Here is a 60,948-nt window from a genome sequence, read left to right as displayed (position 1 = left end):
ATTTGGAAAATACCAAAATGCCCAAGGCATGAAGTAAAAATCCTCTGAAGGTGTCTTCTCTTCCTTAAAGATCAATATTAACTTTTGGGAGACTTTGTTAACAACTTTAATGCAAATGTACACATATTTATATTTTAATCAGAAAAGCAGTCATACTTGGCATGCTATTTTGTAATCTTTTTCCACATACCAATTTTACAAGTATTTCCCCATGACATTAAATATTCTTTTGTAGTGCGATTTTTAAGGGAAAAACTTACTTTATGCATATTAGTCTCCATTAATTCCCCATTCTTGAAAGACCCTCAGCCCAAAAAACATCATATTAACTCGAACATATGCTGAGCTCATCTCTCAGAGAAAGCACCAGTCATTTTCAAGTACAACTTTCTTTTTAAAAGTGCAAATATCTAAGCCACTTCAGAGAATCAGCTTCTATATGAGGATGGTGGAGTCCCAAACATTTGAAATTTGGTTTTACCAGAGACAGACACAGCCTCAGCAGTTTATTTTTGTATTTGATTCTGTTTACACAGGGTTGAGAAAATTCCTGATTCATAATAAAAAAAGGTCTACCAGTTCCTGAGCTCTTAGAATGCTTGGGCTGTGTGCTATGAACTAGGGACTGTCGGAACCCCCATTTCACAAAGGGGCACATTGAGACTCAAGAGTGTGGTGGGACTAGTGAGAACCCAGAGCTGCCTCTTTGCTTCTCTCAGAAATTCCCAGTCACAGACTAAGTCACTTTGAACTTGCTCGTGATGACATATCTGAATTTAAAAGTAGGTAGATTAGGTCGGAATTCCACCCCCCCCACCCCTGCAACTTTCCACTGACACTTTTACAAGGCAGCCAAATATGTACCCAGGGATGAGAGAGAAGTTTCATTCCAGGGCCTGCAGAAAAGCCAGTTAGGGCAGTTAACCTGGAGGGGCCCTTGTGCATTAAAATATGGTGCATATCACATCTAAGTGGTTGAAAATTCTGGTTTCAAAAGTAAAGCTGTATATTGTTTAGTATTTTAGAAACCCCATTACTAGTCTTTGTTTTTGAAAAGTAATCGATGATCTTTAGAAAAATAGTTCCCAACAAAGGTATATATGATGTAAAAATTCCTCCTCCTTTCACCCTCCATCCAATTCCCCATCTCAAAGGAGTCCTTCGTGGGAAATATGTATACATAATTTTTATAAAAATAAAATAACTTATGCATACTGTTTTGCTCCTTGCCTTGCTTACTTAACAACAGATCATGATGATCTATGATACATCTATACTCTGAAATACATTACAATAGTAAAAAAAGTAAAAAGAGGTGAACTCATGTATACTGACAAGGAAAGATAACCATAATATATGGTTAAGTGAAGAAAGCAAATTACAAAGCAAGTCTAAAGCATAATTCCATTAGACATCTGTGTGTGCTTATATAAGTATATATAGATCTGTCAATATAAACTTTTGAAAAGTCAAATAGAAAATTTATTGTGTGTTAATAGAAATTATCTAGGTAGGGGGTTGGACCGGATTTGGGGTGGGTGGAGTTTACTATGGAGTAGAACATGGGACACTTCCATTTCTAAATTTTTATAAACTTTTAAGTGAAAGGGTTACACATAATTTTTGCTTTAAAAAATGTATCTTCCTTATTCTTTTAAACATTATCTTAAATACCTTGACCAATAATAAAAAACAACAACCCTGTATATGTAACTACAGAAATAAAAGTACAGTATGTGGTTTGTCAGCCCTGGCTGGTTTAGCTCAGTGGATTGAGCGTCGGCCTGCGAGCTAAGTGTCGCTGGTTCGATCTTCCAGTCAGGGTACATCAGAGAAGGAAAACTCTGACTCCAAAAAACCTCCGCTGCCTTGCGGCATACCTCTTCAGGGGAAAGGCTAAGGGAGTAAACCCCGACAGAAAATCCGGAGCCGGAGTCCCTAAGGCGGTTTGACGTTGTAGTCAACACCGGCAACTCCTGCGGCGCACCTGAAGCCAAGCTGTATTGACTCCGTCTTTCCCTTGGACCCTTCAGCTGCGAAGAGAGGGGGGGTCTGCTGCATGGGCAACAGCAGACCCTCCATATTACCCTGCCCAGGCTCTGTAGCTTCAGCGTCATCACAAGATGTCGATTCAACACGGGAGGAGACAGATACCATGTCACTCCCGAGTCGGACTGCACAGCCATTCTCGGCGGTGCAGATAGACTCTTTAAGAAGCTACACCATCGTCTCTCGAGACGGACGGCTGCCGACGACGATGTGGTTTGCAAGTTTTTCTACTTTCCATTTCTTGGAGATATTTCTTTGTTAAAATATTATTTTTTACTACTGTGTAGTGTTCCAAAGTAAAGATATAGCATAGCTAATTTAACAAATCCCCTACTGATGTTCATTTAGGTTACTGTAATGAAATCCTTATATATGCTTTCTGACTATCTATACCGTTATGACATCTTTTTTTATCAGCTCACATTGATCTATCATTTTTTTAACAGCTGCAGAGAATTCCAGTTCAAGGATATAGCATGAGTTGTACAACCAACCCATCCCCTGCTGATGGATATTAGGTTGTTTCCAACTTTTCGCCCCAACACACTTTTTTGATCATTACAGATTTTTAAAGCTGATATCTGAATTTAGCATTTGCAGACCATCAGCAGACCAGTGGAGTAATGAGGACCTTGAGAAACTTCATTTGATGGGGAAGGAAGCCAGGCTCTCCTGGTAGGGCCCAATTGCTGTAAAATGGAGAGAAGGTGGGCTTGCTTCAGAGAGGACAAAAGAACAATGACAAGATTCTAGAAGTTGTTGTTGTCATGCACGCCTTAGAGAACTTGCTGGAAGCTTTAGTCCCTAATAGGAGGACATGTATCACCTGTACTGGCCCATCTGATTTTCCTTTGATAAACAATCTCCTTCCCAACACCACCCCTGGAGGCATCTTCAGCAGATACTAAGAGCTCTTTTAGCAGGATCATTAGTCCAGGGGCTTTCCCTTTCCTAGCCAAAGGGCGAGCCTAGAACCTGAACTGAGACAGTGAGATTTAATCCTTGACTTAGGTTAAAGCTATTGGGACAGAGGTCTTTTTTGCCGCTGTGTTGCTTAGCTATCATGATGTACACCTCGTGTTGCAGAGAAATCCTGTCTTAGCACAAAGCAGGTTTCCTGGAAACCTAGTGTGAATCCTTGGATTCAGCCTAAGTTGCATGAGCCAATATATTTCATCTTATATTTCAGCCAGTGCCAATTGGGTTTCTCCCATTTCCACTGGAAGAGTTCTTGTCCATTCACCTTTGTCCCGAAAGAAAACAAATGAACTCATTCAAACAGTATTTATTGAACATCTATGTTCAGTCCAGTGTTGGACAATGCTGGGGACAATAAATGAGCATGGCAGAAATTGCCCCTCCCCTTATAGCAATCCCAGTCTACCAGAGCTTATATAGATCATCACAAACCACTCAGTAATAATGGCGACATCCACCATGTGAATGGGGTGGTGAGATCTAAGGACAAGACTTTAAGCTGACAGATAGATGGGCCAAGAACCAACCAAATGAAATGAGGCTAAGGGCTAAGAGTCCATGCATATATGTCCGGGGGTTTCAGGGCATCCCCAATTCCTAGGAGAGTTCAGAAACCTAGTCAAATATATTGGGAGTAGAAGGAGGAAGGGATAACGGAGGTGGAAAGGAGGGAGATGAGGCGGCCAGCCAAGCCTCAGCCAGAATAAGCAGAAGCAGGAGGAGGAGGAGCCCAAGGTGTTCACAAAGCCATCCCTTCTCATTCCTCACAGTGCAGTGTAGAAATACATGGCTATCAGCATCACAGGGAGCTGGAGGCGGAGACGGCAGTCGGGTTAGGGGCACTCCAGCCCTACACCCACATCCCACCCAACAATAGGCTCCCCTCTCTCACCGTCCACATCAGGATGGCAAACCCAAACCACGAGATGCCCCACGTGTAGCTGTCGATGGCATGGCCAATGTGTTCAAAACAGCCCTGGGCACAGAGAAAATGAGAGTTTGAGAAAATTCCCAGGAAGGCTGATTGCTAAAAGCAAGACTTGCTATATTCCCTTGAGAAAGTCACTTTCTTCCTTGAGTCTTGCTTTTTTCACCTGTGCAATGGGGATCACGGCAGTGTCTACCTCCTGGGGTGTTTTCAGGGAGCAGGGATGTGACCTTGAACGCAGGGCCTGTATAAGTAGGTGCTGCCTTAATGGTGATGACAGCCTGAGGGTGATTTTGTTTAGAGCCGCTTTCCATGCTGCCCACAAGTTCCAAGGGTTTGAAATAATGCCTTTAGGGTCAGTTCACTTCTGACTTCTCCTCCTTGAGAGATGAGGCCGAGTGGGTCCAGAGCCCCACATCTTCATGTAGACTCCTACTCCAACTTAGAAGCAGCCACGAACAAAGTTTCAGGGTGTACGACCTGGATTTAGGCAGGACCGAGTGGGGAGCTAGGTCTACCATTTGCTGGTTATAGGGCCTACATATGACTCTGATCCTCTGACCCTCAGTTTTCCAATCTGTGAAGTGGTGATCTTAACATCGCTGCCCTCCAAAAGCAGTTGTGAAGATTCCATGAGGGTGCATGTAAGCACTCCACACAGAGTCAGGACTGGAAACATGGCTGTCTGATTCTGAGGGTGGCGATGGTTTGCACACCTGATCCAAGACACACCACTGACAGGCCCCAGGAAGCCAAGAGCAGCCAGAGGGCCACTGGGATCAGAAACCTCCTCTGGTTTCTTTCTCTGTCTCTGCACTCCCCCTTGCAATAGTTAAAGCATCCAGTTGGGGCCTAACTATCTGAAATCAAACCCCGGCTCCATCCCTCACTAGCAAGTGACCTCTCAGTTTCATCATCTGTAAATGGCGTAATTATCATCTGTACCTCATTAGGCTATGGTGAGAAATAATATAAAAGATTAGCCCTGGTCAGGTGACTCAGCTGGTTAGAGCATCATCCTGAACACCAAAGGGTTGTGGATTCGATCCTCAGGTGGGGAGAGTAATGGAGGCAACCAATGTTTCTGTTTCTCTCTCTCTCTCTCTCTCCCCTCTTCCCCCCACTTCCTATCTCTCGAAAATCAATAAATATATCCTCAGGTGAGGGCTAAAAAAATAAAAATAAGATAAAAACCTAAAGAACTTAGAAGGATGGCTGTTACAAAGTAAAAGCTTGATAAATGTGGGTTGCTATTAGTGTTGTGCTGTTGCTATTATTATTGTTGCTCATATTCCCAAACAACCTGAGAAGAATTGCAGGTGCCGGATCTAAATCAGACAGACCCTGTGTACATCCCACTGACTTTCAGAGGGAGGGAGAGACAGATGGAGGGAGAGTTGAGAGAAGGGAGAGATAACGAAAGCCAGAGAAAGTAGGAGGAAATAACAGACAGTTGGTGGGGGAGGGAAAGAAGAACCAGAAAGTGCCAGGGAGACCACAGGCAGGTGCAGCAGAAGGCCGGAGACATACCTTGGTGAATAGGTAGTCCATGTGGCCCAGGCGGCAGCCCTCTGCATTGAGGGGGATGAAGTTGCCAGTCCGCCGACAGCACAGTGGGGGCCAGGGAAACACCGCCTCTGGGATGGCAGCCCGGAAGGCTGATGTGAAGTTCACCCAGTCCATGGGACCAGAGGTGCCACAGCACTCTTGCTGGAGAGAAAGGCAGGGGTCAGGCTACAGCTCAGAGCAGACATCCACTTGCTCTGAGAAGGGGCAAAGTTGTCCTGCGCCCCTCCTGGGCCCACTTCCGCACGTGCTGGGCCTCAAAGCAGAGGGCAGGGTCTGAGTGTGTGAGCAGGAACCAGAAGGTATTTGTTACAGCACCAAGGGGCTGATGGGGGACTTGGATCAAACCCACACTCGTGATTTATTTTAAAATTCTTTTGAATTCACTGTTTACAAAACCTGAGCTGAATAACACCAAAAGGAAGATTTCTAGCCCCTATGGATGTTTAATTTGTGGCCCTTGAAAGATGAAAACATAAACTCTTTCAAACATGGGTGCCAATCCTGGCTAGCTGTATGACTTGAGCCAAATAGGAACTTCAATTTCCCCTGAATCCTCAATATTCTCCTCTGTGCTGCCATGTCCTGTTGGATTTAGCTAAGAATGTGGTTTCTGGAAACTGCATCTTGGGTTTGAATTCTTCTGCTTCTGTGAACTACCAGCTGTGGGATCTCATGCAAGCCTCTCCATGTTCACCTCATTTTCTTATTGCTGAAAAGCTGATCTCCCTTATGAGGTAGTTGTGAAGATTAAATAAGCTTTCAAAGTTCTTTGTAAAATGCTAAACAGAAATTACTGCTCATTAAATGTTTGCTGTTGCTGTTAATACTATATGCATCATGATTAAGAGCAGGAATTCTGGATCTAGGCTGCCAGGTTTGGATCCCAGCCAGCCACTTACCCTGGGCAAGTACTTTCCCTTTTGGGGGCTTGTTTACTCATCTGGAAATTCACAACGACAAGAGCTTCTCTCATAAGAGCCACATGAGTAGATATCATATACCAGTGTGGGCAGAGTGGGAGCCCTATCTACCTCTGTGGTCAGAGCCCCAGGTCCTCCAGACCTCCCTGCTCATCCTTGCCCATCCCTGCTCACCTCAATCATGATGCGGTCCCAGAGGCGAGTCAGTTCTTGGCCTTGATCTGTGTCTGTACTGTAGAATGTCAGCATCTGCTTGGTGATCAGGGATGGGTTGGATACCATCTATGGAGGGCCGGGAAGAATAGGGTCCAGTGGGGATGGGTGGGAAGAGAAGTCAACCTCCACCCTCAGCCGAGGACCCTAACCCACTACCCCAGAAAGTCACGCCCTTCCCCTGGCCTCTGCCTGGCTCACATAGTCTCGGTGGGTGTAGGACGTGATGCAGGAGGCACACTCGAAGATGTAGACGATGAGCATGAGCACCAGGTACTGGGGAAAGATAGAGGGAGGGACACACAAACAACCCAGTCAGGGCAAAGTCTGTCAAATCATACCCCCTCAAAGGATGGATTGATGGATAGAAATACAATTTTTAAAAAATGTATAGAACAATGTGAATGATAGTATCTATGTAATGGGGTTACAAGTGTTTGCTGTTCAAGTCTTTCACATTTTCTGTATGTTTGAAATTTTCCATAACAGAATGTCAGGTGAAAATGAAATGAAAATATATGTAAAATATTTCCTGAAGTTAATACACTTGGATGCGGTAAAATGAATGTCTACTTTAGAAAGAAAAAAAAAAAAAGATATTCTTGAGACAACTACAGACATTTGAACACAGACTGGGTATTGGAATATAGATATGAAGGAACTAGGGTGAATTTTGCAGGTGTGCCAGAGGCATGGTGATTGTGAAAAAAAAAATTATTTCACCTGTGTTTAATAAAAATAACTTTCCTATCCTCAACCCTTCCCCTCACTCTTAGAGCAACATGGTATGGGGCGTGCCCTGGCTGGTGAGGCTCAGTGGATTGAGTCCTGGCCTGTGAATGGAAAGGTCACTGGTTCAGTTCCCGGTCAGGACACAAGCCTGTATTGTGGGCCAGGTCCCCAGTTGGGGGCAAGGCAACCAATTGATGTTTCTCTCTCTCTCTTTCTCCTTCCCTTCTACTCTAAAAGTAAATAAATAAAAATCTTAAAAAACAAACAAACAAACATGACATGGGGTATAGATTTGCCGCCTCCACTGCCGAGAGATGAGATGAGATGAGATGAGATGAGATGATGTGGCATAACATGCCCAACTACTTTAAAACAATATCCTTATCACTCAGAGAAATGTGCATTCAAGTATTTATAGGTAAATGACTTGGTATCTGGAATGTGCTTCAAAATACCCCAGGAAAGAAAAGTGTGGGCAGGCAGAGAGTGGAGCACAGAACACAGAACTGGCCAGTCTGTGATTGATATGTTGAAACCAGGTGATAGGTACACAGGTTCATCAGGCTATTCTCTCTACTCTAGTCTGTTTGAAATTTCCCATAATATTTTTTTTAAAACTTCTATATCTTAGTTAATGACAAACTAATAGACACAAACTTTTTTTACTAGTTGGGTGAACTTTTAAGGCTTTGGTTAAATTGTTATGCCAGAGAATTAAATGCAGGAAAGAAATAAAAAAGAAGGAAAACAGGAAAGGAAGGAAAACAGGAAAGGAAGGAAAAAAGGTCCTTGTCATGGCTCCATCTTACAGTAAAGCCAAAGTCCTTGCCAAGGCCCATAAGGCCCCCCTGATAGGCCCACCTTCCTTTTCTTCCCTCATCCTCCATGCCTGCTGCCCAGTGTTCTCTCCTCCACCCCTATCTTCCCTCACCTCTTCTCTCTCTCCCTCACCCCCAGCTGGTTCCAGCCACACTGTTCTCCTCTGGCTTCACAGCACTTGTTCTTGCTGTTCCCTCCACCTGGAATGTTCTTCCTGAAGATTCACTTGCAAGCTCACTCCTCATCTGCCCCAGGCCTTTGCTTACTCTGGCTGCAAGGACTCCCCACTGCCTTCCCCAGTTCCAGCTCACCCTTCCCTGGTCACTGTCTTCTCCCCTCAGAGCATCCCCTGCAATGGCAATGGTTTTGTTTTGCTCACTAGATAGCCCTGGTGCCTAGCATAGCGTTTGGTGTGTGTTCTTGCTTAATAAGCATTTGTTGGTTGAATAAGTAAGTGCTCCTGGGAATTTAAAAGTCCATCAACTACAGAGAAAGCACAGTGTTGGCTCTGTATCATTGGGCCAGGATTGGAATTCCTGCCCTCCCTACCACCTGGTCTTTGCCCTCTTTGAATCTTAGTTTCCTCATCTAGTAAATTGGGTAGTGAAGCAGTAACTTCAGAGGGCTTCTGGGAGAATTGAGGGAGCTCATTTTCTAAACTGCTTAGCCTAGTGTTAGACACGTGGGAGGTCCTTGGGAAGTGTGGATATTTTATTTCAATAATGTTGGCAGAGACTGAGAGCATATGCTCAAGTGCTGAACTTCTCAGGTTTGAATCCTCCTGGCTCTGTCACTCACTCACTGTGTGACCCTGGATAAGTGACTTCATTTCTCTGAGCCTCGATTTCAACTGTCAAGTAGGTTCACGATGATGTTGATGATGATGATGATGGTATCTCATGGCGGGTTGTGAGGAATAAATGAACTAATCCATGTAAAGCATTTAGAAAGTAGTGAGCACTCATTAAGTGGTATCTGATCTGCTATTATTATTGTCTTTATTGATAGCACTCATGAGATCAGATTCTGGAGACCAACTAGCTGAGGTTCAAATCCCAGTCTTGCTACCAACAGCTGACCTCCTCTACAGAGAGCTTTCTTCCCTTCCTCCCCTGTGTCCCAGTTTTCTTTCTGAAGTGATGGAGACAGACAGCTGAATCTAGGTTATTAGGTTATTGGAAAGTGAAATAAAATTTCCATGAGGCCTGGGTGTGGTGCCATGCTGAACACACACTAGTGGCTACAGTGGTGGTTGCTGTTATGACTACAAGAATGATCATTGTGCCTACCTATCCCCATCCCCTTATCCTGGGGCCTCACCATGAGGATCATGGACCGCTGACGACAGAGCACTGCACCCACTCCAAAGCTGGCCACGACAAAAAAGGAGAAGCCGCAGAAGATGGCAATCCAGGCACCAGCGAAGACATCATCCTTGCCTGAGACACCCATCAGTGGGTATACACGGTACTGGTCAGCTGTCACCCATACTGTCTCAGCAAACAGAGCCAGACCTGACAGCTAGATAGAGCAGCAAGTTAGAAAGACCTACTCAGGGGCAGCAGCCCCAGCTGCATGAGTCTCCATGGGCAAGTTCCTTCCTAATTCTGAGCCTTCTCTGACTGCTCAGTAAAGTGGGGATGTAATAAGAGTGGCAAAGAGTCCTGGCCGGATGGCTCAGTTGGTTAGAGCTTCGTCTTGTACACCAAAAGGTTCTGGGTTTGATTCCTGGTCATGGCCCATACCTAGCCTGTGGATGAGAGGCAACCAATTGATGTTTCTCTCTCACATTGATGTTTCTCTCTCTTTCTCTTCCTTCCTCTTCCTCTAAAATCAATAAACATATACTTGAATGAACATTTAAAAATTTTGTTCAAAAATAATGAGTGGCAAAGTCATTGCCTTTCATGAGCAGGGATGAGGCTAGACAGAGGTCAGGAGCAGAGGGCCCAGTCAGAACCCTCTTCCCCCCACCACTGCCAGTTGCTTCAAAAATAGAAGGAGATGCCACATACAAAGCCTAGAGGACATGACTGGCACAGAGGAGATTCTTGGTCAACCTATCCTCTCTTACTAGTGTTATTCCCTAAAGATGGGAATCTGGCCATTATCAGAAGAATTACAAATATATCAACCTTTTGTCCAGTGACTCCACTTGGTGAAATCAACCCTACACAAACACTGGCCCATGCAGGAAAATCACAAACCCGCAAGGTGATGTCCTGTAGCCCTGTAGCCCTGTAGGTAGGGAAACCAGGATGCCACACAATGGAGTGCTATGCAGTTGTGAAAAAGGGCAGGGAGTCTCTTTTGAGGACTCCTGTGGAGTGGCCTACAGACTGTGTGGGCAGAAGAAAATGGGAGGCATAAAAAGGGATATGGGAGAACTTCTGGCCAAGATGGAGGCCTAGATAGACACACTGCGTCACCCTCCACAACTAAGAAAGAATAAAACTATCTCAAAACTAGTGACAACCAGAAGTTCCAGAAAATAGAGCTGCATGGAAGTCCAGCAAACAAAGATATAAAGAAGAAATACTTATCCAGACAGGTGCGACAGCTCTACCTAAGACACAGAGGCAAACAAACACAGGAGTTTGTCAAGATCAGGTGACAGAAGTATGGCTCAAAAGAGGGAACTGATCAAGGTTCCAGTGGGAGAACTAAGTGATGAGGAGATAGCCAACCTAACAGATGAGGAGTAGCCAACCTAACAAATGTAGAGTTCAAAACACTGGTGATAAGGATGCTCACAGCTTGACAGATATCCTTAAGTATGACAAACACATAAGGGAAGAAGTGAAAGCTATGCTAAATGAAACAAAGGAAAATCCACATAAAACCAATGGTGAAGGGAAGGATACCAGGGTTCAAATAAATTACAGTACAGAATTAGGAAACAGGAATTGAAAAAAATGAGAAGAGGCTTAGGAACCTCTGGGACAACTTTAAACATGTCAACATCCAAATCATAGGGGTGCCAGCAGGAGAAGAGGAAGAGCAAGAAATTGAAAGCTTATGTGAAAAAATAATGAAGGAAAACTTCCTAAATTTGGCGAAGGAAATAGGCACACAAGTCCAGGAAGCACAGTCTCAATCAAACTAGACCCAAAGAGGACCACACCAAGGCACATCATAATTAAAATGGCAAAGGTTAAAGATAGAGAATCTTAAAAGCAGCAAGAGAAAAGAAGAGAGTTACCTACAAAGGGGTGCCTATAAAACTGTCAGCTGATTTCTCAAAAGAAACTTTACAAGCAAGAAGGGACTGGCAAGAAGTATTCAGTGTGATACAACCAAGATTAGTCTATCCAGCAAAGCTATAATTTAGAATGGAAGGAAAGATAAAGTGCTTCCCAGACAAGGTAAAGCTAAAGCCATTATTATATGAAATGTTAAAGGGATTTATTTAAGAAAAATAAGATCAAAACTACGAACATTAAAATGAAAACAAACTTACAACTATCAACAATTGAATCTAAAAAATATAAACAAAATCCAAATAAGGAAACCAGAATAGGAACAGAATCATAGATATGGGGATCATCTGGAGGGTTATCAGCAGGGAGGGGGAATGGGGAGAAATGGGGAAATGGTGCAGGGATTAAGAAGCATAATTGGTTGGTACAAAATAGGGGGAAGTTAAGAATAATATAGGAAAGGGTGAAGTCAAAGAACTTATATGCACAACCCATGGACATGAACTAATGGGGGTGGGATTGCTGGAGGGAAGGGGGGTACTGGGCAAAGGGGAGCAAAAGGAAAAGAAATTGGGACAACTGTAACAATATAATCAGTAAAATATACTTTAAAAAAAAGAAAAGGGATATGGAATGAGTTACATTTTAGGCAAGAAAGGAAGAAAAATAGGTACATATGCTCCTATTGCTTGCATTTGTAGCATGTTGGAAAACCTAAACATCTGGGTACCTGTGGGATGAGGGATGTGGAACAAAAGAGAGGAAACTTATTGGTGAATTCTTTTGAGAACAATAAAACTAATACACCTAGAGTACTTTCTGTGTACCAAGCACTGGGCCTCGTAACTGGTTCTGTATACTAATCATTATCATTGCCAGCTTTAATGTATATTATTGTTATGGCTAATACAAAGAGTAACCACATGTGAAAACTGATCTAAGCACATTAATTCAATAAATCATTTTATCCGCTCAGCATTAATATTTTATCCCCATCTTTAAAAAACTTTTTTTTATTGATTGATTTTAGAGAGAAAGAGGAAAAGATAGCGAGAGAGAGAAACACTGCTTCACCACTCTACCCATATATTCATTGGTTGCCTCTTGTATGTGTATATTGGGACAATGCTCTAACCAACTGAGCTACCTGGCCAGGGCATGTTTCCATCTTACAGATGAGAAAATTGAGACTCAGAGAAGTGACTCCAGGTCCACAATAGAAAGTGGCAGAGCTGGGATTTAAACCCAAGCTGTCTAGCCCCAGAGCCATGTACAGGTATTACATATTTTTTAAAATTAAGTATTAAGTAAAAGACATTGTTATTATTCGTTATCATGGGCCTTCTGTGTGCCAAGCAGGCACTTTATGTCCATAATCATGTTAATGTCCATAGCTAGCATTTGTTAATTGTTTTTTTCTGAGCTCAAGGTCCTGCATGGGTTAATCCACACAAATATCTCCACAATGAAGTCACAATCTATAGACGGGGAAACATGCACAGAGAAATAAAGTTACTTGCTCAAGGTCACTCAGCTAGGGAGAGGCAGAGCTGAGATTTGAATCCAGGCTGCTCTGATTAGTGAACCTGCAGCACTGGCTTGCTGGGGAGTCCCGGAACCTTGCCCTCCACCCCCAGGCTCAAAACTGCCCTCCTCCCCACCTGCCCACACAGCTCCCAGCACTGGGGGATGTCTCACCAGAATAATGATGTTGCCCACGACCAGCAGCCCTACCACAATCGGAGACCCCTTCTCCACCTCTGCTGCTGTAGAAGCCATAGTCCTGCCTGGGACACATGAGCAGGGATGAAGCCAGGCAAAAGCCAGGAGGGGAGGGATGGCCCAGCTGGACCCACTGCCCCACCTCTGCACCTAGTTACAAGGGGCTCTCTGTTGGGCCCAGGTGGTACTGGTATGCCCAACTTCCCATACCTTGGTGTGTGGACAGTGAGGACCAGGCAGTGTAGTCGCTGACCAGAGCTCAGCACTGGCCCTCTTTGAGCCTCAGACCACCCCAGTTCCCTCTGCCCATTCAAACCCCCCAGAACCTCCTCCTCACCTCTGCCTGAAGCTTCTCTGGCTAGTCCTTCCCACAGTGGCTCCCTATATAGACCCAGGCCCCTCCTTGGGCCAGTCTCCCAGAAGGGAAGAGTGTGTCTGGAGAAAGGGACAAGAGGTCAAGCAGGCAGACCAGTATGAGAAAACAGCTTTATGTGCCCCACCCCCAAGTGATTTATAGACCTGACATTCCAGACTGTCTTAGTATCGGGCCACACGGGCAGGGTGATGTGCCCCTGGGAAGGCTGCTGTGGTGGACAGAGGTGGGGTTGGGAGAGTAAGTGCACCACCTGATGTCTCTCCTTAAGACATGGGCCTTCCTGAGAGCAGAAGAGAGCTCCAAATCGGACTTGGATATGAATCCTAAATCCCAGAACTGCCTCCTCTTCTGGTGGTTCCACCTGTCCAAGGCTAGGAGCCCAGGAGGAGGCCCAGGTAGGGACCCTGGCAGGTGAGGACAGGGTTAGACCAAGGCAGGGAGGTGGGGAGGAGATGAGGGGGCAGGTGGGCTCAGAAGGCTGATTGTATGGGCTGTGGGCTGAGGGGAGAGGATGGCAGGAGATGGGTGTGTGAGGGGAGTTTGAGATGAGTGTTCAATGAGGGGGAGGAGAGCTGTGCTAGAAAAAGGGAGGGGGAACACTGAATGGGCTTGGTCAGGGGGAGTCCTTCTTCCACCACCACCACCACCACACACGTAGGGACAAAGCAGGGTCACACTGAGGAGCCAAAGGGTGGAAACCTCTTCAGGCTGCAGAATCAGAGACCTAGGTTCAAACTCCAGTTCAGTTTCCTCTGTGCTGTGTGGCTTGGCGTGTGCGTTTGCCCATCTGCCGAATGGATATCAATCAACAGACCACTTTCCTGGGTGGCGATGGGAACTGAGTGCAGGGGTGTGTTCCAAGGACGTCTTTCAATTCCAGTGTGCAAGTGGCTGAGCTTACCAGCTGCTCTCCTGAGAGGCCCACGTTCTCTCCGATGGCGCCCCCTAGTATCAGGAGGTTGGTTCTGCAGGCGAAAGTGGTGGCTTGAGGCCCCCAGTCCTTGCATGGAACTTCTCTAGCCCGAGGGCGGGAACATTTACTGTGTTCTCTCTCAGACCAGCAGCATCTCCACGGGTGTATGCGCAATGAACAACTAGAACTTAAAATTCTATTGTCAAGACACTGGCTTGGTAGTAAAATACATGAGATGTTTTCCAATAAAAATGGGTAGGGTGGCAGACTCGTGAATAAACGCCTCGCCTTGCTGCTCAAAAAAAAAAAAAATGGGTAGGGTAATTAGGTTTTTAGTCAATTCACTTTACCTTTAAAATAGTTTTTCTCTGTTGATTTACATTTATATTAGGAACTGATGAGAAAATTTAAATAATAATGTACATGATCTATCAAGTATATCTTATACGTTTTAGCTAAAATAACTTGCCAAATAATAAGGCCAGGTTAATATTATGAAATATTTTTATTTTCAAATAATTGGTAACTGTTAGTAGTTAGAAGTTATGTAAAATGCCTAGTAAAGGTAAAAGGGTGCCATCAGTGGTACGTTAATATGTCACCAGTCATAAAAGGGATCCATTTTGTCCTGAAGCATGAAGCCAATGTACTTTGTCAGACTTGAATTTTCACTATTCTTTCTTACTGTTATATAAGCCTGCTTCAAACAACACATTCCTATGCTACAATCCAGTCATTTACCACTACCAAATACTGTGATTGTTTTCATAATAGTTCCAAACTGGAAACTACCCAAATGCCCTTTAACAGTAGAATAGATAAGTACATTAGGGTACCTCCATACAATGGATACTATTCAGTGATAAAAGGCAACAAACTATTGATATATGCAACTACAGGGGTGAATTTCAAAAGTATTATGCTAAATGAAAAAAGCCATACACAAAAGACCACAACTGTATGATACTAGATATGAAGTTCTAGAACAGGAAAACTAATCTAGAGTGATAAAAGTCAGGGGAGCCCTGGCTGGTGTGGCTCAGTGGATTGAGCACGGGACTGTGAACCAAAGGGTCAATGGTTCTATTCCCAGTCAGAGCACATGCCTGGGTTGTAGGCCAGGTCCCCAGTAGGCGACCTCGAGAGGCAACCACACATTGATGTTTCTCTCCCTCTCTTTCTCCCTCCCTTCCCCACTTTCTAAAAATAAATAAATAAAATATTTTTTTAAAAAAACTCAGGGGAGATGTTACCCTTAGGGCATTATGACTAGAAAGGAGGGGGACTTCTCTTTATTGATTCAAGAATTGTTACATGAGGGCATTCAGATTGTGAAAATTCATCAAGGTGTACAGTTACAGTGAGTGTACTTTTCTGTATATATATTCAGATATACATATTTCATTACAATGTTTTCTAAAGACGGTAAATCCTTTCAAAGAGACACATTCAATATGTTAAAGTGGTATTTTACAAAGGTGGCATATGAGATGATTTTAGGCTGTTTATGGACATGAATAGAAATAGCATAAAATGACATAAAACTCAGGTGATGAGAAAATGATCCAGTTTAATCCTGATGGTGGCATGGAGAAAAGCTCAGGAGTTTAATGCTACTGTGTGCTAAACATGTTTCTAGCCTTGCTTAGAGCAGCTCTCAACTGGCCTCAGTGTCTGAGTAGAATGTAAACACGCATTTCATTGTATTTCTTTTAAGACACGGTGTTTTTTCTTCTTAATTATATTTTATTGATTATTCTATTACGGTTCTCCCGGTTTTACCCCCCTTTGCCCCACTCCACCCAGCACCCCCCACACTCTCAGGCATGGGTCATGCATATAAATTCTTTGGCTGCTCCATTTCCTATAGTGTACTTTACATCCCCATGGCTATTCTGTAACTACCTATTTGTACTTCTTAATCCCCTCCTCTTTGCCCACACTCCTATCCCATCTAGCAACCATCAAAGCGCTCTCCGTATCCATGATTCTGTGTTTTTCTTGTTTGCTTAGATTCAATTGTTGATAGATATAAATTTATTGCCATTTTATTGTTCATAGTTTTGATCTTCTTTTTCTTAAATAAGTCCCTTTAACATTTCATATAATACTGGTTTGGTGATGATGAACTCCTTTAGTTTTTTTGTCTGGGAAGCTCTTTATCTGCCCTTTGATTCTAAATGATAGCTTGCTGGGTAGAGCAATCTTGGCTGTAGGTCCCTGCTTTTCATGACTTTGAATATTTCTTGCCAATCCCTTCTAGCCGGCAAAGTTTCTTTTGAAAAATCAGCTGACAGTCTTAGGGGAATTCCCCTGTAGGTAACTAGCTGCTTTTCTCTGGCTGCATGTAAGATTCTCTCTTTATCTTTAACCTCTGGCATTTTAATTATGATGTGTCTTGGAGTGGGCCTCTTTGCATCCACCTTGTTTGGGACTTTCTGTGCTTCCTGGACTTGCATGTTTATTTCCTTCAGCAAATTAGGGAAGTTGTCCTTCATAATTTTTTCAAATAGATTCCCAATTTCTTCCTCTTTCTCTTCTCCTTCTGGCACCCCTATGATGCAAATGTTGGAAGACTTGAAGTTGTCCCAGACAAACTACACTACAACTTGAAGTTGCTTACACTATCCTCATTTTTTTAAAATTCATTTTTTCCTTCTTGTTTTTCTGATTGGTTATTTTTCTCTTCCTTATGTTCTTAATCATTGATTTGATTCTCAGCTTCATTCACTCTTCTGTTGTTTCCATCTGGATCTTTATTACGCTATTGTGTAAATTCCTTGTGCATCCTTATAAAACTAATGTTTTGAGTTCTGCATCTGAGAAGATTGCTTATCTCTATTTCATTTAGTTCTTTTTCTGGAGTTTTGATCTGTTCTTCCATTTGGGCCATGATTCTTTGTCTCTTCATTTTGGCAGCCTCCTGAATTATTTCTATATATAGGTACAGCTTCTTTGTCTCTATCTCTTGATATCACGTAGTAGGTGTCCTGTAGGGTCCAGTGGCACAGCCTCCCCTATCACCCAAACTGGGTACTCAAGGTGTGCCCTTCAGGTGGGCTGAGTACGCCTTCCTCTTAATAGTTGAGCCTCGGTTGCTGTTGGGAGGTCAATAGGAGGGGTTTACCCAGGCCAGTCAGCTGCAAGGACTGGCTGTGACCACTGATCACCAACCCCCACCCACTGTGGAAGATCAGCTGTGCAGGGGCATAGTGGTGGTGCTCTGATGTGGTCTGTAGCTGTCCACTAGGTGCACAGATTCAGCGTTTCCTGGGTGGTGCAGGCCAAGGTCAGCCTTCACCAGTGTTCTGCCCGGGGTCACCCTGCCTGAGCTATAAAACAACCTGAGATGTCTGTTACTTGTGGTAGGCTTAGAGATTCCCAGGTGAAGCTAAGCTGTGAATCTTGGCTGGCTGTTGCTAGTGCCGATCCTGGGGCCACTTAGCAAGAGCTACTGGGGATGGGGGCTCACTGAGGCTGGCTGTTGCTTGCTTGAGAGGATTTAGGAAGTTGTGAGGCATGAGCTAAGACCAGCCATTCATATGGAAAAGCGACAGTTAACAGCTTGGGTGGGCCTGTAAGTTGGATGGGACAGAATTTCAGGGGATCTCCAGGGTGGGGCAAACAGTGTTAGCCAGATTGATGGAATCTCAGATATGGCACCTGCCTGCTGGCTTTGTGGCTCTGTCAGGGAGGGTTCAGAAAAGGGACAATGGTCTTTGCCTGTCTTTCTGTCTGGGAGATAGCTGTCCCCCAGCTCTCACCTTGATGACAAACATTTCAGTTCCTCCCTGTATGCCACTGGTGCCTTTCAAAGCTGCTACCTGGTGCTGGAGCTCAGAGGGAGTGAGTCTGAATAAGTCTGTGTGGGTTCTTTAAGAAGAACTTCTTGGGGCTTCAGTAGATTCTTCCACCATCTCAATCCCTGCTGGTTTTTGCAGCTAGAAGTTGTGGGGACTTATCTTCCTGCCACTGGAACCCTGGGCTCAGGAGCCTGGGACTCCTCACTCCTGAGATATTCCTCCCAAATTTTTATCCACCACCTGTGGGTGAGATCATCTCGTTCCATGTCTGCACCCCTCCTACCAGTGTTTCTTTAGTTCTGTTGTTGTCAGACTTCCATTCAACTTGATTTCTGACAGTTCTGGCTGATGGTTGTTCTATTATTTAGTTGTAATTTTGATGTGGTTGTGCGAAGAGGCAATCCATGTCTGCCTACACTGCCATCGTCTGATTCATATTTATTCTAGAATTTTAAAAAGATTAGATAATTAAAAACTGAATGTGAACCTTGACTGGATCCTAGTACAGAAAAAAAAAAAGCAAAAATAGTAAAGACTGGGGTACAATTTGGGAAATTTTAATACGTTTTTTTCTTAGGAGTGATAATAGTATGAACAAACATGTGTTTTTCAGAGATACATGCTTAAGTAGTTAGTAGTAGAACATCAAGGTGTTTGGAAACTTCCCTGGCTGGTGTGGCTCAGTGGATTGAGCACCGGCCTGAAAAACAAAGAATTGCTGGTTTGATTCCCAGTCAGGGCACACGCCTGGGTTGCAGGTCAGCTCCCATTTGGGGGCATGTGAGAGGTAACTACACATTGATGTTTGTCTCTCTCTTTCTCCTGCCTTTCCCCACTCTCTAAAAAAATAAAATTAAAAAAATAAGTATATAAATAAAGATGTTTGGAAACTACTTTTAAATGGTTCAGTAAAAAAATAACAAGTCTACACACACAAAGTAAATATGACGCAATATTAAGAATTGTTAAACACAGTTGATGAGAATAAGGGTAATCATTGTCTACTTTTTCTATGTGCTTGAACATTTTCATCATAAAACGTTGAGAGGTAGAATAATACGTATTTTTAAAAAATTACTACCCCCATGGAAATTACATTCTACTGGTAGAGGTACAATTATTAAGAATAAAAAAGTAAAATATAGGGAATATTAATGGTAAGTGCTTAAGAAAAAAAAGGAGTGAATTGCTCAGTTATATTTGTGGAGGACCTGAATGCAGGAGGGAGTGAGATGAGTGGAAAAGCATTCCCAGCAGAGCAAACAGTAAATGCACAGGCCTTGAGGTTGGAGCCAGGCTGATGTGTTCACCTTCTTATTTGCTCACAGTTCTGTTACCCTGCATGAGCAAAGTGGTAGATCAGAGAAGTAGGAGACTATATCAAATCTTTATCAAATCAAATTTACCAGATAAACCCCTCAAGTCTTCAGAGATGGCTTAGATGCAGCAGGAGAGTCTAGAGCCTAAGGAATCTTCCCTGAGAATCACAATAGTCAAAATCCAGACTTAATAGCAGAAAATATCCTTCTCACTGAGCTCTCCTGACCCTGTGGCTATCACCCTAGGCAGGGCCAGTGCATCCGTGAAGGATTGATTTAGGGCAACCTCTGCAGAGATCGAACAGGACAGAAGCCTAGGTGAAGTGGTACACAGAAATGAAGGAGACTTGAGAAGGAAGAAACCCAGGGGCACATGACTCAGCTCTGAAAAGAGAAATGGGAACTGAAAGAGACCCTATTACAATGTACAGACAAGGGAATCCTGGCCAGCCTGGAGCAGAAGCTGAAGGAAATTGAGGAGTGCAGGATGGAGGAGAGCAAGCATATGAACCTTGAGCTCAGTATCATGGAGGTTAAGGACAAGCTGGAGAAAGCCAAGGCCAGACCCATGACACTGGGCACCACTGATCTAGAGAACACAAGCTCTGACCCAAAGCTGCCAGCCCCATCTCTGCTCTCAATGTATCTATCACTTGCAATAGCACTCAAGAACAGACCTCTTTCCATCATGGTCACAGGCAAAGGCGCTGTCTTCCAGAAAGTCAAGGAATGGGAGAAGAAAGGTCCAAGTGAGCAAACAAGCTTCATCTAAAGACTCCTGTCAATATGGACCTTGGTGACAATCCTGCTTTGTTAAGTCTTCCAGCAGCAACTTTGTGAAAGAGAAGGTGAGTGACATCTAGGGCTGAAGACATGAATTGCATATGCAGCTTCCCACCTCCCACCTCTCAGGAAACCCAGTCAAGAATGTTTCATCCCTGGCTGGTGTGCCTCAGTGGATTGAGTGCCGGCCTATAAACCAGTCACTGGTTAAATTCCGTCAGGGCACATGCCTGCGTTGCGGGCCAGGACCCCTAGTAGGGACTGTGTGAGAGGCAACCAATGGTTGTTTCTTTCACACATCGATGTATCTCTTCCTCTTTCTCCCTCTCTAAAATATTAATAACAAAAATGGTATATTTCAGCTATTACATGTCTCTGTCAAGACTTGAGGTAGGAGGGTGGAAGGAGTGGGCAAAGATGGAACAATTGGTGTGTCACTAAATCAACTTCATGGGGTGTGGGACTGAAAACACATCAGAACACATTCCAGGGATTTATTTCAATTATGTGCATGTGTGTATTGGAAATGTCCATTTCTGTGAGGTTCCACCAAAGAAGCTGGAAAGCTGCTCTTCTAGAGCATGCTTAGTAGATTACAAGCTCCTTGTTAACAATAATGATTAATAATAAATAACAACACCTACAAAAATATATATATTTTCAAATACTTCTAGACTACTAATGGCAGCAGCCCCTCGGCAGAATTAGGTGTCTGGGGTCAATCAAGTCCTACATCTTGACTTTTAACTGGATGTCCTGTTTACTTAAAATTTTCACCATGTTCCTTTTAAGTTCTATTCTTCTAATATGTGCCATAAGCTTTACAGCCCCTCAAAGTCCCTATGTATGCACAAGGGTCCTATTTTCAGCCCCTCCTCCTTATAGGCAGCCATTCCAGAACTTTCCCTAGGGCCATTTTCCTCAACACAAGAGTCACCTCTCTGCACATTTGAATACCCTCATCCTTCAGGTAAGTCTGTCGCACTATTTGAGTAGTCTTGAAAAAATAATCAATTTGGCCACACCTGCTGCTCTAGCTGGCAACACTGTCTCAGGAGTTACCTGTCCACTAGTCTGGAGGATGATGGGTACATATTTTGTTCCATTTATTTATGCATTCATTGGCTGATTTTTTTTTTTTTTTTTTTTTTTATGATTTTATTTATTTAAATTTCGAGAGGGGAAGGGAAGGAGAAAAAAAGAAACATCAATGTGTGGTTGCCTCTTGCATGTCCCCACCTGGGGACCCGGCCTGCAACCCAGGCACGTGCCCTGACTGGGAATCAAATTGGCTATTCTCTGGTTCACAGGCCGGGGCTCAATCCACCGAGCCACACTAGCCAGGGCCATCCGTTAATTCTTGTATGTGCCTTGACCAGGGATCAAACCCACTGACCAACTGAGCTACTCGGCCAGGGCAAGAACATTTCTTAATTTGGCCTACTTAAGTGACATCCAGTCATCATCATGTTCAAAGTGAGAGAACACACAGAGAAATTATGCATTGTGCAGGAGACTGCTTATCAGACGACACTGAGTATTGTTAATTTCTTAGGTGTAATGATAGTGTGATTTTAAAAAACATGTATCTCTAATAGATACATATACTTATTTCTAGATAAACTATGATCTCTAAGATTCACTTTAAAATTACCTAGATAAGCCCTGGCTGGTGTAGTTCAGTGGACTGAGCGCCAGCCTGCAAACCAAAGGGTTGCTGGTTCAATTTCTAGTCAGGGCACTGCCTGGGTTGCGGGCCATGTCCCCAGTTGGGGGCGTGCAAGAGGCAACCACACATAGATGTTTCTGTTCCACTCTTTTGCCCTCCTTTCCCCTCTCTCTAAAAATAAATAATAAAATCTTTTAAGAAAATTACCTAGATAAAATTACGTAGAAAGGGATGGGAGTAATTAAAGATGAAACTGGTCATTTGTTGATAACTGTTGAAGCTATTTTTGTTGAAGCATTTGTTGATAACTGGTGAGCTACACATGTTTTTATTATACTAAGAAACATTTTAAAAATCATAGATAATAAAGGGATCATACAGATACATTTTAGCACATACTGGGGCTTGAGGCTATTTCATACAATCATTCACTTTATTGTCTAGCACAGAGCTGGTCAAATTTTGATAAAATAAAAATTAAAAACAAACAAAAAAAAAAGACACCCACTCTCTGAAGCCCCTCTTACTGGTCTAGGTATTATTCCCAACCGAGCTCCTTGACCAATCATCCAGCTCTTTACAAATACAGTCTTATGCTTTTCCAACAAGTATTTATTATTATTAGTTAAGCCATGATTCAGGATCCTAGGGTGGGATGTACCCAGGTCCCCCTTCACCTCCCTGGGAGAAAGATGGAAGACAGAGGACAAGCGGGGTGCAGCCAGTTCAGATCTTCCCAGGAAACGTGCCTTCTGCCCGGCGGTCATCCCAGGTGGACACCTATGGAAAGACAGTCACTGTTACTCCCTTCCTCTGTGGGGAAACCAGGTGGGTGGACTTGTTTGTCTTCCTCACTTTGCCCACTTATTCATTTCTTCAGTCAGTCAACAAGTAACTGCAGTACCTACACTGTTCCAGGAGCTGGGGAACCAACAGTGACCCCGAAAGACAAGAATCACTGTTCTAAATGGGCTGATGCAAGTGGAACCACTGAGGGGTGGGGGAGGAGACGCAATGCACAGAAAAATCCAAGGCTCACTGCAGGGCTGTCCATGGGGAGATATGTGAGGTATAGAGCTTCAAGAGTGGCTAAGCCCTGCTTCAGGAACCCCAGAGTCAACAGTCAATGATGTCTGTCAGAACAGAGGAAAGAAGGAATACTGTACTAGGCAGCTGTGAAAAAGGCTGACCCATGTTCCAGCAAGAATGGATGTCTAAGATATAGTGAAGTGTAAAAAGGTGCCAAATGGATTATAGAACGGGATACTAGTGTTGAGCACAGATGTATGCATACAAATAAAAACTGATGAAAAGACCGGTATCACACTGTTAACACTCCCCAGAAGTAACACTGTGCTCCTTGCAGACCCTCCTATAGTTAGAAGCACATTCATTTTTATACACATAATATACACACACATTTGTATGCTATTATAGAGAGAGGAGTGCACAAAAGCATGCATAAAGGAGAATGAATCTGAATACCCACTCCACCACTTCCTAGCTGTGTGACCTTGGGCCTCGGTTTCCAAATCTGTAAAATAAGGATACTGATAATAATAGTACCTACACCTCATCCCATTTTTTTAGCATGTCTGCCCTTACATGATATAGAGCTTACAATGTAGTTGGCTCATACAGTAAATGCCATGTATCTGCATATTTTATTTACATACATATATGTAACGCAAATACTCTGTACTTACACACACACATACATACACACACACACGTTGGGCCATACTACATACTGTCCAGCAACTTGCTTTTTCCCACAAGTCTCAGTGCTTTCTGTATTATGTAATGTAGATCAATATAAATGTATCACTTACCAGCCTGGGTTGTTTCTGAATGTCCCCCATTACAAAAAACTGCAATGGACATCTTTGTATGCAAATATTTTTGTGGGTGTTTAGAATATGATTTTTTGAAAAATATGCCACACCTCGAGTATGATTTTCTTCATTTTGAAATAACTGGCAAAACTGACCTCATAAGAGACTGAAACAATTTATAGAACCACCAACATTTAGCACTATCAACCTTTATCATTCTTGCACCAAACTGCAAAAAAAAACCCAAAAAACCAAGTATCTCTGTTGTTTTAGGCTGCATTTCCCTGAATGGGGACGAACATCTTTTTATGTCTGGGATTCACCTGGATTCCCTCATGCTGGACTTGTAGTGTCTACAGTCCACAGTTCTCTAAGTGTGAATTTCTCAGTTTCTGGGTTTATGTCCCCATCCCTTTTAAAGTTAAAGGGTCAGGCTGGTCTGGTCCTTTGGCAAATTATCCTTTGTCCAATAATCTCTCTTCATGAATAGAAAACTAAGGAAACCATTCAGATGGAGGGGAAAACAAATTTTGTATATCAAGTATCATTTACTAAAAAAAGTATGAATCCAGCCTAAGTGGAAGGGAATATTTTTTAACTGGCTATCCAATAATTGAGCATTCTACATGATGTTAGGTAAAAAAAAAAAAAAAAAGCAAAGTTCTAAACAGTATTTAGAGTATGACCCATATCTACATAAAAAGTATATAAAAAACATACCTACACATACATATACCAATATTGGCACACAAAAAAGGAAGTGAAAGATTTACACCAAATTCCTAAGGAAAGTTAATGTTAGGACTCAGAAGGGGTGACAAAGGGGCTTTCACTGTCTACATCATATGTAAATCTCCCATTTAAAAAGTCTACAAAAAGCCAGTGCTATTTTTTATGGAGAAACTGAATATTTATGTATTTAATTTTTAATTTTTTTTTGAAATGTGTTTTATTGATTATAGTGTTACATTTGTTCCAATTTCCCTTCCCTCTGCTCCCCTCCCTCCCCTTGTCCCCCCCCTTTTAGTCCATGTCCATTGGTTGTACATATAGTTCTTCCCAACCTCTCTGTCTATTCCATTCCCTCCTACGATGTTTCTTAATTCCTATACCATCTCCCTCCCTCTCCCCCTTCCCCTTCCCTACTGACCTCCCCCGCAATATGTTTCCCATACCTATAGTTCTTTTTCCACTCTCATTGCCTATTTAGTAGTTTGCCTTTGCTTCAATTCCCTAGCTTCTGTTGTTGGTTCTTGTGATGCAGTTTTCATTTTAGTGTTCACAGTTTTGATCCTCCTTTTTCTAAACCAGTCCCTTTAACATCTCATATAACAGTGGTTTGGATCTAATGAACTCCTTCAGTTTTATTTTGTCCTGGAAACACTTTCTCTGTCCTTCTATTCTGAATGACAATTTCGCTGGATAGAGTATTCGTGGTTGTAGGTTTTGGATTTTCATTACTTTGAATATTTCTTGCCAGTCCCTTCTTGCCTGCAGGGTCTCCCTTGAGAAGTCAGCTGATAGTCTAATTGGGACCCCTTTGTACATGATTCTTTTCTTCTCTCTTGCTGCTTTTAAGATTCTCTCTTTATCTTTAACTTTTGACATTTTGATTATAATGTGTCTTGGAGTGGTTCTCCCTGGGTCCAGTTGTTTTGGAACTCTCTGTGCTTCCTGGACCTGTAAGTCTATTTCCTTCCCCAAGTTTGGGAAGTTCTGCTTTATTATATTTTCACTTAATTTTTCAATTTCTAGTTCATCTTCTTCACCTTCTGGCAAACCAATGATTCTTATGTTGGGCCTTTTATAGCTGTCCCAGAGGTTTCTGATCCTCTCATCCTTGCTTCCCGTTTCCTCTCTCTGCACTGGTTGACTGTTTGTTCCTTCTCTATGTTCTGGTTTGTTGATTTGAACTCTGGATTTTATTTCCTCACCATCTGTCTCGAATGAGGTTTTGTTCCTTTCAGTATGAGTGTTTTTCAATTCTTTCTCAACTTTTTCCAGATCTTTTGTTAATTCTGTAAGCCACCTTATAACAATGGCCCTGAACTGAGCCTCTGATAGGTTTCTTATTTGTTCATCTGTCAGGTTCTTCATCTGTTGCCTGGTGAGCTGCGCCACCGGGATTTCTATAGTTGTCTGCCTCATTTTGACAGATGTGTTTTGCTTTCTTGGGCCGGCAATAGGGGGTAGTGCCTGTGTACTCGTCACAACCCAGCGACCGGCGCCGATCTGCAACCTTTCTTGCCGCTCTGTGGCCCTTTGTCATCACAACCCAGCGACCGGTGGTGGTCCAGGAACCTTTCTCGCCACGCTGTGGCCCTTTGTCATCACTGCCCAGCAACTAGTGGCTACCCGCAACCTATTTCACAGCGCTGTGGCGCTTTGTGTGGGGATGGGGGTCCAAGATGGATTCCCGCAGTTATTCTGCTAGGAGACTGGGATCCGTCCTCCTGCCCTCTGAGCCTCACTGTTCGGGGCGATGTGGTGGTTGTTTTTCCGAGCGTTGGGGTCGTAAGCTGCCGGGGTTAGACTGCAGCTGAGATTGCTCTCCCTGCCACTGTCCCTGGTGCTACCGCAAACAGCTCCGCCCCCTTTCGCTCTTACCTGCCCAAAGGGCGCTGCTGGTTTATGACTTTGTGCGTTGGGCTTCTGTGTAGTTTTATTTTCTGGAATTTCTAATTATCTTTTGTTTTGAAGTAGTTGTATTCCTCTCTAGTTGTAGAGGGAGACCGAGCGCGTCCGTCTAAGCCTCAATCTTGGCCGGAAGTCCTAATTTTTAAATTTTTATAAGTTTATTTGAGCCAAACATGCCAGGGAACAAGATCTCAAATGCTCCTAAAATTTTTTTTTTAAACCAGAAAATAAAAGATGGTTGGAAAAAAGTCTTAAATGCTCATATAGGAAAAGTACTGGACTCCAGCCCCTACCTCTCCCAAAATATATATACTGAGATTAGAGACTTAAAAAAGCACATAGAAAACACCTGAAAGATGCTACAATGTTACTGAAAGTTCAGGAAGATGAGGAACTTTTTTCTGTCCTTTCCTATTTTTAAAAGTCCCTGTGAATTGATGATATTTATAAAAAACAAAAACAACAGCAGTAACAAAACACTTTTTTTACTTCATCAAGTTTCTGAAATAGAAGCCAGGCTGGGTATAAAGGGGCCTATGCAGAATACATTTATATCCAACCCTAGCAGGGCAGACACAATAAGTACCTGGGTGGAAGAACCACATAATCTGATGTTTCCCAGGTAAGGGCAGGTCCAGGTCCTGGACACTGAGGTCTGGCACAATATCAGGACCAAAAGCATAATCCTAATGCCCTGTCCACCATGTACCCAATGCAGGACCTGAGGCTGGAAGTGGGATGTTAGGAGATCAAAACATCATGTTACCCGCCCTGGCTGGGTAGCTCAGTTGGTTGGAGCTTCACCCCATGCACCAAGAGGTTGCAGGTTCGATCCCCAGTCAGGGCACATACCTAGGCCGCAGGTTCAATCCCTGGTTGCAGTACATTCAGAGGCAACTGATTTATGTCTCTCTCTCTCTCTCTTTCCCTCCCTTCCTCTCTGTAAAACCAATAAATAGATCCTCAGGTGAGGATTAAACACAAAAAATGGCAACAAATAACAAAACCCAGATCACCCAGGGTTGTAAGAAATCCTGGGAGGGCACCGGGTACTCAAAGGCACATGAGACAGTGTGGCCAAAGAAAGGAAAATGAAGTGAGCTAAGGAAGAGTGCTATTAAGTCAATTTGTTCTCCAGAAATGAACCCCAAAGATGTACAACAAGGATGTGTAAAATATTGAAAAACTAAAACATAATCTCCATCAAAGGCGACCAGTTAAATTAAAACATCCACTATTAAAATGAATAAGGCAGATCTATTCATTGCTGCAAAAGACACAATGATAAGCCAAAGCAAGTCAAAGAACAGAATATATAGTATGAACTGTTCATACACAGAAAGTGCCACAAGTTTATGTACAATAAATTTATGTATCAAGAAAAGGGAATCAGTTAACAGTAGTTACCTCAGGGGAGGGGGATTGGACTTCTATTTTTTATTTTACTGTTCTGCTCACATATATTGCTTTTTAATAAATGAGCACGATTACTTTTGCAATAGTATCATGTTTTTTTAAAAATTTTATTTATTTATTTTTAGAGAGGGGGGAAGGGAGGGAAAGAGAGGGACAGAAACATTGATGTGCGAGTTACATCAATCGGTTGCCTCTTGCACGCCCTCAATTGGGGACCTGGTCCACAACCCAGGCATGTGCCCTGACTGGGAATCAACTGGCGACCTTTCAGTTTGCAGGCCGGCACTCAATCCACGGAGCCACACCAGCCAGGGCATTATAGTATCATATTTTGATTCTAAGACAAATGGTGTTTCATTTTAACATCTCTGAAATTAGTATGCTTGTTACATTCCTTTCCACCATTAAAAAAAAAAGATTTTAACATCTGTCAATATTTCTTGCACTTGATGGGGGCTTTGATTCGATAAAATGTTTTTTATTTTAACTTATTTATTTTTAAAACGATTTTATTTATTTTTAGAGAGAGGGAGAAGTGCAAGAGAAACACCGATCAGTTGCCTCAGGCACGTGCCCCGACAGGGCCTTTTGGTTTATGGGATGATGCCCAACCCACTGAGACACATCAGACAGGGTTGTTTTTATTTTATTTCATTAAAAAATTTAACTTATTGATTTTAGAGAGAAAAAGAGAGAGAGAGAGAGGAGGGGAGGGAGGGAGAGAGAACCATCAGTTTGTTGTTACACTTATTTATAAATTTATTGGTTGCTACTTTTATGTGCCTTGAACAGAGGCGGAACCTGCAACCTTGGCTTATCAGAAGAAAGAGAGTCATGTTAAACATAAATTCCTTATTTAAAAAGAGGGTATGGCAGAGAGCATTAAATGGTGACAAAAGGTCTGGTAAGATCAGGGCTAAAAGGACTGCCTTATAGTGTCCATATTTTTTAGAGATGCACACTGAGGTAGAGAGGGGTGAAATGACATGTTTGGGATTTGCTTCAAAATACTTCAGCAAAGGAAAGAAGAAAAAGAAAAAAAGAGATGAAGAAAATGTGGAAAAATCTTGGTCTTATTCAATTTGGGTAATGGGTCTGTTTGGTGGTCACTGAATTATTCTATTTTGATGTATGTGTCAAAATGTTCATTATGAGGTCCTGATCAGTATGGCTTAGGTGGTTGGGGATCGTCCTGCAAGGAGAAAAGTAGCTGATTTGATTCCTGGTCAGGGTACATACCTGGGTTGTGGGTTTGGTCCCCCATCAGGGCACATGTGTGAGGCAACTGATGTTTCTCTCTCTCCCTTTCTTTCTCCTTCCCTTCCCCTTTCTCTAAAAATAAATAACATCTTTTAAAAATGTTCATAATGAAAAAGGAACAGGGACCTAGCAGTGAGTATATTCGTAACTGGTAGAGTGCTGCGCAAGATGGAGTTTTCAAGACAGCCCTGGTCACCTTGGCTGAGAGCCATGACTTGTTGAGAGTATCAGTGAAAGAAGAAAGGCAATTCTAAGAAGAAAAGGTCAAGTTCTATGGACAGTGTGATGCCCTGTCTTCCCTCTACCTCTTGCAGCTGAACTCCCACCAAATTAACAAGCTCCCCTCTCCTAAGATCCCACCCCAGCACCCCAAGGGCCCCAGCAGGAGTCACTTACCCAGGATATGGGGCAAATGGACTTGTACACACGCCGGTACCATTCGCACACGGAGACATCACCCCCTTTAGCAGTCATTGCCTTCTCACAGCGGTGGAAGTCTGTGAAAAAAGGGGTTCAGGGTTAGAACACATTTTTGAACAAAACTCACAGAAATACATTTTTGCTCAGAACCAGTTATACACACACACACACTTTACAAGTATACTAAAAAAGGCTAGATAAAACTCACTAAATTGACTTTGCAATCCCTAGAGAACTGCTGTTCAGCTTGAAAGCTCTGGGGTCAGGATTGGTGGGGCAAAATGAGGGGCATATGTAGTGATTATGGAAAGCCAGAACCAGGGCATGGAAAGGGGAAGATAGTCTTGATGCTAAGATGCTGGAGTCCAAGGAGGAAGACAGGAGAGGGGAAATCCAGCTTTTAAAAGTAAACAAATAATTAAAAAGAATTAATCTGGGTAACTGCATTCTACTTCAGGACATTGCCTACAGAGAAAAGCATTCACATGGACCTCAAATTACATCTATAAGCATGTATAAACAGCAGCGTCATTCATAAGAGTCCCAAACTGGAAACCACACAAGTGTCCATGAATAAACCATGGAAAACTTTACAGCAATGAAAATGAGCAAACTTACATGTCATAGCACAGATGAATCTTCAAAACTGTTGAATTAAAAAATCCAAACACAAGAGAATACATACAGTATTTATAAAGTTCACAAAAAGGCAAACCTAAATGTGGTGAGAAAACCAAAATGTGATTGCCTTAATTCATGTGGGTTACATCTCTGCTGGGGAAAGTAGGGTGTTGTGTTTAATACAGGCTGTGCAGTAGGCAGGGGAGTTCAGAGTTCAGGTACTATCTACTTTTTTATCCAGGTTATAGTTACACAGGTGTTCACTTCAGAATTATTCATTTATTGGTACATTATGCTTTCTGTACTTCCTCTATGTATGTTACATATCTTTCTCTATCACTCACACACACACACAAATCTTTAAAAGGCCTGGGATGCGTGGGTCCCTGAGGAGGCAAAAGGTGAGCAACTTCAGGTGTGGGAATAGGGGAAGATCTGCATTGCCCCCACCACCATGCCCTGCTCACCCAGGTAGTTCTGCCAACAATTCCTGGTCTGGTTCTGGTTGGGGAAGCGGCTATCAAAAGGGGCAGTCTTGTAGTTCTTAATTTTGGTCTTGATGTCTTCTGCCATGTTGCTAACTCCTGGGGGAAAAGAAAGAGGGTATTAGCATGGGTTCTATTGGGCCTGACTCTGAGCATGTCAGCTCACCTAGGCTCTTGGGGGCCTAGACATAAAAGATGGGCTGGGTGTGAATAAGGCACCAGCCCCTTCCTTTCAACATATACACACAGACGTGAAAAGCAGGGCAAATTCATACATCTAAATGTGGATGTCACAGCAAGGCCTGGAGGGAGGATCAAGTCCTTGGCAAAATGAGGCCTTCTCTGTCACAAAATAACACTAGCTAACACTCATTGACTGCTGACCAGAGGCCAGGTGCTGACCTATACTCTTACATATTTACTTCTACAGCCAATCTAATAAAAGGTGAGAACTATTACCATCACTGCTTCACTGATAAGGGATGACCAGTGTCTAAATGTCTAAATGATTTCTCAAGGTCATACATAATACAAGTGGTGGAGCTGCACTTGATCACTGACAAAAATCACAATGCAGAAATTCTTGTCTTTGGTGCCATGAACTCTTCAAGAGTCTAATGAGCCCTTTCTCAGAATAGGTTTAAATGCTTTAAAAAAACTGCACAGGCTCACAAAACAAAAACCAACCACTTCTATGTAGCTGAGGATTTATTAACTACCACAGTTTTGAAGTAATCATGAGTGAAGATCTTTTGTGCTATCTGCAACCATAATGTGATACAAGATGAGGTGTGATTTTGATGCTGACAAAGTCACAGATGCTAATACTCCTGAGGTTGTTGCCTGCATGCCTAATTGAAGCAAATGCTATATTTCAATTTGAGATTATTAAAAACACAGATGTAACCCCCTCCGCCCACTAGATCACTAGAACCCCTTCAATTCTATAGATTCTGTGGAGTCAGGATTAAAAAACCTTTGCTATAATGTCTCTCATGAGGTGACAAATTTTTCACCAGGAAATCTGAAAGTGCCTCTATTCTACAGAATTCAAGGAGTCGTAGAGTTACGTAGAAGTGCGCAAGCCAGTGTTAAATGGAAGCAATTCAAGGTAGTGTTGAGGATCTGGGCCCCCAGTGGTGTGGGGGGAGGGGCGGAGAGGAAGTCGGGAGGGGATTGTAGAACAGCAACCGCTGGGATGCAGACGCGGTCGGAACAGTAATTTGGGGCGAAATCTTGACCCGCTCTCTGGGACTGATGGTGAATCGGGATAACACTGCGGGCCCTCCAACGTCCAAAAGGGAGAGGAGGGGCCGGACACCAGGGAGTCTCGCCTGCGGCCAGATGATTAAGGGCACCGCAGGCCAAACTACTGAGTCCAAGCCTGGTCGCGGGCTAAGTAGCTTAATGTCGCTGAGCTTCAGTAGCCTCACTGTCAAAAGGGACACTCACAGGCTGGAGGGAGGACTAAATGGCTTAATATAAGTCTACTGGACTGCTGCCCGGCATTAAGGAAGAATCGTTATCTACGACTACTAACACAACAGGACCCCAGAGCCGCGGGAGGCCGAAAGCCGCCGGCTGGAAACCTCACCTCGTTCTCGGGGAAGGTAGGGTCCGGTTCCTCAGTCTCCCAAGATGGGATCCCGGATTCCCGACCCTTCACACTCACCCAAAGACGCCCCTGCAGTAGCACACAGCTCAATGTGACCCTCAGCAAAGACGCCTCCGTCGGAACGGAAACGGAATTTAGACGGACCGGAAGCCGGGCGGGGTATAGGTGGGTCTTCCCTTAGGCTAGAGCGCCCTCGGGGAGGCGGTCTCTGAGTCCATTAAGGCCACACCCATTCACGAGAACTCTAATCTTCTATTAGGCTAAATAGCTGTTCATCATTTCTCCAGGCCCAATCATAAGCTTGCATAGCTCTTGGACGGGCTCAGAGCTGGGGCTTGGGACGTCGCCCAGTTACAGATTCTCATCATTTCCCTGGCTTTACCCGGAGGAAGGGTGTCTGTCTGGGTCCGGGGCTCGCTGGAGAGTGGGCCTGGGGAAATACCCAAGCGGAAGTACTTTTGTAAGAGCTGGGGATGCATCGTTGAACAAAAGGCAACAAACAATCCGTATCCTCATTATGATTATTTATGGGGTCAATTGTTAGGGTATTGAAAAGGAACCAGTCCTTTTTCTCAGGATCATTTTTTATGTTACGAGGAATGCCCAGACTCCCCTCCAAGTCCCGGAAAGATTTGGGTGGCCGAGGACTCAGAAATCAGTCCTGCATCACGTGCAGGGGGTGTGGGGTGGTTAAGAATGAACACTTGGTTCTTCTAAGAATGGTGTTGCTCAGAGTACCACGAGGAGGCAGCAAGCAGACAAAAAGGAGTTTATTGAGGGAATTAGCAAGCGGGGAGGAAGCTGTGCTGTGAATGGCCCGACTCTGGGGTCCTAGGGAAGGAGGGGCTGTTTTATAGGGGGAAGAAAAAAGAAACTATTGAGTTAAGTCGTTATCTCGCAGCTGTGAGTCTAGGGCTCATCAAGCCAAACGGAGCTCGGGTTGACGTACCCCACTATCATGGGAAACTCCCTGACAGCTGCAGGGGGAAGGGGGGACGGCGTGGGAAATGAGGCTGTCTAGTTCTGTGAAGGGTTTGGCAGAAATCAGTCCATTTCAGAAAATGGCAACTCCATTCTTCTGGGGAGTTGTACTTGACTCCTATCTTTCTCTCACACCCCGTAGCTGATCTTATCAAGAAATCCTGTTGGCTCTGCCTTTAAAAATATACTCAGAGTCTTATGCCACATTTGGCTCAAGCCACCAACACCTGCAGCCTGGACTATAACAGTAGCCCACTCCCTGTCCTCCTGCTTCCCTGCTGCCCTCCACAATCAATCTACTCAGCCAGAAGGACACTATTAACACATCAGTCAGGTTGTTACAGTAGAATGAGTAGCAGAGAGAAAATAAAGGCAGGATCCTCACCATTTCAGTCTAAAAAGAACTTAATAGAATAGGCTAGGTGCAGAGGAAGACATGTCTCACCTGCTAACCCATCAGCCCCACACCTGGTCTCATAATACTTGCAGGTGTTCCAATATCACAAGAAATACTATGTTAGCATGGGAGGAGAAAAGTCCTTGGAATTCTATGTATTATTTCCACTATCAGGGAAGGAGAGCCTTTGAAACTGTGTTTACATTGCAAGGCCCGAAAGTGGAAAATGGCCCATAGGGCCAAAAGAAAGAAGCCCATTAACAGTGGGTATTCACCCGAGAAAGCTATCACAACCTTTACCTGTCAATCAATATGTAACTTCTTCACCCCATTCCCCATCCCGCCAACTATGTAAGTCCTCAAAACAAAGGACTTGTTCTCCTGGTGTTCTTGGCCCTCTGGCCCCCAGGCCTCAGGCAACACTAGGGTGAGCTTGTCACCCTGGCCTTTGGCCACCATTGCTTTTGCTCTCCCATTCACTAATAAATTTTGCGTGTACACTAATAGGCTTGTTGATCTGTAATTCTTTACTGCATCAGTGGGAAGAACCAGGGTTTCTCCGATAACAAGATTGGTCCCCTTCCTTAGCCTAGTACCCAACCCTTGTGTCTGGTGTGACTTTTTGTCTAAAGCAGGAGTCCTTACAAATGACCTACAACAGTTGGGTCCCCTTTATAACCTCATCTCTGTAAAAACTGATAGAGGAAACCTTATTCAAAATGCAGGTGGGAAGCCCTGAAGGAAGAGCTCTCAGGCACTGCATTATTCGTTGCAACATGCATAACAAAAAAGGAATATAATTATTTTAACAAGATCTGTTTCCCTAATTCTTGTCTGTGATGATAAGAATGTTACTTTTCATCTGGTTCAAAGAATATTTTTCACATGGGAATTTATCTCTTGCTTAAAAGAAAAAGGATCACTCCCTGCCCTAGCAACAGCACACTGGTCACTGCTTGCAGCCAATGAGAAACCACGGCAACCTCAAACTCTTGTTCTCTAATGGACTTGTGTTCAAAATAACCCTCCCTAATTTCTTCCTAAAACATAATAAAAGCTGAACTTCCTTTTGTCTCTTAGACTTGCATGTAGTTTGCTACAGTTTGCCTGTCCCAAATTGCTATTCCAGAATAAACTTTTATTTTTTTGAGCTTGCCTTAGTTTACCTCTTTGTTTAAGTCAACATCTCCTACCCCTTTTCTGAATCCCACTGCTCCAGCCTGGATGCTACCCTCCTTAAAGGTCCTTAAACATGCAGGCTGGCTTCCCTCTCAGGGCCTTTGCACTTGTACCCTTAGCCTGAAATGCTCTTCCCACAGCTGGCTCCCTGCCTCGCCTCCTTCAGTCTTTTGCTCAAATGTCATCTTCTCTGAGAGCCGTTCTCAGATCAAATATTTTAAGTTGCTATCTTGTCAGCCTCTATCTCCCTTCCCTACTTAGTATTTCTCCACAGCACTTATCTTCTCAAATATGATATCCTTCCTTTTATTCTGCTTACCTTCTCTTGTCTCCCTCAGTATAACAGAAGATTGTAGAGGAAATATTTTTGTCTTATTCATCATTGTATCTCCAGCACCTGGCACACTGAAGGAGTAAATTTCTTGTGTGAAAAAAGTGCCTAATGGAGACTGGATGAAGAAGTTGTATGAAAGAGAATTGCTTTCATCCTCCTCTTGGTCTTGGACTCCAAAGCTTCCCATATACTATGTTGGGTGCAGTGTCCAGGCCTTATTGGGTCAAGGGCTTCTTAACATTCTGTGTTCATCAACATTGTTATTATTTGCAGAACTACTTGTTTGCATGCCTTCGTTCACTCCCTTCAATGACATCTTCCTAAAGCCCAAACCCTTTCTCTGCTTAACCCCTCCATGGCTCCCCTGTGAGCTCAGGACAAAGTCCAGGCTCCTTACCATGGCCCCACAGATCCTTTGTGAAATGATCCACGGTCCCCTCTCCAACATCACTGACGTTTCAATTCATTGAACTGTGCTGTGAGATCTTCTACCTCCAGGCCCTTGCTCATGCTGTTTCTTCTGCCTCGAATATTCTTTGCCTGACATCTAAAATCAGCTGTTTTTTCCTCCAGAAAGCCTTTCCCAACCTCTCCTTCCCCAGGCTAGGTCAGATCCCTCCTTGTGGGTCTCCTCACCCCCTGGAGTTTCCCCATCCCAGCCCTGACCACTCCAGGCCTTCCCTGTCTGGTGATGGTTATGTCTCCCCACTGAACTGTGAGCTCCCTAAGTAAGGGCAGGGGCCGAAGTTGTCTTGGTCACTGCTGAATCCCTAGCATTGTCCACAGGAAGACCACTGAGTAGGCTCTTTTTAGGAGCTTGTCAGTTCCCAGAATGGGGTAGGCTCTGCTTGGGGTCTAAGTCTGAGTTTTATGCCCCCCAGCTTTGGTGGGGAAACAAGAGTAGGTGGTTTATGGGATGTAAACACTGGGTCTAACTCTTTGATAGTTCCTAGCACTGTGAGAGTACACAGTAAGCCCTTTTTTGAGCCTCAGTTCTCTTTTCAAGGGGGACAGAGTAGGTAAACTCACAAGTAAAGGATTGGGTCTGATTTCTCTACAAGTCCCAGCACAGGGCAGGCACACAGTAGGTCCTGTGGAGGGACTGAGTTAGATTACTTTGCAAGTCCCATCACACAATGAGCACGCAGTAAGTTCCTTAAGAGTCGGGGTCTGTTTTGGTCATGGTGAGTCTTAGAATTACACAGGCCCCGGGGAGGGGGCGGGTGTGTGCGTGGGGATGCACGCATGTTCCCCAGAAGGTCTAAAGGTCTATCTAGTCAGTATCATTGGGAAGGATGCAGACAGCACGCGAAGGTTTGACAGCATATTTTTATTGGGTTGCTGCTTCCTGTCCGCCCCCGGCGCGGTCCGGATAAGCTAAGCCAGGCACCCGGCCCCCAAAGCGGTACGTGTACTTGCTCCTACCGCTCTTGAGCACGATATCGCGGCGGTAGTAGTAACGCAGGCCTCGGCTCAGCTTCTCGTAATTCATGCCAGGTTTCTTCTTGCGCTCCCCCCACAGCCGCGCCACCTAGGGCGAAGGCGGGGCTAGTTGAGAAGGTAGGAGGGGTAGGGCTTGGCAACAGAGGGGCGGGGTTAGGGTATGGTTTGGACCCTGGTTAGGTGGCATCTAGCAGGGTTGAAGTGAGGGCGCACTGGGGCAGGGGCCAAGGACTAGGCAAAATGAATGGCGGGGCTAGGCTGAACAAGAGGAGACCTGGCGGGTCTGGGAAACTGGCCCACCTCTTTGGGGTCGCACAGCTGGAACTCGAGGCTGTTGCCAGTCCAGCGGATGCAGCTGCTACGCGCCCCGTCTTGGAGCAGCTCCAGAAGGAACTGCCACAGCTGAATGGGACCTGCGGGGTGGAGGCAGGTGAACACTCAGGTTTTCTAGCTCCGATCCATGTCGCTTTGATGACCCAGGAGCCTGGGCCCCCTCTTTCTCGGCGGCCAGCGAGTCCGAATCCTTCCATATAAGGGACCCAAGGATCGGTCTGGGGACCCAGGCTGTCCCACCCCGAGACCTAGTCATCCATACTCTCATGTCTTTCCTTCTCACCTAATTCAGGAGCCCAGGTCCTCGTCCCTTGCCCCCTAGAAGACTACCAGGGTCTTAACCCTCCCCTCCCTCAGGACTCAGGAGTGAGGGCAACTGCAGCCTCGGTTCTCCATCTCTTAGGCATCTAAGTCCAGCCCTCTGGTAGGCCCCGCCTCAGGAGACTGCCGCTTTGCTTCCGCCAGACAAAGCCTTGCGTACCTCTTACCTCGGTGGTTAGTTTTGGGGTAACGAACCAAAGTTGCGCGGACCGACTGCTGGCTCGGTTCGGAGGAAGTGGTGAGATCTGAACTCTGGTACACTTTCGAAGACGTGCTGCGACCCGTTTGCAACCCTATGTCCCAGGAGGTGGGATAGTCGGAGCTCTCAGGCCCGCTCCAGCATGCGGTACGGTCGGTGCGCTGCTCCCCACAGGGGCCCTTGCCCCAGGAGGTGGCGCAGTCGGAGCCAATAGAACAGTTCCAGCAGGTGGAGCTGGCTGCAGCTGGTGCGTGAGGCCACGACTTGTCACCTCCCTCAGAGGTGGTGTTGTGGCCGGCGATCCCGGAAGACCCAGCGAAGGCGGTGGGGCTCAGGTCGGGAGGGGCGGGGCCCAGGGCCGGTGAGACAGGGCTCCAAGCATCCCAGCCGGTGCACCCCAGTTGTGCCCAGTCTCCTGACCACGGAAGAGCCTGAGAGGCGTGCTCTATGAGGAGGAATGGACCTCAGTGAGTGGAGCCCAGGTGTCCCGCTTCCCGGCCCCCTCGGGAGTCTAGAAGTCGAAGCTCTCTGTCCGCTGTGCCTGGAGGCCCCGGTTCCCGGCCCTGGGCCAGGCCACCTGGAGGACACAGTGTGTTCCCAGTCCTATCTATCTCCGTTCTCCCTCAAAGAGCAGGGAGGCTAAACTTTAACCACGTGGAGGATCCCAGACTCCTCCTTCCCTGCCTCTTCGTACACACTCACCCGCTCCCCATGGAGCTTCTGGGTGCGGTGACGCCGAGCCCCAGTCCCGCTGTGGGAATCCTGCGAGGGATAAGGATGTAACTAAGTTTAGGGAAGGGTGTGGGCAATGACTAGTCACCCCGCCCCCTCAACCACTCACCCAGTAGTCCTTATTTGTCTGGGACAGGGAGTAGTTATTACCCCCAACCCCTACTCACTTAGACCTAGGACTCGGGACCACAGCCCCCTCTTAATCCTCAGGAGTTCGAGCCAGAAGCCCTCTCCCCGGTAAACCCCAGGAGTCCAGGCACGCTTCCTTCTTCCCTCAGACCTAACCTTCCCCAGCACCCAGAGGTCCCAGCTCACAAACACCTTTCCAGAATGTCTCCTCTGTCAGCGTGTCCCCTTGGAGTGCCACTTCAGGGAAATAGAAGCCGAGCTCAGCTCCTTCTGCAGGCAATCAGGAGATTAGGGCTGGTCAGGGTCAGCGGAGGCCCCCCCACCTAGCTACCCCCCTACACACATACACATTGTTTTAGCCCCAGCAGCCTACCCAGCCTTGACAGTCTGTTCCCCAGGGGCACTTCCTGTGGTGATGCTTCATCCCACTTCCACAAGTCCATGGATGTTCGTTGTGAATGTTCTAGGAGCAGGGGAGGCACAGGGTGAGCTGGTGACACTTAGGGACCCTGAAGCCCTTGCTTCTCTCAGACCCAGGAGTCCAAGGAGTCCAGGCCTCTGCTCCCTTCTTCCCCAAGACCCTGGAATCTTGGCCTCCAGTGTCCTTTTCTCTCAGGTCAGGAGTAAGGGACCTCAGCCCTCTTTTTGGTCTCAGACCCAGGAGTCCAGGCCCCCAGACCTCCAGCCCCAGTTCATGGCTCACCTCTGGCGGGTTCTTCTGCCCCCAGCTGAGGGTCTCAGCCCCATTTCATACCATGCACCACCACCCCCCCTCGCCAGACCTAGGCAGAGGGGAATTTTCCAAGACGTCAGAGCTGGGGGTCGAAGCTAGGGTCGAGTTGCAAGGAGCTGGGGCGGGGCTGAGCCACCCCCCCCCCCCATGGCTGCCTGCCTCCTGGTAGCCGGGGCTTTTCTGCCTGCTGGAGTGGCTTGGAGAACAGCAGGCTAGGTGACAGGGTGCAGAGAGTGTTTATGGGGTGATGGCAACGGGGCAGGGGACTTGGGGATTTGATCCTGAAACATGGGGGGCATGGGGGGAGGAGGGTCTGGGTACAGCTGGGCTGTGCCAGACTTATCTGCAACAGGAAGGGGGTATTTCCGCCAGACCCTTGGTCAGCCTACGTCACAATCACAGGGGGACTGAGGGGGATGGGGTGAGGGGAAGCTGATTGGAATCCCTGACCAGGCAGAGTTCTGTCATTCCCAGAGCTTTAAGGAGGACAGTCTGGAGGGGCATCAATAATAATAACAATAGCATCAACAGAATAATGACAGTAATATTGATAGCCAATTTTGTTGGTGGCTCATTGCATGCCACCAACAGTGCCATGGGCCTTTGTTTAATTTTCTTGTGAGGTAAATACTAGTCTTATCCCCATTTTATGAAAGAGGAAATTGTGGCAGGCTTCCTCCCACTTTTCTTCATTTCCTGAGTCCATGCCCTTCCATGCTGTAAGTTTGGGACAAATGGGAAATTTGAGCATAAACTATGAGATATGAATTACTAATTTTCTTAGATATGATAATGGTATCATGATCTGAAAGATGTCTCTGTAAAGACACAGATATTTAGGGGTGGCATATCTCTTTGTTTTTGAGTGTTCCTGTCTCCTCTCTCACTCTCTCTCTCTGGGTTTTCTGCCCATTTCCAGTCTCATTGTACTGCCTCAGTTCTCACACCTATCTTTTTGCCTTCCTCCCCATCCCTTCATCTCTGTCCATCTCAACCCAAGATCAGTATTTCTCTCTGTCCTCAGGAAGACTTAAATGCACACTTTAAAAGCCTCCTTTCCCCTGGCTGGTGTGGCTCAGTGGATTAAGCACCAGATTATGAACTGAAAGGTTGCCGGTCAGTCAGGGCACATGCCTGGGTTGCGGGCCAGGTTCCCAACTGGGGGTGTGTGAGAAGCAACAGGTTGATGTATCTCTCGCATATTGATGTTTCTCTCCCTTTCTCCCTCCCTTCCCTTCTCTAAAAATAGAATCTTTTAAAAAGCTTCCTTTCTGTCATCATTCTCCTTCCCATCGCCTCCCTTGCCCTCCCTTGCCCCCATGGTTAATGAGCAGAAGCAGGACAGGAGTAGGGAGGGCTAGTAATGTGGGTGGGTATTGAGGGCTCAGGCTGGGTGGTCCAGCCAGGTGGCACTTCCTGCTGGGGGAGGAGGCCCTCATCCTCTGACCAGACTGGAAAATGTGATGTCAGAGAGGAGGGCAGTAAAGGAGAAAGACAGGAACAGAGGAAACTTGACACCTCTCCTGGGTGACTAGCTTCCCTGAGAGGCCTTCCCCTCTACCAACCCAGGCTTCTGACCACTAGGCCCGTTGGAGACCGTCATCCCCTCATGCTAGGACCATGCAAGCTCCCTCTGTCTCATTTCTGCCCCAGCCTCTTTCCAGACCTCCAGCCCACAGTAGTTTCAGGGCTTTTTCTAAAATGCAGTTGTGATGCCAGTTCCCTGTTTGAACTGTCTCAGCTTCTTGGGGCTGGTTGCTGCCTTCGAGGTAAAGTCTAAGCTGTTTGTTAAGTCTGGTGTTGAAGGTCCTGCATGAATACTTCTTTGGACAAATGGAGACAAGCTTGGAGCTGGGAAAAGAGATGGGGAAGAGACCTATAGATAAAGATAATTGACTCAGAGAGATACAGATGCACATAAAGAGACAAACACGGCACTCAGAGAAACAGAGAGAAACATTCAAGACTGCAGACACAGGCTGGGATTAGGCAGAGGGAAGAAACTGGGAAATAAGTCTCAGAGATCAGAGGGTGAGAACTGCAGACAGAGAATGACAGAAGAGAATGAGACAGTCTCAGAAATGGCCAGATCCTTCAGGAAACACTCCTTGACTCCCAGGTCGCACCCTGGGCTTGCCCCACAACCCTGACCACTCTGAGCCATCACTGTCTGGGCAATGAGCCTCTTTTCTGCCATTGGACCAGGAAATCTGAGGAAACAGGGTCTGGGACTGTTTCAGTCACCAATGTGTTTCCAGCACTGTGTAGGCCGTAGTGGGTTTGCTGAAAGCCTGGAAGGCTGTGAGCTACAGAATTGCAGGGCCCAGAAGACCCTCTAATCTTGGTGCTGAGAAGACAGGCTAGTCACAAGAGCATGGGTCTGAGCCTCAGTTTGGCTTCAGCCCTATCATAGGTCTCAGCTTCCTCTTTGGTGGAATGGGCTGTACTCAGTGTGCCCTTAAGAGATTTCCATTAAGATATAATTAATGAGCACTCTGTAGGGACTGAAAAATGACCATCTACATTTCTATCTAGGTAAACTTTCAAGGTTTCCCACTATTCCCAGGTGGGGAGATGCAAAGTCTTATACCCCAGAGAGTGCTTCCAAGGCCAGCCAGGGATGGAAATTAACAAAATTTTATTGAAACTGGTTTTGAGGAGGATGGTTGGGTGGATAGGTGGGGGTTTTCCAAAGAGGACACTGGGGAGGAGCCAGCGCCCAGCCAGGTGGGAGCAGGTGCCATGCCACAGACCCTATCTCAGGCCTAACTTCTTCTTCTCCTTTTGCTTCTTGCGCACCACATCCAGGTTCCGGTCCTTCCACATGCTCTTGCGCAGCTTGATGGGGCGTGAGCCCACATATTTCCCTGAGGGAATGGAAGGTTCAAGGTCAGGTTTGGGGTCAGGTTTAGGCCAAATATGTGTCACACCCACTGGCCCTAGGGAAGGCCTCACCCACCATTCATCTCACGCATGGCGCGTACATAGTCACTGGGGTCCTTAAAGCTGACAAAGCCATAGCCCTTGGTCTTGCCTGTGCGCTTGTCACGGATCACCTTAGCCTTAAGGAAGGATGGGAAGCGGCTGAAGGCACGTGCCAAGATGTCATCATTCACCTCATTGCCCAGATCTCCACAGAAGATCCGAAAGTCATCTGGGGTGGGAAGAGAGGAAGTCAGAGGATGCAGATGCTTGGCCCAGTGTCTGCCTCATTTAAAGAGCCCCACCTTCTCTCAAGGCACCCTCCCAACCCCCAAGCAATCTTCCGTCTGTATCCCCAGCAGTCTCTGCCTGTGGCACCCTTAGTAGTAACAGCCAACACCTGTATAGTACTTACCCTGTGCTAGGCTGTCTGTTAAGCACTCATTAGGTTTAAACACATCTGGCACTTTCAAAAAACAATTTTTATTTATTTATTTATTTATTTATTTTTTAAGAGGGAAAGGAAGGAAGAGAAGGAGGGAAACATCAATGTGCAAGAGAAACACAGATGGGTTGCCTCCTGCACACCCTCAACTGGGGACCACAACCCAGGCATGTGCCCTGGTTGGGAATAGAATAAGTGACCCTTCGGTTTGCAGGCTGGTGTTCAATTCACTGGAACCACACTAGCCAAGGTACACCTGGTACTCTTAACAGCCCTTTTACACCGAGGCACAAGAAGGTCAAGTCACCTGCCCAAAGTTACTCAACCAGTAGTAGTAGAGTTGGGATAAGAACTCAGGCATCTGGCTACAGAATTCTGACTTATAATTGCACTACCCTCCCTCACCCTAGGATCATCTCACCCACTCCCATTATGAAGCCCCTAACTATCCTAGCCTTGGTCTCTCCTCTCCGCCCCTGGCATCCCTTAGTCTCCTGGACACCTCTCCGTGGACATACCCTATATCCCTGACACCACTGGCTCTCATAATGGCACCCCAGTACCACAGACTTCATCTTTCTACAGCTCTGTTTCCTCTGCTAAGCCCACTCTTAGTTCCCACCTGAGCCCCTGAAACCTGAACATTCTGTCTGATCTTTCTCCAAGCCTGACCTCAGTCACCATTTCCAGGCATAGCCCCTAGGCTGGGCCTGAGGCTGAGCCTCAACAGAACATGCTCACACCCAAAGAATCCCTTCCCCATGAAGCACATACTATTATCATCACCTTGTTGGAAATGAAAAAGATGAGACTGGAAAGGCTAAGTGACTTGCCCATGTCACAAAACTGGGGTCTACAGCCTGTACCGGCCACATCTGGGCCCATGTTGCCATGACCCTAGCTTGGGAGTGGTAGACCATCCCAGGAGAAGCAGAAGTCAAGGACTGGGATGGGAGGTAGGTCCCTTTCCTTGATTACAACTGGGGTTTCCCATGGTTTCTGTGGCAATTAAGGACACTGAGAACAAGATAGGCTAATTCAGGAGAAACTCAGAGGGTGAGACCTATAAGACAACTGACAACTGGTCTGGACACTTCAAATAATTATTACACACAAGACAAGGCAGTGGGAGAGAGACCATTCTCATTAAAAGGTAATCTGAGGCATAAAACTGTATGTATCCTGATTTTGGGGAAAAAGACCTATAACAGATAGTTTGGGAGAACTGAGTGAATCTAAATATAAATGGAATACGAGAAACCATAGAACTAGTTAATTTTCTTAGATGTGTTAATAGTATTGACATGAAAGAGACTGTTACATTTCTTAGGAGATGAATATTGAGGTATTTATAAGTGAAGTGGTAATTCATAATGTGCTTTAAATGACTGAGCAAAAACTCCCAAAACACACATACTCATAGAGAGATAAAGTAAATATAGCAAAATATTGATTGCTGAATCTAGGTGGTAGATATATGGCTATTCACTGTACAGTTTAGTGTTTAACATTTTTCATAAAAAATTGGGGGAAAAAAGAATGCTCTTTTACCTTTAGCAAGCCAGGTCCCTCATGAAAAAAAAAACAGAGGCCAAAAGGTCCTAGGTGCCAATCACCTCTACCAAGTTCTGTTCAGTGGCTGGGTGAAGGCCTGCCTCACAGAGCCACAGCCAAGTCCTCCATGGGGTGTGCTAACAACAGTGCCTGCCCTACAGAGAGCAGGCAGTTGTGGAGTTACTTGGTTCAACTTCCCCGTTTCAGCCCCAAGGAAGAGAGTTTGGCCTGACTGGCTGAGCAATGCCTGAGCCTGGACACTGGCCCATTTACCTGCATCCCACTCCAGCAGGCTGGGGTCTTCCCAGCTGCTACCAGCTGCTGTGCGAATGCAACGTTTCAGTTTCTCCGGCTTTCCTTTCTTCTTGTCCTCACCCAGTGGCTCTGGGACCTGCAGAAAAGGAACAGCCCTGACTGGTGTGCTTAGTGGGTTGGGTGTCATCCCACAAAGCCAAAGGCTGCCAGTTTGATTCCAGTCAGGGCACATGCCTGGGTTACAGGCCAGGTCCCTGGCTGGGGGCATGTGAGAGGCAACCAATTGATGTTTCTCTCTAACATTGATGTTTCTTTCCCTCTCCCTTCACCTCTCTCTAAAAATAAATAAATAAAATCTTAAGGAAAAAAAAAGAAAGGGGAACAAAGTCTTGGTGTTAGTTTTGGGAACCCATCTGCCACTTTCCTTTGCTCCTTTGCCCTCCTGCCTCCAGAGTTAAAGGACTGGATGTACTCCTTGGTGTGGGGTATATGTATCTGCCATCCTCTCCTTGATGTCTTCCTAGCCCTTCTATCTTCCTGGGCCCCTTCTACCTCCATCATTAGAGGACTACATGTGTTTCTGTGTGTAAAAGCCCACGGACTCCTGTATGCCTTCCCAGTCCTTTCCATCCCCTCACTGTAGTGCTCCTTGCTTACCTCAAGAGCCATGAGGCCAGGGGGTGGCTCAGGCCGTGGGGGCCGCGGGCGTGGACGCAATGACAGGAGCTCAGGAATGCGTAGTGGAGGCAACAAGCCTCTCACAACTTCTAGAGGAAGGGGCAGGGGCTCAGGCTCAGGCAAAGGCATGGCCAGGGCCAGTGGGAGGCTGGGCCCAATGACAGCAGGGCCAGTGGGGGCACCTCCTGCCCCCACAGCTACTGCTGTGCTAGGGTCCTCCAGCCCAGTTGCTGCCGCCACCACTGCCTCCTCCTTCTCTTTCAGGCCCAACCCTAGGCCTAGGCCCAGCTCTCGGGGTGTTGCTGGCTCTTCCTGTGGGCAAGGGGAGGAAATGAAGGGGTCAGCTCAAGGCTCAGACCTTACTCCCATTTCCATCCTGTACAACAAAGCAGTGGGGTCAGAGAGCAAGCAAGAAATGTCTAGACAAAGAAAGGAGTCTATAGTCAGAGACAGACATAGGGATAGAGAAACACAGTCAGATACACACACACACAGAGACACATACAAGGACAAAGAAAGACATCAAGACAGTAAAACAGAGAGGGACAATCAGGAAAAATAGAGATGTAGAGACAGAAATACATCCATAGCTTGTTTTTTCTACACTTTTCTCAAAAACAAAAAACAAAAACAGTAAAATAAAGAGTCAGCCACAGAAATACAAGGAGAAACAGAGACAGACACAGAGAATGAGAAGGCAGACACAAAACACCAGGAAAAAGGCAGATTTAGACAGTCTTATCAGGCCAGAATCAAGGACTCCCCACCCACTGCACCTCTGACCATCAACTTCCTGTCCATACTTACCAGAGGAGGCCTCAGAGCAGCCATGGAGCCCATGGGAGGCCCTGTGGCCCGAGCCATAGGTGGTAATATCATAGGTGGTCCAGGAGGTCCAGGCAGAGGGGGACCCACGAGGGCCTGGTGAGGGGGCCTAAGGGCCATAGGGCGAGGACCACCTGCTGCAGAAGAAAGAGCAGAATCTGTCAGGGTGTTAGTAGGGGAGTTAGAGGGCTTAAGGGGTGGTTAATGTGGCAGGAATGATGACCCTGGCCCCTCACCTGCTCTCTGAAGCACATGGGGGACAAAGGCTGGACGCAGGATAGGGGCCCTCTGGGGGCCCACAGCTGTGGGAGAGAGAGATGGGTGTGTGTGTCATGGGAGACCAGGGCACTTGGGGAAGGTGTGTGGGGAAGGTGGGTACTCTCAGCATCCAAAAATCCTGGAGAAGAGTGCAGGGAGTCTTCTGGGAGATACAGGGGTCTTTTCATTTGTTCATTCAGCAGAAATTCACCATTGAGGATCTCTTCTGTGCCTGTCCCCGACCTGGGGAATGCTAGAGACACAGCAAAAGACCAAGGGTTCTTGGCGAGCTCCTGGTTCAGAGTAGGAGGGAATAAACCCATTACCAGAGAGTGACATCCCAGAGTGATTAGAGCTGGGATGGGAGAAAGTCTAGGCATGGTGATTAGAATTAGAAGGGTGAAGCCCAGGGAGTAGTGGGAGCCCGGACGGGCCCTCTGACCTATCCAGGGAGATTAGAGAAGGCTTCCTGAAGAAAGGGACCTGGGACCTGAAACCCAAAGGATAATGAAAACTTAGGTAAAAGATAAGTAAAAAAAGTACTGGCAAAGGAGAACATTTATAAACAAAATATTTTCCTCTTTTCAATTTAGTATAATTGTAATAGAGGAGGTCGGGTTTGGAGAACATCATAAGAAAATGGTTGAGAGGTAAGCAGGCATCCAAGCACAGCCTTATTAGCTGACCCATGAATGTCCTCCTGAGGGCACCGAAGGGTCACAGCAGGGTTGGAAGCCGGGCAGGGTGACTAGGTCAGATTTGCATTTTGATCACAACCATACTAAAGAGTAAGAGATGTTAAAATTTCTCAGATTAAAAAAAGTATAACAGGATTTAAGTAACACATTTGATCTCATAAAGATCGTATCAGAACTTTAGACAACACACAAAGTAATATCACAAAAACTGACTGTATATAAAATCACCTCAACAACAAAAAAAAGAAAAGAATGGCCTGTGGAGAGGACAGATTTTAGCTGACTTTGGGTAGTTTGATTTTGGTTTAGTTGACAAGTTTTAGAAGGGTATAGTTGGGCAATAGTGAACAAGGGAGAGAACTTCAACGTGAGCATTGCTGGCACATCCCAGCAATGTTTAAGGCTTCTGAGGAGGCTGTGGGGATCTCTCTGCAAGGGGCTAGGTGATGTAGAGTCTTGACTGCCAGGTGAACAGCTTGGTGCTTGCTTGATGGTTCATCTCATCAACAGATAGCATGTAATGCTTACTATGTGACAGACACCAAGACTCCTCACAGAGCTTACATTTTAGAGGAAGCAAAATATAATAAGTAAATTATACAGCTTTTCATAAGATGTTAAGTGCTAGGAAACACAGCAGGGTGATGATTAGAAATGACAGTAGGAGATTGGTTTGCAATTATCAAATTAAGCCTTATTAAGGATAAAATGACTTGTAGTACATAAGCAGATTTGTGCTGTAAGAGAATGACAAAATCAGGTGGGGATGAAATGGACAGGGTGAGTTAGAGCAATCAATCAGGCAAGAAGCTTAAGTAGTTAAAATAAGAGTGCTTGGTTAAACGTGAGTTTCCTGGCTCCAGAACTACCTGCTCGCCGCAAAAACATGGCTTCTCGAGCCTCTGGACTGTCCAGGTGACTCCGATCACCAGGGCCAAAGCCAACTGTTGGGAGAGGAGAGACAAGAATGGTGGGCGGAAGAGTCCTGGTCATCCGTTCACCGCCCTGCCTAATCCCCTGGCTCCTTCATCCCACCAATCCTTACTTACCTGGTCCCACAAAAGGAGGGCCACCCACCATGGGAGAAACCACTGTGGCTGCAGCAGCTGCCCGAGCCTCCAGAGTCTGTTGGACCTGTTGCAGAGTAGGTTGGAGTAAGGAGCCTGACTCAGTGCTCCCAAACTGCCCTGGATGGCCCACCCTGGGAGGTCAAGGGTTTCATTCTTTCCACTGTGTGTGGGGCTAGCTATCTGTCAATCTTTAGGGCTTAGTTAAAATGGCACGTTTCAGAGGCTTTTGGGATTACACTAGCTCAATCTGTCCTTAGCCCATCCTTAGCAGCAACTCTCACTATCCTGCTGTTTCATCTGCCCCACAGTACACAGCACTATCTGAAATTATGTCCAGCCTGTCCTCCCCATCTCCCATGCCACCACCATTGTCTCTTGCCTTGACCATTACAGTACCCTCTTCCTCAGTCTCGATTCTGCCCTTGCCACCTCCTACAGTCTGTTCTCCAAACACAGCCAGAGCAACCCTGTTAACATCTAAGTTGGACCATATCACCCCTCTGCTCAAAAATCCCTCAATTGTTTCCCATCTCAGAGCGAAAACCAAGGTCCTTATGGTGGCCCACAAAGCCCTACCAGATCTGGTGTCTATCACCTCTCTGTCCTCATCTCCTCCCACTCCTCCCTTTGCTCAATTCACTCTAGCCACACTGTTCTCCCTGCTCTTGAACATGTCAGGTACGCACCTGCCTCATGGCTCTCGCACTAGTAGTTCTTTCTACGGGAAATGCTCTTCCCCTAGATATCTGCATGGTTTCCTCCATCATGTTCTTTATATCTTTGCTTAAAATGTCACCTTCTCAGAAAGCCTTCCCTGACTGCACTGATAAATCTCTGTACTTCTGGCTGTACTTTGACCTGCTTCTCTCAAGTAAAATGTAAACTCTAAGAAGGTAGTGCTTGTTGTTCTTTCTCTGCTATAATATGCCTAATTCCTAGAATAGTGCGTGGTGCATAGAAGGCACTCAATAATTATTTGTTGACAGAAAGAACATGTTCAATTGTTTTCTTCTTAGTAGTCTTTCTCTCCACTAGTCATATACAGCTAGCTATTGAACACCTGAATGTGACTAATGAGATTAAGGAACTGTTGAACTCAAATATATATCTTAGATATTTCCATCACTGCATAAAGTTCTATTAAACAACATGCTCTAGAATATAAGCTCTCAAAGGGCAGAAATACTGTTTGCCTTAGTCATCACTGTGTCCTCAGTGCCTAGCACATAAAATATTTGTCATGCAAATTAATCAACAAGCCAACATGCCAATAGTTCTCTGTATATAAAGATCGAGTTCCAGGCACTGCGCTCTCTGACTTAGATGCCATAGTTCAGACATACCTGCTGGTATGTGTTGGTCGCGATAATTGGGCGGATTACAGGAGCTGCTGGGACCTGCATCGCTTCTACTGTGGGGACCGTAGGCACTGCAGGCATAGCTGCTGGGATTCCGGTTACCGGAGCCCCCAGAACTTCCTGCTCGAACCTGAGGGTACAGAACAGACACCACAGCTCAGGACCTTGCACCAATTCTGGTACACTGGCTACATCGAAACAACGCCTTCGCTCTGTCAGCCTCTTCTTACTCCCGCCCACACAATCCCGAAGGTTCCATTTCCCCATAACAGAGCCGTATGTCGGGCCTATTGGGGCCTGGAGGCTCCAGGGTTCGGCAGCTCTGGCTCTAAGGTTGCTTTTATTCCGCCCTGTCGCGGGCCTTACAGGGCCATCTCCGCCTCCATCTCCTTCAGGCGTTCTTCGCCGCTCTTGCCCGGAATGCTGGCGCCCGGGCCCGGGACCACGGGTCCTCCGGCACCCGGGAGTCCCGGGGCCGGCCCAGCCCCAGCCATCACTGCCGCTTTCGCTCTAGCCGCTATACCGCCAAAGCCCCACCGGTTCCGCCGTCTACTCTCCGGCTACGTCAGTGTAGGCGCCCGCGGATGACCTATAAACAAAAGCGACCGGCGCTGGTATATGACGTAATACGCCAACGGGGGGTCAGTCTTTAGAGCGAGGGCCAGTGAGAATCTGGCCACACCCGGAGGCCTCACCCAAGGAAAAGTATAGGCCAATCACAGTGCTGGAAAAATCTGGATCTATGGGAGCGCAACCAAGAAGGCGGTGGGGCTCTCCCGGAAAAACGTGGGGAAGTGAGAGCGCTCTAAAGTTAGTTGGTCCCTCCGTAAAGTAGAAACCGGAACTTTGAGAGCGTGGGAAAATTCGGAGGCTTGTTCCCGAAGTTTTAAAACACACCTAAGCCCTGGTCGAGTAGCTCAGTTGGTTAGAGTTGTTCTTTTACGCCAAGGTTGCCGTTCCATCTCAGGTCAGGGAACATACAAGAAGCAATCGATGAATGCAAAGATAAGTGTAACAACAAATCTCTCTCTCAAACTAATAATAATAACTATGATAATTATGATAATTAATAATAGCTTTTAAGACACACTGAAGTCCACATCAGCCCAGGCCTGTGGGTGAGGCTGGAAACAGGTTAGGATCGTGGGCTCCCAATCTTATTTTAGACACACAGTACCAGACAATGACTCCCAGAGAGAACAGAGAAATGACGTGAGAGGCCAGAAGAGGCGCTTCCTAGAGAATATGACAGCTGAAGGCTTTTGCTAGGTGAAATGGGATGGCATGTTTTGGGTAGGAGGAATAGTTCATGTAAAGGCCAAGAGACAGTAGTCAAATGCGTCAAATCAGCAGGTCAAGTGTATAGGTTTGATCTTTGCCCTTTCTTGTGACACAGCTGACCCCTCCTTTTCTGATGCTCCTCAAAATGTTTTATTATGAATATTTGAAACAATATGCAGTTGTAAGGAGAATAATACAATGAACCTTCCCTACCTCTCTACAATTACTAATATTCTATCCTCCTTGTTTCATCCATACTTCTCTCATTTTTGTTTATTTTTTGCTGAAGTATATCAAATTCCAGCCATCTGTCAATTCTGCTTCATGATGTTTCTCTAACAGAAAACTTCAAATCCAAGAAAATTAATTAGAATTAATTTCTAAGCATCAGCTAACACCCAGATTGTATTCCATTTTCTCTGCCTCAAAATGTCTTTTTACAATAATGTTGTAAACTCAGGATACAACTAAGACTGACGTATTGCATTTAGTTATTTAGTTGGTTAGTCAGTCCTTTTTTTTTTTTTTTTGGTCAAAACAATTTTATTAGCTATCTTGGTTTCTTGAAGTTTCAGTCTGAGTCAGTACAAATGAATGCTTTGCTTAAATACTGGCTTTTGTTTGTGCTAGAGATGTGATAAGAGAATAGGAAGCTTTTAAAAAACATTGTTATTAACTAGAGTTCATATTATATTCAGATTTCCTTAGTGTTTATCTAATCTCTCTTTTTTGTCTGACTCTTCTAACCAGGATACCACCTTACGTTTAGTTATATTTCCCTTGGCTTCTCTGCTTGTGATAATTTCTTACACTTTCCTTGTTTTTTATGACTTCAGTAGTTTTGAGGAGTTCTGGTCAGGTGTTTTGTAGCATCTTCCTCATTTGGGACCTGTCTGATATTTTTCTCATCATTAGACTGGGTTTATGGGTTTTTGGGGGGGTTGGGGGAGAAGACCACATAAATAAAGTATAATTCTCATATCATATCAAGGATACACACTATCAACATGTCTGACCACTGTTCATATTAAATTTGATCTCCTGGCATTTGTCAGGTTTCTCCACTATAAAGTTACTTAAAAAAACAAAACAAAACAAAACCAACTCCCTTTCCATGCTCTTTGGAAGGAAGTCATTATCCACAGCTCACACTTAAGGGATGGAATATCTACATAAATTATTTGGAATTCTTCTGCACATGGGATTCGCCTGTTCTCTGCCCTTTATTTAGTTATTAAATCATATTAGTGAGGATTCATGGATGTGTTATACTTTGAGTTGTAATTCAATCCTATTTTATTTTTTTGCTCAAATTGTTCCAGCTTTTAAAATCTTAAGTCTTTTAAAATCTATACATTTCCTTCCCCTTGCCTTTTTCTTCTTTCCTCCCTCCATCTCTTCCTTCCCCATTTTTGGGCCTTCTATTTGTTGAAGAAACTGGATCAATTGTCCTACAGGATGTATCACATTTTGGATTTTACTAAACACAGTACATTGTTTCACTGTTTCTCACCACCTCCTCCCTCTTTTCTTATATATTGTAGTGACAGCTAGATGCTTGATTAAATTTAGGTTTAGTTCGGTGAAAGAATACCTCATGGGTAATGCTGTTGCAATGTATCCCATAAGCACAAGTCTGGTTGTCTTCCTTTGGTCTTGCCAGGATTGATCAGCGGTGCCATTCTGTTTCATCCATTTCATTAAGCCCAATCAATCTTTCCACTAATAGTTTTAGTAGCCCTTGACCACCATTACCTGTGTCTATTACTTCGTTAATGTATGGAAAGTAGTGCTTTTTGAATTTTATCATTCTCTTTGTGATTATTAGTGATTCTTTCATATTATTTCAAATAATTTTCTACTCATCAGGAATTTGGTTACTTGTTCACATGCAGGAAAGACAGAGAACATGCTTGCTTCTTTCCTTATTTTATGAAAAACATTCAAACTGCATTGGTCCCTACCACCTTTCAAAGGTGACCAATGAGGTATGTGTGTATAAGTGTAACCAAATAACCAGTGGGGTCCTACCACTGTCCACTAACAGGCAAAAACCCTGGAGGCACAGTTCACTGGGAAGGGAAAGGCATCTTTTATTCAAAGGCTATACAGTTTGAAATAATGGCAGGTTTTTGCATCAAAGCTCGTTTCCTCTAAGATACCCAAAGAAAATCACCCTGCCGCCCTCTGCTAGCTTAGTTCAAAGCTGTGCCAGGAACCTCTTCTCCTACCCAAAAGTACCATCTAGTAAGAAAGGCAGGTGGCTTAGCTTGTTTCCAGTCGCCATCTGGTTTCAGGCATGTTTCAGAGTCTGTGTCCCAGGGTCTTACTCACTGCAAGCTCCCCTCTTCCTCCAGCCAATTCCCTCCCGTGCATTTGTGTGCCTGGCCTGGCAGGACCCATGCAGTGCAGCTCCAGTCACCAGCACTGCCAGGGCTTCCTGCCCAAAGCAGTGGTGCAGGGCTTGTTGCTTGGTCACGTGGCTTTCAGGGGCCACTGGCTCTGGCCCTACCAGCCCAGTGTCAGCTGTGCTCCTGGCCAGGCAGGCCTGCCCAGCGCTTACGGAAGGCAGGGAACAATCGCAGACTAGGGGGTCTCCAGGGCCTGCTGGCCAAGGAACCTGAGCCCCCACTGCCAAGAAAGAGGGGAGAACAAGGAGAGCAGCTTTCCACTTTATATAGTCTGGCTCAATTTCCTGTGCATGGCAGAAGCACCTAGGAGGGTAATTTTCCTCCCTCAAGCTGCACTGCCCAGTTGCTGGGACAACTGCTGGTGCACAGTCCTGAGCGCTTCCTAACCCCTCCCCCATGAGGGCGTAGCCTCTCATGCTGCTCCTGGGGTCCCAGCTCCCTTCTACCCAACAATCTGGCCAGATCTCAGCCCCCATTACATAAGTATCAATATAAACTTACATTTTCAAACATACTTGATGTGCTTCAAATCATTGCAGTCATCCTTACTGCTACTTAATAATATCTTTGGCCTGTGGCAGCCCCTTTGGATTGCCTTCTGAGTTCTTTTGACTCAATTCCAGTAATCTTGGAGGTGTTCCTTGCTTTCTGGCACAAGATGTCCCATACTCATTTTGTACATTTCCTGCTTCAAACCTGAATCAGCTATTTCCCCAAAGACCTCCCGTGCCTTATTGTAAGGGATAGTATTTAGAGACCACAATCTGGGCATGAGGGATGCTTACTATTACTGGGTTGTCATTATATCTAAACCTGTGGACTTAGGTAGGAAAATGTTTTTTTTTTTTTTTTCAGAAAGATCCATGAGTGTTCATTCTCATATTTTCATTTCAAATGAAAGATTATGAGGTGTTCAGTTCTTTGATCTTATATATGTATCTCTTCATTTACATTAAAAATTTTAGTCTCCAATAACATTAGAAAGCTACATATTTGCTTTAGTCTAATATATAATTTCAAAATAAGATAATGTAGGGTCTCAAAACTTTAAAGCATACATATTTTTTCTAAATAAAAATACCAGTATTATATGAACAATAAAGACTATTGAATTCAGTTTAAAATTTCATTGCAGTTCTTTTTCTCTTATGACCTATGTACCACTGTAGGCATCAACTAAAAGTACTGTTTTAACAGCACTCAAAATAATTCTTATCTGAAACAATTGTGCCACCAACTTTATACAGAATCAGAATCAGTTATTTCAGTCTGTTTTGAATATTTAGGTATTTTTTTCTTTATTCTTTTTCTCATTAAAAAAAAAAATGATCAGATATTTCCAGTCAAAAGTATGAAATGAGCATTTGAGATCTTGCTTCCAGCTATTATCAGTTTTGGCTCAAATAAACACATAAAAATTTTTAATGTTCGAAACAATGTACATTTAGAGATGTCTGGCTTCCATCCCTCTCCTTTTTACCTTATTGTCTTGTGGCCTGATTTATTTGAAAGTAAGTCACAGATATCACCTTTAATAGTTCAACACACATCCTCTAAGAACATTCTCCCATATAACCACAATACCATTATCCTACCAAAGATATTTAAACAAGATACAATATTCTCCAGTACACAAATTTCCCCAGTTGTCCCAAAAATGTACTTCAAACCGTTCTTTAGACTTAAAAAATTTTTAATGTGTTTTAGAGAGGTAGGAAGAGAGAAACATCAATTTGTTGTTCCACTTACTTATGCATTTATTGGTTGATTCTTTTATGTGGACCCCACATTGCATTTGGCTGTCACTCTGAAACAGACCCAACCGTATCCCCATTGATCTTCTGAAGAATACAGTCTAGTTGTTTTGCACAAGGTCTCACAACTTGTATTTCACCCAGGATAGATTCCTATCAGTGGGGTTTCTTGCACAAAGAGTAAACGCATATGTAGTTTGTAACAGGTGGGGACTCCCCAGGAAATAGGGAAGGATGGAGAAGCGCCGAAGACAGCGCCCACATGCATCGCCCCAGCCACCCAGATGATGCACACATGATGCAGCAAAAAGAGGTGGGTAGTGCTGGTGTCAAAAGCTAGGGAGGTGATTGAATGGGAGGGACATACCCTCCCATCTACTTGCACTGCACAGGGGATTATGGGGGTCTTTAAAAGCAGAGCGCCAAGGAAACGCCATTCCTTTTGCTCCCACATCCCTTAGCTGGTGGGTCTTTGGCTGGGAGCTGAGGTTCCTGAGCTGGTGGGCCTTGTGGGGACGATTCCCTGTTGCAGGAACACAGATCTCTGGGTAGGGGCATTCCCATGCCCTTCCGCCCAGGTGTCCTATGACTCAGGAGATGATGAGCTAATCTTGTCTCCGCCTGCGGCTTTAGGCTGTTCAGGGCACTGGGTCATGGAATCCTGAGGACAAAGAGGTCTGTTGAGTACTCCATCTGCCTCCTTGAAGATAAAGTCTTAAATTGGGGCTGGCCTTGATGATTAGTGGATCTGCTTTGCATCCCTGATAGGTGTTATCTAAACCAGAAGTTACCCTGGCTGTGTTTTACATATTAATGATACTTTGTAAGAATTCTTTCACTTGTAAAAATTCTTTTATTGTTGGCTGGAAAGTCACACCCCCTGTTCTAGTAACTTTTGAAATCCTAATAAAAGGACGGTGTGACCTCTTGCTCTTTCACTGATGGTCTGAGCGAGCCACAATCCTCCGTGCGTACTGGCCATTCATCCTGCTTGCTGGAATTATCTTAGCGTCCCCGACCATATTCAACACTTCATTCCCCATGCTCCTTCCCAACCTCTCCAGGATCTGGCTAGCTGGGAGCGCAGCAGGTTCTGGTAAGAGGGTAGAGGGGAGGCTCGGGCCTGCGGACTCAGGGAGTGTGGCTGGCTGGCAAGCCCTGCGCCCCTTCCCCAAATAAGAAGCCGCAGGTGTTGCTGTTTGCCCTCAGCCCACGCCAGTGCGAGTCTTTTGGGTATGGCTCCCGTGCAGATGGGTGACAGGCCTACGTCCCTTCCTGAGCATTCTGGGCCTGACTAGGAGCCTTGCGAGCACTAGACTGGTAAGAAGCGGGGAAGGAGGCTTGGGTGAACAGGTGCTGGGAGGCAGCACAGCCAGGCAGCAAGCCCTGTGACCCTTGTGCTCAGGAAGCCACCGCAGGGGCCACTCACCAGCTGCCTGCATGCTCCTTTGGTGGGGGCGGGGAGCCATCAAGAAATCTGCTGTACATGTTTTTAAATAAAAAAATTTATTTTTCCTTTCCACTGGACTCTGTCTCTAGAGTTATCGCCTATGGGTGGTGAGTGGTAGGACCTCACTTATTTGCTTACAATAGTGGTGCCTGAGCCACCTGTGGCAGGTTGACCCCTGCCAAGGAGTGTAACTGTGGGGCTTCTCAGTTGCTGGGAATTTCTCTGCATGTCCACTAGAGGCATTGACAGCTTAAACAGTGCTTGGCAGGTGGAAAGCATATGGGTCTGGGAAGGAGGAAGGACCATGTGAGTTTTAGGGCTGCAAATTGGAGTCTGGATGAGGATCACTGTTTGTGAGATTGATTGGCAGAAAACTCACTTCTGAGCACTAGTTTAGAATAATGGAGTCGATGCTATTGTGTTTTTATGTTCTCAGTTTGCCTGGGGTTTTGTTGTGTTCATATTTCTGAGTTTGTACATCCAGACCATCAGGAGCTGTTATGCTTCAACTCTTGGAAAAAGCCCATTGGGTCAGATTTTAGAGGAATTGATGCTCTTTTTTTCTGTTTGTTTGTTTGTTTGTTTGTTTTTTACTGCAACTGTTGCATGAATATTTGTGGAAAGAGATGCTGAGATTAAGTCCAGCAAGCAGGATGAGTGGCCAGCAACGAACGGAGGGCTGTAACTCTCTCTGGTTACCAGCAATTGTTCACAGCCCTACCATTCCTTTTATTGGGTTGCAGAAAAGATTTTTTAAAAAGTAAAACTAAATAGAAACTAAAAAGGCTTACTTACATGGTAACAAACATTCTTTCCACTAAAAGGAATAAACATTAACCTATAGAGCTACAGAACTGAAAGGCTTACATGATTCCACTAAGAGAGATAAACATTAACCTATAGGGCTACAGAGCAAAGCGGTAAATCACAAAAGGTCCTCGGGTCTGTTCCACATCCGATATAGTTGCTATGAGAGAGGAAACACTAATTTTCAAGCTTCTTTGTTCTTAGAGACTTGTAAACCGGCCCCCAAGAATTGTGTGCAGGTAAGGGTCCAAGGGTCTGCACCATTCGATGTTACCACTGTGGGAAGGAGGCTTAGGTCTTCAGCCCTCTTTGTTCCCTGGCTTTCTGTGACTTAGCCACCAGGAGCCACGTGCAGCTGCTGGCGTCGGCAAGACTCACTTGCAATTCTTGCAAGCTGAGGTCACAGGATACCTGGGTAGGGGGGCCCGCTTGCAGGCCCCCTGGCAGAGGGCTTGTGACTTTTGCCTACATGCAACAGTGTATGGTGTATGTATATTTTAGACTGTGGGGAAAAATAGCCCCTAAATGATTCCCTAAGTCACTGTACCATCATGCAATTGAACCTATATTGCCAATAGTTAGGCAAATGGGATGAGATACTTATGTTAAGGCATTTATCTCATTTCATAATAAGTTTTCACCAGGGGCAGGAACCGCTTGATGGTGCAGAGAAGGGTAGTGGCCTCAAAACCCCTCCCTGATAATAAGAAAAAGGAAAGTCTCAACAATGTCCTGATCCCAGATGATACAAGATTGGTAGCAGGAAGGCCTCTTCCCTGACCTCCTTGTAGGGCTGGGCTTGGGGCTCTCCACCATGGCTGCAGAGCTCCAGCAGGATGATGCAGCTGGAGCAGCAGATCACCACAACTCAAGCTGCCAAACACTGTTAAGTCAGCTGAGAGAAATTACGGGCATTCAGGACCTTTCTTCATGAAGCTCAAAAGGCCAGTAATGGTGACATCACTCTGGCAGTCAGTCTTTGCACTAATAATAGAGTTAAAGAGCCCAGTTAAGACACTGTAGGTACAGGATCACCTTAAGTAAAGGGGAGTGCCGCCAACAAAAAGTATTAGTACTCATGAAAACAAGGATGATCTTCAAGCTGCCATTACTTTGAGTCTTGGAAGTCCCTCAAAGTCCAGGCTGGTGGAAGAAATCTTAATAGAGTGCCTGAGGCAACCTCTGCAGAAACTAAATGCTCAAAGAGAAAATGCTATGAAGTCTGGAGAGAAAACCCCAATCCCAATGACTGGAGGCAAGTTGATGGTTGGCCAATTGGGCTGAAAAATGTGGGCAATATGTGTTGGTTTAGTGCCATTAGTCAGCCTCTCTTTCAATTACCTGAGCTTCAAAGACTTGTCCTTAGCTACAGTATGCCACAGAATGTATCTGAAAATTATTCTAGTCACACGGAAAAGAGAAATATCATGTTTATGCAAGAGCTTCAATATTTGTTTGCTCTGTTGGGATCAAATTGCAAATGCATTGACGGCTCAGCTAAGCAGCCCTGGATCTCTTGAAGGGAGCATTCCAATCAACTGAGAAACAGCAGCAAGAGGTGAGTGAATTCACACACAAGCTCCTAGATTGGCTAGAGGAACGTGTTCCAGCTAGCTGTTAATGATAACAGCAATACCAGGAACAAACTGGAAAATCCAATGATGCAACTATTCTGTACTAGTTTCCTTACTGAAACGGTTTGTGAAGGAAAACCCTTTTGTAACAATAAGGCCTTCAGCCAGTATATCTTTCAGGTAAATTGCAAATTAGATGAATGTTTGGAAGGGGCCATGGTGGAGGCTGACATTGAGCTGCTTCCTTCTGATCACTCAGCAAAGTATGAAAGGAGTGTTGGTTTACAAAACTACCTCCAGTGTTGACTTTTGATTTGAGTTCATTAAATTCCTTGGTCAGCCAGAAAAATTTTACAATAAGCTAGAATTTCCTCAGATCATTTATATGGATAGGTATGTACAGAAACAAGAGCTTGTTTGACGTAAGAGAGAGTGTATTCGGAAGTTGAAGGGGGAAGTAAAAGCCCTACAGCAAACACTGAAAAGATATGTGAAGTACGACTTTGACCCAGCTTGGATTCCGCTCCTGGACATGCTGACATCTCAAAGTGACACAAGCACGACAGTACCACTTTTTTCAGTAGTAAGTAAAGAAAGCCCTTTTCAGGATGTTGAAAGTATCTTCTCTGAAGGTTGTCTGTACAAGTCAACAACAATGAATAAACCCCTTGCATCTTCCTAGTCTTCTATGGAAATGCCTGCACACCCAGCTCCTTGAACAGTCACAGATGAGGAGATAACTTTGTTAAGATCTGTCTTCAGAGGCAGAGGAGTGAGCCTGAACAAGATATATACGATTTACAGAATTGTATTGCAAGCACTACTCAGACTATTAAGCACATGTACTGTGATCCTCTCCTTAGTAAAGTGCCTTATTGCTTGCACATAGTTCTTGATCATGAAGGGTAAGCAAATGCTGGACACTACTGGGCCTATATCAACCCTTACAAGTCTGGTTCAAGTACATGACATCACTGTTAGCAACTCTCCCTGGGAAGAACTTGGGATTCCTATGGAGGCCTGAGATATGTTAGTGCTTACTGTCTGACAAGTTACTCAACTTCAGTGCAGAGGCAGCCCCAAGTGAATCAGATCAGATGCTAGGAGAATTGGAAGCCTTAACTACTGAACTTAAGCATTACATTCAGAAAGATAACTGGAGATTTGAGCAGGAAGTAGAGGAGCGGGAAGAAGGGCATTAAGATTCCTCAAATGAAATCCTCCACCAACTCCACATCACAGGATTTCTCAACATTACAAGAGCCTTCAGTAGCCTCTTCTCATGGGGTTCGCTGCTTGTCATCTGGGCATGCTGTGATCGTCAAGGATCAGATTGCCCAGGCCATTGCAAACACAACATGTGCCTATGGGAAGAGTGGTGTGGAAGCAGTCTGGAGTGAGACATTTCACGAGCAATACTCCAGGCTGTATTACCAAGGAATGGTACCAAAAAGCCTGTGTTTCAAGAAGTTAAAGACTGCTTAGGGATTTTCGAAGTTTTTATGTGTAAGTTTTTATATATTAGTATATTTGTTAGTCTCTTAACAGTATTTCCAATTCATCCACTTCCTTACTTGAACCTAAGAAAAGGGAGCATATTGTCTCACATTTATTGGTTGTTCCTATATTTCTATATTATTTTCAAATTGTAAAGAAATTTAAATGTTTGTGTGGCCAAAAAAAATTAAAGTAAGTTTATGTAGGGGAATGTGTTTGAGGATTTGAGAACTTTTAGTTGCCAGATACTGAGTTTGAGTGTGGTCCTTTCCATCGTTAAAAAGGACAAGGATTGAAAGTGAGTTCTAAGGTCTATGAAGAAGGTTTATGAAGGTTTCAGAAAGTGTGTAGAAAGTTGTCAGGCATGTAGAAAACTAAAAAAAGGTTTGCGAAGCTTGTAGAGGCCATAGAAGGGTATACAAGTCTTTTTTTTTAAAGAAAGGAAACCTTAGAGCTTGGGTTCAGTTATTCTTTGCTATAGGTTTTGTTTTGTCTCTTGCTTTCTGGTCTTTTAGGGACTTGGGGAATTTTGCTGTTTTGTGTATACCAGGGATCCTTTGTCTCTACCACTGGGGCCTTGTGCCATTGTTGCTGATTAGGGTCTGGCTAAGGTGAGAGGTCATGTCTCTGCCATTGGGACCTAGGAAAGGTCATTTGATGCTCATGGGCATAGCAGCTGGGGTGAGAGGCCATGTCTCTGCTGGGAGAGCAGTGGACACACCGGTAGGAGAGAGAATGGCTCTACCAGTGGAGCTTTGTGCCACTGTTGCTGGGTAGAATCTGGCTGACGTAAGAATATATCTCTGCTGTTTGGGGCTTCATGTCATTTGGACCTACAAGGTTGTCTGGTGCCGGTTAGAGTTGGCCGAGGCAAGAGACCGTTTCTACCATTGGGGCTTTGTGCCATTTGGGACCTGGGAAAGGTTGTCTGTATGACCAGTTTGTGTGACTGGTTGGTGGGAGATAAGATACTAATGCTAGTTTTAGTCCTCTCTCACCTTTTTTTGGAACTCTGCCTTTGCTTTAGGTTTTTGTTTTGTTTCTATTT

General features: G+C 45.1%; 4 protein-coding genes and 1 pseudogene across 10 annotated transcripts; 1 reads left to right on the top strand and 4 right to left on the bottom strand.

Annotated features, from left to right (window-relative positions):
* Window positions 1-2,270: 2,270 nt before the first annotated feature.
* Window positions 2,271-13,587, bottom strand: UPK1A (uroplakin 1A). 3 transcript variants are annotated; one of them, XM_090259533.1, is made up of 8 exons: window positions 13,468-13,587; window positions 13,107-13,195; window positions 9,529-9,729; window positions 6,859-6,933; window positions 6,619-6,726; window positions 5,486-5,665; window positions 3,920-4,003; window positions 2,273-2,738 (listed from the first exon to the last, which is right to left on the bottom strand). In XM_090259533.1, exons 2-8 carry the CDS (start codon window positions 13,185-13,187, stop codon window positions 2,637-2,639), a joined length of 831 nt encoding a protein of 276 aa, XP_090115659.1. In that variant the 5' UTR covers window positions 13,188-13,195; window positions 13,468-13,587; the 3' UTR covers window positions 2,273-2,636. The 3 variants fall into 3 exon arrangements, with proteins under 3 accessions (XP_090115661.1, XP_090115659.1, XP_090115660.1); XM_090259534.1 differs by lacking the exon at window positions 2,273-2,738 and adding an exon at window positions 3,319-3,836; XM_090259535.1 differs by lacking the exon at window positions 9,529-9,729 and having other exon boundaries at window positions 2,271-2,738.
* An 8,997-nt stretch (window positions 13,588-22,584) lies between these two features.
* On the bottom strand, window positions 22,585-32,429 carry COX6B1 (cytochrome c oxidase subunit 6B1). 3 transcript variants are annotated; one of them, XM_090260167.1, is made up of 5 exons: window positions 32,262-32,333; window positions 30,650-30,766; window positions 29,538-29,638; window positions 29,121-29,213; window positions 22,710-22,773 (listed from the first exon to the last, which is right to left on the bottom strand). In XM_090260167.1, exons 2-4 carry the CDS (start codon window positions 30,753-30,755, stop codon window positions 29,145-29,147), a joined length of 276 nt encoding a protein of 91 aa, XP_090116293.1. In that variant the 5' UTR covers window positions 30,756-30,766; window positions 32,262-32,333; the 3' UTR covers window positions 22,710-22,773; window positions 29,121-29,144. The 3 variants fall into 3 exon arrangements, with proteins under 3 accessions (XP_090116294.1, XP_090116293.1, XP_090116292.1); XM_090260166.1 differs by lacking the exon at window positions 32,262-32,333 and adding an exon at window positions 32,340-32,429 and having other exon boundaries at window positions 22,722-22,773; XM_090260168.1 differs by lacking the exons at window positions 29,121-29,213; window positions 32,262-32,333 and adding an exon at window positions 32,340-32,424 and having other exon boundaries at window positions 22,585-22,773.
* Window positions 32,430-36,488: 4,059 nt separating this feature from the next.
* ETV2 (ETS variant transcription factor 2) lies at window positions 36,489-38,773 on the bottom strand. Its single transcript, XM_090260048.1, has 4 exons — window positions 38,704-38,773; window positions 38,523-38,600; window positions 36,917-37,029; window positions 36,489-36,704 (listed from the first exon to the last, which is right to left on the bottom strand). The coding sequence occupies exons 1-4, from the start codon at window positions 38,771-38,773 to the stop codon at window positions 36,504-36,506; spliced, it is 462 nt and encodes a 153-aa protein (XP_090116174.1). The 3' UTR covers window positions 36,489-36,503.
* Window positions 38,774-41,684: 2,911 nt separating this feature from the next.
* RBM42 (RNA binding motif protein 42) lies at window positions 41,685-49,713 on the bottom strand. Of its 3 annotated transcripts, none has more exons than XM_090260096.1 (10): window positions 49,493-49,713; window positions 49,112-49,256; window positions 47,748-47,832; window positions 47,568-47,642; window positions 45,979-46,044; window positions 45,725-45,900; window positions 44,897-45,229; window positions 44,258-44,375; window positions 42,023-42,217; window positions 41,685-41,930 (listed from the first exon to the last, which is right to left on the bottom strand). In XM_090260096.1, the coding sequence occupies exons 1-10, from the start codon at window positions 49,618-49,620 to the stop codon at window positions 41,818-41,820; spliced, it is 1,434 nt and encodes a 477-aa protein (XP_090116222.1). In that variant the 5' UTR covers window positions 49,621-49,713; the 3' UTR covers window positions 41,685-41,817. The 3 variants fall into 3 exon arrangements, with proteins under 3 accessions (XP_090116222.1, XP_090116223.1, XP_090116224.1); XM_090260097.1 differs by having other exon boundaries at window positions 45,725-45,879; XM_090260098.1 differs by lacking the exon at window positions 45,979-46,044 and having other exon boundaries at window positions 45,725-45,879.
* A 7,930-nt stretch (window positions 49,714-57,643) lies between these two features.
* The window catches only part of LOC149994519 (ubiquitin carboxyl-terminal hydrolase 28-like), a 4,556-nt pseudogene continuing 1,251 nt past the window's right edge, over window positions 57,644-60,948 (top strand).

Source organism: Furipterus horrens, unplaced genomic scaffold (genome assembly GCF_987537825.1).
Source record: "Furipterus horrens unplaced genomic scaffold, mFurHor1.1.pri manual_scaffold_13, whole genome shotgun sequence".
Lineage (NCBI taxonomy): Eukaryota > Metazoa > Chordata > Mammalia > Chiroptera > Furipteridae > Furipterus > Furipterus horrens.
This window is presented reverse-complemented; position numbering and strand designations above follow the sequence as displayed.

Bases quoted from the DNA above. Each gene is read 5' to 3' on its own strand.
- UPK1A (XM_090259533.1), bottom strand. From the start codon at position 13,187: ATGGCTTCTACAGCAGCAGAGGTGGAGAAGGGGTCTCCGATTGTGGTA. The intron at 6,934-9,528 runs GTGAGGCCCCAG...ATCTTTCCCCAG, and splicing joins AGCGGTCCATGATCCTCATG to TACCTGGTGCTCATGCTCAT. The intron at 6,727-6,858 runs GTGAGCCAGGCA...GGCCCTCCATAG, and splicing joins CCTACACCCACCGAGACTAT to ATGGTATCCAACCCATCCCT.
- COX6B1 (XM_090260166.1), bottom strand. From the start codon at position 30,755: ATGGCAGAAGACATCAAGACCAAAATTAAGAACTACAAGACTGCCCCT. The intron at 29,639-30,649 runs GTGAGCAGGGCA...CTTTTTTCACAG, and splicing joins TTGTTGGCAGAACTACCTGG to ACTTCCACCGCTGTGAGAAG. The intron at 29,214-29,537 runs GTAAGTGACTCC...ATTTATTTTTAG, and splicing joins CCATTTGCCCCATATCCTGG to AGAAAGGGGAAGGGAAGGAG.
- ETV2 (XM_090260048.1), bottom strand. From the start codon at position 38,773: ATGGACTTGTGGAAGTGGGATGAAGCATCACCACAGGAAGTGCCCCTG. The intron at 38,601-38,703 runs GTAGGCTGCTGG...GATTGCCTGCAG, and splicing joins GAACAGACTGTCAAGGCTGG to AAGGAGCTGAGCTCGGCTTC. The intron at 37,030-38,522 runs GTGTTTGTGAGC...TCCACCCCGCAG, and splicing joins AGAGGAGACATTCTGGAAAG to GTCCCATTCAGCTGTGGCAG.
- RBM42 (XM_090260096.1), bottom strand. From the start codon at position 49,620: ATGGCTGGGGCTGGGCCGGCCCCGGGACTCCCGGGTGCCGGAGGACCC. The intron at 47,643-47,747 runs GTAAGTAAGGAT...CTCTCCCAACAG, and splicing joins CCCTCCTTTTGTGGGACCAG to TTGGCTTTGGCCCTGGTGAT. The intron at 46,045-47,567 runs GTAGTTCTGGAG...TCTCTCCCACAG, and splicing joins CATGTTTTTGCGGCGAGCAG to CTGTGGGCCCCCAGAGGGCC.